General features: G+C 39.6%; 3 protein-coding genes across 4 annotated transcripts in view; 1 reads left to right on the forward strand and 2 right to left on the reverse strand.

Moving 5' to 3' along the window:
- The window catches only part of LOC105043069 (uncharacterized), a 15309-nt gene extending 1510 nt beyond the window's left edge, over positions 1-13799 (reverse strand). Inside the window, exons 1-7 of one of the 2 annotated variants that reach the window (XM_073256246.1) lie at positions 13646-13799; positions 13394-13548; positions 12343-12426; positions 12159-12248; positions 12029-12071; positions 11279-11331; positions 11053-11148 (exon numbers count right to left, since the gene is read on the reverse strand). In XM_073256246.1, coding sequence (XP_073112347.1) covers positions 11053-11148; positions 11279-11331; positions 12029-12071; positions 12159-12248; positions 12343-12426; positions 13394-13548; positions 13646-13742 — 618 coding nt within the window. In that variant the 5' untranslated portion in view covers positions 13743-13799. Of the gene's footprint in view, positions 1-11052; positions 11149-11224; positions 11332-12028; positions 12072-12158; positions 12249-12342; positions 12427-13393; positions 13549-13645 lie in introns of both variants that reach the window. The other variant, XM_010920487.4, reaches the window with a different exon arrangement.
- A 10140-nt stretch (positions 13800-23939) lies between these two features.
- Positions 23940-31182, forward strand: LOC105043070 (WAT1-related protein At5g07050-like). The gene is made up of 7 exons (XM_010920488.4): positions 23940-24319; positions 24560-24622; positions 24707-24823; positions 25027-25255; positions 26913-27071; positions 27148-27299; positions 27529-31182. The coding sequence occupies exons 1-7, from the start codon at positions 24114-24116 to the stop codon at positions 27707-27709; spliced, it is 1107 nt and encodes a 368-aa protein (XP_010918790.1). The 5' UTR covers positions 23940-24113; the 3' UTR covers positions 27710-31182.
- A 1625-nt stretch (positions 31183-32807) lies between these two features.
- On the reverse strand, positions 32808-43531 carry LOC105043071 (transcription factor bHLH104). Its single transcript, XM_073256247.1, is given in 5 exon segments — positions 32808-33366; positions 35046-35229; positions 38795-38872; positions 40206-40271; positions 43220-43531. Coding segments are annotated over 5 exon segments (675 nt in total). The 5' UTR covers positions 43318-43531; the 3' UTR covers positions 32808-33117.
- Positions 43532-72089: the final 28558 nt, after the last annotated feature.

Here is a 72089-nt window from a genome sequence, read left to right on the forward strand (position 1 = left end):
TATCCTACAAGCCTTTCAAATAGCCATCCCAACCTCCCTCGTGTTGATAGCAGATTGAGATAAACCATTTTTCAACCTATTAAGATCTGAAATCGCTGGTTTGTGCTTCCCCATGTAAGTTGAAGTCCAGCTTTCCATCAAACAACAGCTTCTATGAAGACAAAGTGGTGGGATTTTGCCTCAAAGCAAAACATTCAACCATTTCATTCCTTCCACAGACACCAACATAAAACAGACACATAACAAGCCCATGCAATTATTGCTGTGGCCTCTGGTAGCATCACTCTCCAAGATGTCCATGGTTCTCCAACCGTATTCGGCATTTGGGGTAATGAGGTACACCAAAATATTTCTTGCCATATTGCTTTGAAGAAGTTGCACCCAAGAAGTAGGCAATCCGTTGATTCATCTTCTTCACTGCAGAGAGGGTAGAATTACAGGCCAGGTATTCTCCTTTTCCTCAAGTTTTGCGCCCTAAGGATTTTGCTATGATAAGCTCACCGGTTAAAAATCTTCATTTTCTCAAGTATCGGGCATTTCCAAATGTTTTTCGTAGCCGTTGATGTAATCCCTCTATGGGCAAAAAATTTGTAATAGTTGCTGTTCCATTGAGAAAGGTTGATTGTTAGAATTCCATCTGTCCAGCCAAGTTTAGGGCCAGGGCGTAGCGAGTGGTGGGAACAATGAGGGCCTTTCACCTCTGGGGTCCAGCATCATGGCGGCAGGATTGTGAACGTGTCCACCATCAGGTGCAATCAGTTTATCTTCCATTTTCAAGAAGCATTGAACATAAATGTTTGAATTCAAAGTCAAGGTAAATGCATCTGGGAAGGAATCCTTAAGTGGAGTGTGTCCAATCCACATATCTTGCCAGAAAGCTGTTTGGCTTCCTTTCCCCACCTCCAATCTTGCACTTTGGAAGAAAAACTTCCTCATCTTTGCCATACTTTTCCAGGCCAGGGAACCTGATTTCTCATCATTTCCTAATTTTTGGTTTGGGAGCTTGTTGGCATAATATATGCTCTGAATAATCTTTCTCCATGATTTTTCCTATTCTATAATCCATCCACCACTTTTTAAAAGAAGGCAATCATTAATCATTCTAAGATTTATCGCCCCTAGTCCCTAGACCTCCAAAAGCTTTTGGTCTACAAACCTGGGACTAACTCACCAAGCAGCGGCACCCATTACATGTTTTATCACCTCTCCAAAAGAATGGTCTTCACTTTTCCATCTTCTCAATTGTTGCAGTTGGAATACAGAGCAATGACATCCAGAACATCAGTGCAGACCCCAACACCGCATTGATCAGCAGTAACGTATCTCCCATGGACATTATGTTTCCTTTCCAGGCAGATAACTTCTTGTTGATTTTTTCTACAAGAAGTTCCAATCAGAAGTTTTGAGCCTTGTTGAGTGTAGAGGCAAACCAAGACAGCTTATCGGTAGCTCAGAAAGGCTGCATCCCATCAATTCAGCAAAAATTTTGGCCTTTGATTCCAATAATTCCATACCAATCATCAAAATTTTCTCAAAATTAATTTTAAGACCAGTGAGAAGTTTGAAAGAATGCGAAATGAGTTTAAGATTAGATGCTTGCCTCTTGCCTGCTTTGCAAAGAATTAATGTATCATCAGCGTATTAAATGCAGTTAATCTCGATATGGGTCCAATTTCTTGAACCCATGTTTAGCATTCTAACTAAGACATCCGTTACCAAAACAAATAACAGCAGGGAGAGTGGGTCTCCTTGTCTAAGACCCTTCTTTGTCTGGATTCAATTGATTGGTTGACCATTAAGAAGAAGGGCGACCTTGCTAGTTTGAAACAAAAGCAATCCATCTGCACCGATTGAAATCGAAACCCCTTGCTCTAAGAATAGAGATGAGAAAATCCCAATTAGTACTGTATAAGCACCTAAGATCTTTCCAACATATAAACAATGTGGGATTAAATACATGCCTATATGGATCCTCACATACTCGTTTCGTTTAAGCCCTAGCATCCTTACCAGGATAAGGGTCCAAATCCATTCATGAATACTACAATCGGCTCATGGTCAATCCCAATGAACCTATGCCGCAATATCTTATAGTCCACGTGGACTATGGACTGAGTCAGCTCTGATACCATTCGTAACAACCAACGAATAACCAATGTGAGACTAAATACATATCCGCATAGGTCCTCACATGCTTCTTCCATTTAAGCCTTGACATCCTTGCTAAAGCTAAAGGTCTAAATCCAATCCATTTATAAACACCACGATCTACTCATTATCAGATGCAACGAACCCATGCTGTAGTATCTTCTAGTCCACATGCGCTATGAGTTGGATCGACTTTGATACCATTTGCAATAATTTAGGATCTCACTTAGAAAGGCCAGCCAAAAAATATTATTTTGATTTCTTGGCCATACATAAGTACTCAAGATCTTTCCAATAAATAACCAATGTGAGACTAAATACATGCCCTAGTCCTCACATCATGAGTGCTTCCCATGCCTTCAATGACAACACATAAACTTGTACGTTCCAATGGTGGAGATTTTGATTTCCTTCCCAAGTAGCACGGTCAACGCTTTGGCGATGAGAGCGGTAGGTATTTCGAGGTGATGCATCAGTGTGGTTGCAAGTAGCCAGTCTTGATAAATGGCTTGTTGACAAGGATGATGGTGATGGGGGAATATGGAGTGGGGTGAGCAAGAGCATTTGCTGGTGGGAGCAGCATGGTCAACATAAATTTCTCTTTGAACTATCCACTTTCTCAACTATCTATCCTTATAGATTTGATTACAATTTAACTAGTTAAAAGATTTCAAAATAGAATTATTGGTTTTGCTGTTTCACCAAGAATTCAACAATGAAATTCAGCATGTTGGTTGTATATTAAAATAAGATTAACACCATTGCCAGCATAAATACAATATAACTATCCGCTTGATGAATACATTAAATATGACATAAGAAGTATTAAAACTTATGCTATCTCATCTCTATTATTTTGTAATTGATGCTTCTTCTGTCCTTTTTCAGAAATTGCCAATCAAAGAAATTTAATCACACAAAGGCCTCCAATATTTGTATTTATCAAGCCCAAGATGAAACTCAACTTCAAAGTCCAAGCCCGTAATATGCAAGCCTGAGTCTTCATTCCGGGATCTCCATGCGGAATTAAAAATAAAAAGATTTTGGGAGAGTGGAGAGTTGAGAGAAGAGATGAGAAGAGATTTTGAGGAGATTTTGGTTTGAGATTTTGAGAAGAGATATTAAGAGTATTAAAAGAGAGCATTAATAATGGTGGGACCCATGGAGTTGGGAGTTTGGAGTTTGTTGGGGGTGTATTTAATGCACAAGGAAGCAAAAACGTGGGCTGGTGCGTGCTGAAGCATGGGTACGTGGTTCAAGCGCATATGCGGCCTGGGCTACAATTCAAATCACATAGGGTCCGGCTCATGAAGTGGGTTTGGCGCGAGAAGAAGCGCCGCATAGAAGCACAAATAGAAGGAAGGGGGAGCTGGGCTTTTGAACGCGCCAAACGCGTGTATGTTGGGCACGCTGAAGTGATGGGGTGTTGGGCTTAAGCGCGGGTATCCACGGCGCGACGAGCAGAGAAGAGCTTCACATGGAGTGGATGCGGAAGAGCCTAGGATGCGTGGCTCTCATCAGAGATGCGGATGCGGACGTGAGATGTAACAGAACAGAAAAATAAAAAGAAAGAGAAATTTGTAAAAATTAAAAGATCTCATACCTACCCTCTTTCTTTAGTCCCACATCTAAAAATCATGAAAATCTTCATCCTCCTAACATCTATAAAAATGCCTCAATATCTCTACTCTTAAAGATATCTCTTTCCACACCATAACTCTTATAAGGGCCTATGTGACAGACGGGAATACCCATCTTTTAAATTCTTTAGCCTTATTTCTACTTTCTTTCACCCTTCCAACACACGAGGAGAGTCAGCCTGGGGGAGGTGCGAGAATTAGAACGCTTTGCAGAGGAAGGCTGGGAAGAGATCCTAGTTTAGGTTTTTCTGTTTCTTTTATTTTAATTTTTATTTTTAACTCCAAGCCCTGTTAATGGCTTAGGAGTTAGAAGTATCTTGTAGTACAGAATTTAAATTCAGTAATAAAATTTTATTTTAATTTTTTTTAATTGTCGCTTATACAATTTAATTTCTGCAGTTTAATTTCAACACATAGGATAGTTTACATTTCCTTGCTCTTTTTCTTTAATGCAATCTTTAATTTTTGCAAGTAGTTTTTTTTATCACATCATGTCTAGTTAAGCAATTCCTTCTGAGGTTTGCAATAAAACTAAAACATGATTAGAAGCCGATGCTCTTTGATTTTTTTTCATATTTTAATGTTTAGAATCCTCTTCCCCTCTCTTATGGAAAAGCTTGACAGGTTATGGTTAGATTAGAGCCCCTTCATAGCCCATACTTGGATAACACAAGAGAAGAAGAAAAGGAAGATCAAAATTCTCAATTCTTTCTTGCTATAAAACCTTGATAGGTCATAGTTGGGTCAAGTTCCTTTATGGCCTATGCTTGGATCAACACAAGAAAGGAGTCTCTTATCTAGGATAAAGTGAAATGCTTGATAGATCATAGTTGAGTTAAGTCTTTTCATGATCCATACTTGTTCATGCTTTGCACTCTGATAAGAAGACCTAAAAGATATTTAATAAGAAACCATGAGAACGGCTATCTAAATCATTGATCTAGTGGATTCAAAAGCCCTAGATCTTTTAGTTGATATAATCTATGATTGTTTCTCTCATTGCTTTAGTAGTAGTTACAAGCAATCTCTCCATCTTTTCTTTAGAGCTTGCCTAAGTAAAAATTTAAAAATTTTAAAAACCCAATTCCTTATGGGATCGATCCATACTCACCAAATGTACTACATTGCACACCATGCGCTTGCGGTATAATTTAAAATATATCAAATTTTTGGTACTGTTACCAGGGATTTGGCATGTTTTAATTTATGTCTAAATTTTTGCTCTTCATACTTTTAGTTCTTTCTTTTTTTCTATTTTCCTAAACACAAAAAAAAAAAAAGAAGGACACTAACACATCATAATACTTAACTAATATATAAAGAAACAAATTAAAATTTAAAAACTTTTTACTTATGCTGGAACATCCTGCTTTGTTTGCATTGCATAGTCATAAAATATCTTAAAGGTATAACCTATTAAACAAGATAAGATGGAGATTTGATCACCCTTAGCCCAAAAACCACCATCCTTTACTTTGCATTGACCTAAGCCTGTAATTTAAAATCAATTAGCCATTAACCATAGGGACATTCGAGCTCATTAAGACAAGAAAACCCAAGAGTTAGATCGGGTTCAAGTTGGCTGGCCTATCAGTGTCTAGAAAAGTGATTCAGAAATTACATTTCGAAGAAAGATTGTTACTTAATTAGGTCCGTTGCGAAAGCACAGAGAGCCTCCCACCAATCTTACCTTATCTGGCCGATTCGGTTAGCCGATTTCGAACTTGAAGGGTTCGAAGGCAACTTAGACAGTTAGGAGCTGTCTAGATTTAGGCTAACCCTGGTTAGATTTGTACATATAACTTATTTGTTTTCTAAAATTTAAACCTAATTAAAACATTCTTCTCTATCGTCTCTGGATGTAGAACTCTCTATGTTTCTCGCCTTTAGAATTCTCTTTTCTTCTCTCTCCTTTCTATTCTCACTTTATCTTAAAAAAAAAATTTCCTATTAGGACAAAATGATGATTGGTCAGACACAATCTAAGCCTACAAGATTACAAGGTTACTAAGGAAGAAATGGTTCCATTATACAATCTAAAATCTTGCAGAACCTGTATTAGCCAATTGGCTCTATCCAACCATCTAGAATTAGATTCCCAACTAATAATTTTGCAATTAGACCTCAACCGATTAACATGCATCCTAAATTCACTGAAATTGAAGATGCATACATTTATATGAGGGAGTCTGAAAAAAGCAAGAATTGCAACTTTGATCAAGAGGATTGAAGCCCTAAAATTCAAAGGACATACTTAGTTAAACCATGTGCTAGCACCCATGTGCACTGGATGTGATGCACCAGATCATATTGTAAAGGAGTGTCCCTTTTTGATGAGTCCAATCCAAAATGGGTTCATACAGGGGAGTGCCGCCAATGAAAGAGGTATGAATGAACCTTATGCACCAACCTATAACCAAGATGAGAAAATCATCCCAATTTTACGTGGTCACAAGATGCAACATTGAGAGCTCACATTTTTTATCAACCCTACCTAAGGCCCAACCAAGCGCTGAACAATCAACCAGGTTTAGATCTTGAGGAAGGAGTCAACACATTAGAAAGGAGTTAATTAAAAGTCTTGGCGCAATCAACCTTAGACATGACAAATACTCTCAGTAATTTCATGCAAACCGCTAATTAGTTATTAATACAATTGGGCCAAGTAGATATAGTGGTTAGTGAACAAGAAGAGGGAAAATTACCAAGTCAATTCGACGTTGACCCTAGAGCCCAAAATGGTCTAGAACTTAAGCAAGGAGACCAGTTTGACCAGTTGAGAACATTCAGGTCTGGAGAACTGGAGAAGATACCCGAAGCTGAAAATATTAATGAGGTATCCACACTTAATGATCATTGTATTCAACCAAGATTAGAATTATTAGTTGAACCCCTCGTGACATTGGTTAAACCTTTGCCTAGAAAGGAGGCAACAAAGGGGTACTCTGAAATACTCCCTCAACACCTCAAGTACATAGATCTAGTCTCTTGAAACCCCAACCAGTACTTAAGTCAGACCTAGATCTAATTATAGAGAAAGAATTGTTAGTTGTTAAGGGAATGAGTCACACAATGATCCCACATAGGAAATACTATAAGGAAAACCCCGAATCACGTAGGGAATTACAGACCCACGTTAAGATTCGAAAAGGAGTAGGATAAGCATTTTGAGACGTCTGGCTGAAGACATTAAATATAGCGCTTGTTGGGAGGCAACCCAATCTCTTTAGGAATAGCCTTAATAAAAACGTAGTCGTCATAAAAGTCTGACTAAAGATGTTAAACTTAACGCTTACTGAGAGGCAATCCAAATTCTTACATTTTAATTTTTCTTTTCAGTTTATTTAGATTTTACTTCAACAAGGACTATGTTGAAATATTCACTCTCAAGGACATCTGAAGACCCCTGCTGGACCAAGAACATAGCGAATCAGATGTATTCTTTCCTGTTTCTTTCTACCTATTGTATCTTTTATTTTTCTTTCTCCATTAAGGACAAAGTTAATTAAGTTAGGGGGAGGATAAATAAATTAATTAAATCCTCGAGTTTGATAACAATTAGTCTTATGTACTTGATTTCGTCCTAATTGAAGTTAATCAGATCATTGATTAAATTGCTTGATTAATGGTCTAGAGAATTTATGAAATACCAAAGACCTCATTATTAAGGAAACCTAATAAATAATTAAGTCTAGAATAGAACAAATTTCTAAGTGATTCTAAAATCTTCTTCCAATCTATATCAATAAAGAATCTACTTTGTCTGGATATGAGTAGAAAATATCAATATATGCAAAATATTTAACTAAATAAAAATAAATTTTTAGCATTGTCTCACCGAATAACCGAGCCTTTCCGCCTAAGTAAATGATGAGTCTCACGTCAAAAAGTGAGGATGTAAAGAAACTCTATCATATAGTCAGTCTTAACTTGTAGTCAGTAAGTCCGAGAGATATTCTACACCTAATGCCCTAAAGCCAACTGATTTGGAAGTCATTGGCCCAAGACTCGCTACAAGAGTTAGACAGAAAGCTTAATGAGCTAAGACATTGCATTGACTGGAAAAAAAAACTCTAACTCATATTAAGCTAGAGGATTTAAAGAATAAAGTAGGGAGTTGATCAAAGAAAAACTCTAAAATTTTATGTTCTGTACTTAACCACTATTTGAGATTGAATTAATAATCTGATGACGTATCTCGTTAATTCTCTGATCAGATATTAGTTCATCTTAAAATTGTCTGAAGAAACTTTTACATCTAAACGAGTCGGTTCATATTACTAATTCTTCCTTTACTCGAGGACAAGCAAAGTTCAAGTTGGGGGGTGTGATAAATACATTAAATATGACATAAGAAGTATTAAAACTTATGCTATCTCATCTCTATTATTTTGTAATTGATGCTTCTTATGTCCTTTTTCAAGAATTGTCAATCAAGAAAATTTAATCACACAAAGGCCTCCAATATTTGCATTTATCAAGCCCAAGATGAAGCTCAACTTCAAAGTCCAAGCCTGTAATATGCAAGCCTGAGTCTTCATTCCGGGATCTCTATGCGAAATTAAAAGCCAAAGAAATTTTGGAAGAGTGGAGAGTTGAGAGAAGAGACGAGAAGAGATTTTGAGAAGATTTTGGTTTGAGATTTTGAGAAAAGATATTAAAAGTATTAAAAGAGAACATTAATAATGGTAAGACCCATGGAGTTGGGAGTTTGGAGTTTGTGGGGTGTGTATTTAATAAACAAGCAAAAATATGAGCTGGTGCGTGCTGAAGCCTGGGTATGTGATTCAAGCGCGTATGCGGCCTGAGCTGCTATTTAAATCACCTAGGGTCCGACTCATGAAGTGGGTTTGGCATGGGAAGAAGCACCGCATGGAAGCACAGATAGAAGGAGGAGTTGGGCTTTTGAATGCGCCAAGCGGGAGTATGTTGGGCATGCTGAAGTGATGGGGTGTTGGGCTTGAGCATGGGGACCCATGGCGCGACAACCAGAGAAGAGCTTCACACGAAGTAGATGCGGAAGAGCCTGGGATGCATGGTTCTCATCAGAGACATGGATGCGGATGCGAGATGTAATAAAATAGGAAAATAAAAAGAAAAATGAATTTGTAAAAATTAGAAGATCTCATACCTGCCCTCTTTCTTTAATCCCACATCTAAAAATCATGAAAATCTTCATCCTCCTAACACCTATAAAAATGCCTTAATACCTTTACTCTTAGAGATATCTCTCTCCACTCCATAACTCTTGTAGGGGCCCGTGTGACGGACGGAAATATCCATCTTTTAAATTCTTTAGCCTTATTCCCACTCTCTTCAACCCTTCCAATACACGAGAAGGAGTGTCAGCCAGGGGAGGTGCGAGAATCAGAAGACTCCGTAGAGGAAGGCTAGAAAAAGATTCTAATTTAAGTTTTTCTCTTCTTTTTATTTTAATTTTTGTTTTTAACTCCAAGCCTTGTTAATGGCTTAAGAGTTAGAAGTATCTTGTAGTACAGAGTTTAAATTCAACAATAAAATTTTATTTTAATTTTTTTTATTGTTGCTAATGCAATTTAATTTCTACGGTTTAATTTCAGCACATAGGATAGTTTACATTTCCTTGCTCTTTTTCTTTTATGCAATCTTTAATTTTTGCAAGTAATTTTTTTTTATCACATCATGTCTAGTTAAGCAATTCCTTTTGGGATTTGCAATGAAGCAAGACGATGATTAGAAGTCGATGCTCTTTGGTTTTCTTTTCATACTTTAATGTTTAGAATCCTCTTCTCCTCTCTCTTATGGAAAAGTTTGATGGGTTATAGTTAGATTAGAGCCCCTTCATAGCCCATACTTGGGTAATACAAGAAAAGAAAAAAAGAGAGATCAAAATTCTTAATTCTTTCTTGCTATAAAAACTTGATAGGTCATAGTTGGGTTAAGTTCTTTCACGACCTATGCTTGGATCAACACAAGAAAGGAATCTCTTATCTAGGATAAAGCGAAATGCTTGATAGATCACAGTTGAGTTAAATCTTTTCATGGTCCATGCTTGTTCATGCTTTGCACTCTGATGAGAAGGCCTAAAGGATATTGAATAAGAAACCATAAGAACGGCTATCTAAAACATTGGTCTAGTGGATTCAAAAGGCCTCTATATCTTTTAGTTGATATAATCTGCAATTGTTTCTCTCACTGCTTTAGTAGTAGTTACAAGTAATCTCTCCATCTTTTCTTTAGAGCTCGTCTGAGCAAAAATTTAAACACACTTTAAAAATTCAATTCTCGTGGGATCGATCCTTTCTCGCCGAATGTGCTACATTGCATACCGTGCGCTTGCAGTATAATTTAAGATACATCACCGCTTCAAATTAAATTACTATCAAAATGAATTCAAATTTTGAAGGGAATGACTAGAATCTACTAGAAGGCTTCCACATTTTAAATATATCTTGTCCTCAGAGGAAAGGAAACAAAGGGCACCAATTGGCTTGTAGCAAACAGTGGTAAGGAAAGACAATCTAGTTCAACTTGATATCCTTTGCAACTTTTCTTCTAAAGAAACAAGAAAAATAAACTAACAAGCTATGTAGCAATAATCACAATATTAGTCATCAACCTTAGTGAGAACTATATGTAGTCAATTTTACCTATTCTTCTTTCTTGTTCGTTACCTTTAACAATTACATCTGCTTTTACTGCAAGTTTTTTCAAATCCTTACTCTTATATATTTCAGCTCATTTACAGAAAGAAATGAAACTAAGATCATGTGATGCACAAATGCACTGGAGTATTATAAGACATACAAAATGCAAGAGGAACATAATTGGAAAAGAAGTCTTAGGAGTTGATTTCTATATGTACCTCACAGCTATATCAAGGAGCTGACAAAAGATGAATGGAACTGCTTCATAATAGGAATCCGGGCCTAAATTTATAGAAATATTTGGATATAAAGTAATTTTACAAGATAAATGATTAAATCAACACATATTATGTGGAATTCTGCATTCCGTCAACAGGTAACAGAATCCAATATCATGTTTTTACCATACTTTTTTAGTCATCAGTCATCTATGATACAAAGGATGGGAGATCATTTGGAGCCATACAAATATATCAAAGACTAATCTCGAAACATGAATAAGAAAATAATGGATTGAATTTATAAAGGAACAATAGACAAAGATAGGGGGGAGTATACTGAAAAAGAATATGCAGCAAAAAAATATAGAACAAGATGAGAAAGAAATTTTAGCTTGTTCATATGAAAATCAGAATTACCACTTTAGTAAGCTCACTTCCTGTCTCTACAATGGTGCGACACACTTCTACCATATCACTCTCAATGGCCCACTGGATGATACTTGGCTCTCTACCCTTCGAACAAAATCATTACTTTCATGATTCAGTATCATGATTTGAACCCAAGTAAACATATTAAAAGACAAAATACCTGGCATAGAATTCCAATGACCGAGAGAGCAATTGCACGAATATTGTCAAATACCTCGATTTTGCTTTCAAACAGTATCAGGGGAACCAAGAAGTTTGGAACACAAGCTGGAACATGGGGAGTAAACAATTATGATGTAAATTATAAGTTGATTATGCCAAAATACAGAGATTATATTTTTCACTGAAATTAATTATCAGTACCAGAAAATTCACACTCTGGTAATATAAAGAGTGACAGAGACTGAAGAGTGAGTGATTTGGCAAAAATTTAGGATAAGTTCGCATATTTTTTTTTGAAATGGTTATTAAAGAAGAACGACTACAAAGTACATTCTGAATTAAGGAAATGGATATCCTGTAATTGTAAGCATAAGATCAGGAATTGAAATACCCCTTCTTCCCATGGGAAATACAGTGGGAATTCTACCTTCTAGATTCAAACCCAAAACCCCTCATCAGTGCATAGGTTAAGGAAAGGGGTGCCAACCAAAGGAACAATGTCTTACAATTTAGAGATAATAGTTAAAATGCACTGGAGAAATGTCTTGGAAATTTGAAAGAAAATATTTCAGAAAAATTGTAAGACTTGGATATTCCAGAAAAACAGTAATAACTTTCACATGACACCTTGCGAGTTTCTCTCCAGATAAAATCAGGGGCTCCAGGTAAGCAGTTGCACAGCAACATTAAACATAAGGAAAGAACCTTCCATAAGTACCTTCTATGGAGTTTTGTCACATAAATGTTCTATTAATTTTGAGAAGCGCATTATTCATACTATATAGAGAAGTTCAGGGCTTACAATCAACAAATTTCTGCATTGTTTCACCATTAGCTGCAACACTCTGTGAACAGCAAGAGTTATTTCATACAACAAAAACCATGCTGGACACAATAGGATAAACCTCACCAACACAGAGAAGAAAACTTACCTGAAAAAGTGTGAGAACGTTTGCAAGACGTTTAATGGATCTCACATTAAGAGTTTCATTCACCATCTTCACGTAAAACCCCGTAATCTCCTATTCCATCAAATTAAATACATCTATATCAAACTAAACAAGCCATTTGCAAAAGCATCAGATAGAATCTTAAAACCAAGAAAAAAACTACCACCTGCAACAAGACAGACATTGTAGCACAGGAATTGAACACTAAAAATCCAGCCCGATAGTAATTATCTGGATCCTCCTCCCTTTTCTGCAATCAAGAATGTATAAATTGATGATATTATGATCATCACTGATCACCACAAATCAATTTCTTGGATCCTGGCTTGTCACAACCAACTTTGATATGACCTGGAATCCTTTAAAAGTGATTTTTTTAAATAAAACAAGAAGCGCAAGCCCAATGAAGCCAAGTAAATCAAACGATCTTGTTAACCTAATGACTCAAACATCAAATGATTTAAATCCTACGGAACATAGTAAATTATACAACGACATAGTAGACTATACAAGAAAGTTACAAAGACAAAACAATCTGTTTATTTAAAATAGCATGAGGATACTTGGGAGAAACAATCCAATCAAAAAGTAAAACTGCACAGACCACAACTCAGTCAAAAACTGAAAAATAAAATGAGAAAAGAAAAAGCAAACGTATCAATTTGACCCATCCTTGGAAAAACCCAATTTATAACGATCATAATCACCAAGAGTAGATGATAAAGATTTCAACTTTAGAGGAACAGAAAACAAAAGAAACGCTAAAATAGCAGAAAGAAAACCAATTTCAGAAAATTCAGAACGTCACAAACACCAAAAATCCAGAAAAAACTGCAAGAATTCCAAAACCAGAAATCTCAGTGTGAAGTGAAAGATGAAGTTAAACGAATTCAATCAAAACAGTTCAGTGAAAGAACCGAATTATGCAGACTCGAAGTCAGGGCAAAAATTGAAAAAGAAAAGAGATAAGGAAGACCGAACCGATTTGTTTCACCTCATTGCACGAGAAGCTAATCACAAACGAAGATAATCCTGGAAAGAAGCTCTAAAAGATCTCGACTTAGAGGAGTAACAAACAAAAGAACGCAAAAAATTCAGAAAATTCGAAAACAACGATAACTAATAAACCATCACGAATTAAGAAAAGGTCCAATTCGAACCAGATGTACCCGACATCAATAAAGAAACCCAAGAAAATTCCCAAAAGAATCGAAGACCTCGAAGAGGTAGTTGCTTAGGTATCTGATGGCGTTCTCCCTAAGATCTTCGTCGAGGAACTCGAGGATGGCCTGGGGCATGGTCATCGGCCTCTTCATCCACTTTACCTTGTGCTTCTTGCCCCACTTTTTCCCCTCCTTCTCCCCGGAGAGCTCTGGAAGCCCACCAAAAGGAAAGAGAGAACGCCATCAAAGAATCAACAGGGAGGGAAGAAAGAAAGCGAGCGGAAACATGATGGGGAAAGGTGGGACCTTGGTCGATCTTGGAGTCTTGGAGGAGGCTTAGAGTTCTTTCTTCCCACGGCTGCTCCTCTTCTTGCGGCTCTGGGTCGCGGAGGCCTTCCTCCATCTCTGCTATTTTCCCCGGCGTCCAAAGCTTTTCCGCTCAGAGAGAGAGAGAGAGAGAGAGAGAGACGTTGGAGGGGACGTGGGTAGTGAGGAGGCGTTTAAATGGGGGAGGTCAGGTCAAGAGTTTTGGGCCTGGAGCTTTGTTTCTTGGGCCCAGAGCTTCAGCTGTGGGAAATTAGTCCGTCCGTATCTTAATTTGATTATGTTGGGCCCAAAAAAATTTGGGCTGAATTAGCTTGGGCATTGTGGCAACTAATTAGGTTGTTAGTTGGGCCTACAATGGAAGTCAGTCGGCCCCACTGTCCCAATTAGGGGTTAGACCTTGTTCTTTTGATCCGTGAGCTGCCATAAACCCTGGCAAAAATGAGGAGTTGTGCTCAAAGGTGGGAGGAGATCCAAGAAAAAGAGATGGAAGGAAAGATGGGTGAGGGGCTAAGGGCTTCAGGGGGTAAGACTTAGGAATGAGGAAAGGTAACTGGTTAAAATTCTTTTCATTTATGGCCATTAATTCTTTTGGTCTGGTCAATGCCACATGTGTACATTGATAGCACGTGTGAAGGAAGTGTACAAGTAGCATTCCTCCATAATATGATTGTCTGTCCTCTGGGAGCAAGTTATAGGCGTCTGTCCAAATTGTCCGTGAGAGTTCCATTGGGTGATAGTGGCTTGAATTTGATTAATTTGAGAGAGGTTAGAAGTTTAGTGGAGTGTCAGTAGTGTCTCACGAGAGAGGAAATAATTGGAGAGCAATGATTTAAATCCTATGTACATCTAGGAAAAAAGGCATTCATCAGTCTTTTGTTCTCAAAAAAGTCACAGGGTTGGAGAACAGTGATTTGAATCCTAATATTAAAATGGATGCGTACATACATACACACATATGTGTGTGTGAGAGAGAGAGATAGAGAGAGAGAGAGAGAGAGAGACTCTGAAAGAGAGGGAGAGAGTCTCATTTCAGAGATAAGAGTGAGAGTTGTCTCATACATTTGACTAGTCCATTAAGTTTGATACGCATTGTTGACCTTTTTCTATTAGTTTAAGTTTTTGGAGCTAACTAAGTAGATAGCATGATATCAGAGCTCAAATATGATGGAAATTATATGTTAAAATATTCTTTGGTTCAATTTCTTTTTAGTTATTACTGATTGTCGTATCCTAATTCTAGTGTGTTTTAACCCAATTACTTATGTGAGTCGAAGACTACGAGAGACTGGGATCTAGCTGGTGACTCCAGGGTGCACACGCGGAAGCAAAGGATTCACCTATTTTGGGTTATCAAAGAGTCAACAATGCTTGCCAGTAAAAGGCAACATGAGATGTTCGATAATGTAGGTGAGAATGCAAATGAGTCAGTTCAAAGGACATGAGTGATCCTAACCCAGTCATATTCTTTGATCAGATTTTAATGTTGGACCCAAATCCAGCTCAATAAAAGATTGAGTCAAGTTGGATCCATAATAAAAATTTTTGATCTAGTGAATCATTTGGTCGGATCAGATTCACGTATAAATCAGTCCCAATCTAAAAAATTCCTATCTAGATCAGATCCAAATCAAACATAGCCAACTACTATAACCACATAAAATAGATAATAAATAATATTTCTCTCAAAATAAATTGAGATATGTTAAAAATAATTTTAAAGATACTGTTTATACAAGTCTTAAATTATAATTTAGAGGCTCAAATAAGTTCGGGTCCTAATGGTATCTTATGTTTGAATCAAGTTAGGTCATAGAGGAGAAGATACAAAATAAGCTAAAAATCAAATGGGAGTCCAAACCATATATCTAGATCCGATCTAAAAAATAAAATAGATCTAATTTTAGAATCGGGCTCAACTCCACAAGTCCTTTAAAATAGATCAGAGTGAGTCTAAGTGGGTTAGATCGGGTCGAGAAAGCTTACTAGCCTTCGATTCAGTGTTTGTTGTCTCATCCCATATCGTCTGGTAGGGGCATACCATACAATTCTTATATTGTCATATCAGTCCATACTACATATTGATACTATAAAACGATGGTACTAATATGGGATCTGGTACCAAGATAATAAACTTTGCTTCGATTAACGTAATTCAATCTGCATTGGAAAGCTTACTTGATTATAGATTCAATGGAAGTGATTTATCCTAAAATTTTATTTGTTCCGACTATGACATAGCTATCTTTTATAGAGATAGAAATTTTAGCCAACCTATTGGGTATTCGATTCGTCTCAACTCGAGTGGGACAAATTTTATTCAATCTAATTAAAACTTGAGATGAGTATGGGTTTGAAAAAAATATCCAAAGCAGATTCAAATCGGATATGGATAACGATATAGTTTGTCGAACCCGACCTAATATGGCTTTAATCTAAATCCCCAGTCAAAATTATAATTATTTTATAATATTTGCATGGTGAGTTTCTTATCCAATCTGATCCGATTCGACCTGATCCGTTTATCTATCCAATCCGTACCTCTACTTAACCTGACCGTCCGAGATGGATAAATGAGTATGCAATTTTTAATTATAAAGTAGATATGGATAGGGATCAGGTACCCGACCCGTTGCCATTCCTAATTTTTAGACTAACATAAACTAAGCTAGATCTAGTATTGTTATTTAACCTACTATCAAATCACTTTGCAAGTTTAAGCATTTTAGACATTTATGAGTCAAATTTTATCTCATAGCCTCCTTTAGCTAGAGTTGGATGAGTCTACATGTCATCCTAGGGCCTTATGGCAATGAAGAGTACACGTTTAATCTTAGTTTGTTCAAGCACAACTTCTATTGCATCTATGACATTTTTGATCGTTTCTTAATGTTACTTGGCCTGGTTCATCTGTCTGTTAGACGCCTTTGTTATGAAATTTGATATAATAAGGACAGTCTTGTTGCCAAAGGGTAGGGTTTTTCTGGCTTGCATGAATTAACCTTCAAATGTGATTATTGCATTACATATGATCGGATTAAGTCTTGTGGACATTATTTATTCTTTTCCTATTACTTTAATCTTTCAGGGTGGTAAATATACTCAAATTAGAGGATAATAGATCATTCCTTTGCCATATTCAAAGAGGGAGAGCAAATTAATTTCGAGAATAAATCTCAAAAGAGGCGAATGAGGGATGGGAAATGTATCGTGACCTATTTATCTTCATTTCCTAAATGCTCTTATTTCTTACATGAAATGCCACTAAGGTCTGCTGCAAAGTAAAAGCTAAGTTTCTGGCAAGAAAAAGACCTCTGACCCTAAGATTCAATCGTCACCTGGAGATAAATTCTCAACATCTTGTCCAACATGCGACAGCACATTATAATTTTGAACTGGGACAATGGATTTCGACAAAAACTTGATTTCTACTTTGGACCAAACTTATATTGCATCCTCTTATATGTCCCCAAAAATGATCTCCTAAACCCAATTGGTCTCCTTTTTCATATGATCTCATTCTCTCCTTTATTCCTCTCATCATTCTTTCGTCCCTATTTACCCTCGGCATTCTTTCCCTCACCATCCTTTTATCTCATTGTCCCACTTTGCCAGGACCAGCCACCCGCCTTAATTCTCCTTCCATCAGCACCTGCTCCATCAACAAGCCCCAATCCTTTCCTTAACATGAGATTTGGGATCATCTCAGTGCCCAAATGAGAAATGGTAACATATAGAAACGGAGTTTGGAAGTTTATATGAGGGTCTTTGTGGATTTATAGGGCAATATGTTGGTATCTAAAATAAAGACCCAGTACGAGCCTCGCGTTTCAGCATCCAACCTTGTAAAATGGCTCGCATATTCACTTGTAGCCTGTGAAAGCACGTTAGGCCCAAATTCTTGGGCTTAATTAATTCTTTTGTCAGTTCCAAGCTTAAGCTCAATGTTATCATATGCACTTATATTATATCAAAATATAGTTTATATTTTACCAAAAACATATAGTTTATAGGATCTAATCAGTAATTTCTTAAACAAGTCACACATTTGTCCAAAACCTCCACCTTTAGGATGTCTAGGTTGCTTTTGGTTCACCATCGGGATCGAAATGGAAAAGAAAATTTGAGTGACCATATTCTCTGATGCATATGGCGACTAAATTGAAATAATCGAATTTGAATTTTAGAAGAGAATCCGGATTAGATTTTGGAAAATTGAGATATGGTCATTCCTCTTTGGAATTGGAATAGGAATAAAAATATGATTCCCTTCCATTCCCACTTCAAAATCCAACATCCCCCAATCAAACATATCTCTAATTTTTAGGTATGCCACTCTTCCAACATGTTCATCATTTCTTGCTTCATCCTTCCTCTCTGTACGTAAGTAAGTAATAACTTCTGACCATGATTGATCGATATTTTCTCAACATCCTCCAATACTTGAGTTTGGGAGTAGAGGAACAATTGGTAATCTCCTAAACCTGATAAAACCGTTCTAACCAATAATTTCTCTGAGCTTAGGCCAAGGGATGACAGAGAGAGAGAGCTTGGAAAGTAAGGATTGCAATAGCCGGTGGGTGACAGGCTAAGCAGGTAAACCGGTTTACCTGAGCTGATAGCCAGCTACAGAAAATCCTATAATTTGCTTAAACTTTTCGACTAAGCCAAATAGGTGTCGGACGGTCTATCATATACCCTTGGTGGACCTTGAGAGTGTTAGTGCACCGTGTAACGCATGTTAATCACCCTCGTCGCAAAGGAACGCCGTGGAATCGATGCCATGGTTTGTTGGCATGCATGGCCTTTGTTATTGAAACCAATTTGATGGAACAGAGACTATACTATGGTTTGGAATCGAAAATATTCATATAGGAGACAGGATATATTCCGGCATTGATTCAGTGCAAATTGCAGCATATTTTTCACACTATAGTTAATAATCTAAGATACTTTCCTTTTTGAGCACTAAATCTAAGATAGATACCGGCTGCTTATATTCTTGTAGCAGTGCTACTTGTGCAACCTAAATCAACCGGCTAGTGCCCATTCAATTAATCTTAAAGTACAAGTTTCCTCATAAAAAAATAAAAAAGAAATACTGTATCTTTAAATGCAGGGACTTGATGGTTGCTTTCAGATGATGGATGGTCATAAAATAAGGTGATTCGTGAGTTCTACAACATCATAGGCGGGGCATATTTTTTTGATGATCATCTAACTCTCTACACAATACTATATAATATATTTGCTACCGTAGAAGAACATAATGCTTACCCAAAGTTTAAACTTAAGCATCGTCATGAGACACGAACCAAATTCCCCTAGATTCGATTTGTATCTTTTGCGTGAACGATCGCATATTTTTTCTTTTGCACGAAAAAATTATTGTTGTTCTTTCACGACGTCAACTATTGCACACGCATTTTGCACAGTTTTAAGGCAAAGTGCAACAAATCTCTTTCTTCCGTCTGCAATATACATCATGAAGCGAGCATAATACTTTAAAAGTTGTGCAGAATGCGATCCAATGAGCAAAAGAAGATCAATCATCGCCACCCTTGCGGCCATCTATTGCGATAGTCTCCACCGGGCCGCCAGCTACTCTTCCTCTTCTCACACCCCAACACCTCCTCCTCCCTCCTCCTCCTCCTCCTCCACCACCTCAAAATCGACAACATCCCGCCTCGCCTCGCCTCACTCCCACGCTTCCTTTCATGCCTCCCCGGCGTTGCATGCCCCATGCGGGACCTCGAATCGGCTCTCGTCGCAAACCTGGTCTTATCGTCGTCGTCGTGGTCGATGGCCGATACAGCGTTGAACCCAAGGTAACTGGTACCCCGAGACTCCTCAGGGATGTTCCTCGAGAGGAGAGGCGACGCGCCGCCCCAGTTGTTGGTCCCGGCGATCGGGTGTTGGGGTGTTCGGAATTCGACCATCTCGCGCTCTCTCCCCATTACCGTCACCCTCTGGGGTGTGCTGAATTCCGTGAGGTCTCTTGCTCCTCTCCATATCATGGCTGATCTCCGGGGAGGTTCATAGTCCACTATATTCCTTTTTGGTGACTTCTGCGGATTGTTGAAGCTAAAAAAATTTTCCATGTTGCTCCTGGCCGACGGTGATCTTTGGATTGTGCCCATCCCAGTGGTCATCATCTCCCTCTCCCTGGTCACTGGCCTCGGCATGCCTATGGGATCTAGGATGGTATCGTCGTAGGAGAATCTGAATCGGAATTCACAGTTCTGAAGATAGAGTTATTTTAGAAACGATGTTATATGCTCTTCTTTAACATGGATCCTAAATATATATATGCGTGCAAGAAGATGAGCTGCACAGAGGGAGTAAATCACAATCCACTTGTAGGGATATTACCAGAGTATCCCTACTATTGTTCTACCTGTATGGTGTCTTAATTTTGTCCCCATGGTCCTTGGGTCATCAAAAACGGTGAGGCCAGTGCACAAGTCACATTTTGTCAAATTTGTGACCATGAAACACCGCACTGAGTGCAAATTAAACAACATCCTCTACAATTGGGGTAACCTGGCAAGCTTTAATTGGCCATACAATTTTGGCCTCTATCCAAATTACTTTCAACGTTGGTCTTAAATGGATATAAAATCTAACGAAGATCCATGTTTGGTCTATGATCAGTATGTGAAATTTGTCGTGTTTTTAAGTTGTGAAAATCTACGATATAGAGTAGAAATTTATATATTTTATTTTTTTAAAAAAATTATGACAGGACTATTACTGACGTGGCTACTTATCATGGTGGTTTTGTTTTCCATAGTCGGCCAATTTTAACCTTCTAGCATACAAGTTAGTGCCACATATCTGTACACTGCCTCTTGCACAAAACTGCATCCTCCCTGTAGTGTATATATTTTGTTCAGTAGAAGGTCATACCCAACTCAACCATGGCGCCAAAGGAATCTATAACTCACAGAATAATCGTATATTGGAGGCCTATTCTCGTAATTGCAACAGAGTACGTAGTGTCTGTAACTTCCTAGTTTTGGAACTCTTTGCACAAAGGTATCTTGGTAATTTTACAACGCGGACTTCATTCTTCTTTGCAGAATACAAGGATTCATTTCCATGGCTCCGGTAGTATCGGCTGAGGATGACCCTCTTGTCGAAGAGATAAGGTAAAGAATTGATATGATTTTAGACATCGTGAAGCCTTTGTCAGTCGATGATTCCTATTCTATTTATTAAAAAAGATTAGACATAGCTTAACACGCCATTTTGTTTGAGCCTTATGTTTGAGTCTTTTGTATTTATTAAAAAAGAAGTTAATATGTTGTCTAACTGAAGGCAATTCTATTTGTCTGTGGAACTAGCGCCCAGAATGTGCAGTACATGCACAACAATCTCTCTTGGAACAGTCCGGTCACTAACAAAAAGATAAAATATAGACTTCAACAACACATTTTCTTTGCTCTTTTCAGCTTGAGCTGGCCTCTTAACCTTTGTGTTTTGACGGATAAAATGCTGGTATTAAGATTCTTTTTTTAAAGCATGTACAGTATAATATTCCCAAGCCTAACATGTTATCCATTATAAAAAGGCATGTTGCTCCCATCATTGTAAGTTCTAGACCAACATTTTTTGATCATACATAATAAAAAAACAACAATACTGAAATTATTTGGTTCCATGTCGGTAGGAGAATGATTTTTTTTTAAAAAATAATTAATATACATAATTTTTTTATCAATTTCATTTTTTTGAGTCTCAAAGTTTGCTGTGCATTGCAGGCAAGCTCAAATAGAAACATAAATTACAATTTTCAGTAAACCTAAAAACACACTTATGTCAACACTACGTTGTAAAATTTGTTTAGGATCTATTCTCAAATTTCTAAAATATTATGAATGGCACGACCAAACATTGTTTGAGATGGTACAATGATCTCTTGCCACTTTAAGCAGGTGGAACAGATGCAATACTGCAGGATGTCAGACCTGGCCTTGATCCCTGATCATACCACGCCCTGGTTCTGCAAGAAGCAATTCGATCTATCCTGAGATGGATTTTCACCTGAATTAATAGGCTGGATATTACTATGGTAGAGGGTGGAAAATAACCCCTCTCAATGTTTTGTTTATAAAAACACCTGTCTTTGGCTAGGAGGCGAGAGGTGAAAATTTAGTTACTAAGCCGAATAATCAAATCACACTCAATGAAAGCATTCTAGATTAGCTTCAGAAAAGAACGGGTCACGAGAGGTCGTGCAAGGAGGTCACCAGGAAAATCTGGGTCCAAATTGTAGCAATCATCAAAAGATGACATCAAGGTAAATACCTCTCCCTTTGTGTGAAACCCAAAGTAACAAGGTAAATACTTCTCCCTTTGTGTGAAACTCAACGTAACAACTAACAAGCCACGAAATAAAGGTATGAAACTTCTGTCCAGGAGAATCCGAGCTTTAGTACAAACAGAGTTCCACTGGAATCCATGACGAGTTAATGGAAGGCATTCCCTGATGTGCACCATAGGTACCATTCTCCACCATAGTTATTCTTTACCTACACTTCTTGGATTGGTATCTTTACCTAAACTTTTCCAACATGTTGTCCATCAACAACACCGAAAAAACAAGCAATTGGACATGATGCTCCCCATTAGTACTGATGGAGAATCTCATTTGCAGCCAAATCATCCTTTCTATCAACTTGTAGATATGGATCAGAATGACCACATGCACCTCCTGCAGCCTTTCGCTTGCACACCATCAGTAGGTGGTGAATCTGGTGTCAACCAATGACAGTATATGGCGTCACAAAGCAGGATGGATTCAGATACTCTCATAATGAAATGGTCCTAATGAAAATGAGAGGGGAAGCTAGTGGTTTCCACTAGCATTTGAATCAAGTGCAAGAATGGTTGTACGCATTCTGACATGCCTCTTATCAGTATCTAGGTTCACAGAAATAAAAAAATAACAAGGATTTTAATATCAGGAAAGTGTAGGTATTTTTTAGCTAGATCCATCAAAACAACCATGAAAGCCACTAGGTTCTAGTAATCAGAGGTAGGAATCTCTGCAGTGGATTCGGCACCAAAGCTTAAGGAGGTCAAGTACTAACCCCATCTAGCCTCAGTCTAGAAGCTACTGGTCATCTTTAGATTGTTGAAAGTACTGGACCTGATAGTATCAGGTGAAGTTTTGTAATGTAGAAAAGGATGAAATATAAACACTGTGAATGCCGATCCCAAGAATGGATAAAGTTCAGGATTCAGTATGAGAGACAGACATAAAAAATAAATAAATTTGGATTTCTTTTCATTAAAAATATTGGGCACTATTTCAATCACTTTCGTTCAGTAAATGAAAGTATGGTAGATAGAAGAGGTTCTAAAAAGGTACAAAAGAAAAGGAAAAAGAAAGCAGGAATAACAGAGTAGGAAATGTCACTAACAGAACTTTAAGAGGTTAAAGAGAAGAAGAAGCTTCCTCCTGTGTTATCTGAAACCTATGTGGTCCAGTCCACAAGTAGGACGTAGGTACTCTCTGGCACTTCAATCTTATCCAACTTTAGCTCTGTCGAAAACTCTTATGTTCCTTTCTAGCCATATAATCCAATAAACTAAAAGCATGAGAGTAGTCCATCCAAAGTTCTTTTTTAGGTTAGGGGCCAAATTATGAACAAAAAATCAAAGATAGCCCAGGGGCATAGGTAAGAATCATAAAGCCAATCCCAGTTTGGGACAAGTTATGGTAGAGAGTGACCCGCTTATAAGAACAAGTAGAATTTCTCATGTACCCCAGCCTGCCACTTCAATGGCACATTCAAAATGGAGTTTGTGCATTCTCACAGGCAGACATGGCCGACGAAAATCCATGCATTTCATTCAATGAGGGAAAAATGAATGAATTAATGGGGATTTTGCAAAGAAAATAGTCAATTAACAGGGATATCACAGGTTTCTTGCACCAACATCCTGGTTGGTCTATAGCAGGAAATTATACATGAGCAGATCTCAATGGTTGGAAGGCTTAGCAAACCAAGAAAGCAGTAATCTCCGAGAATCTCACACATAAAATTCAAAAGAAGAACAGTCCACATAAGAAAGTCATGTTGCTTCAGGTTACTTGAGCTTTTTGATCAGTCAAGTGGAAGTTTAAACATTAGATATATTTGCTGATCCATTTGGGTGGTATCAAAAAGTAATAATCTAACATGCAAAAGTTTAGAGTATCTTGACAACCATGCAAGAGAATATCTTCTAAGCTTTCATCCATTGGTTTTGCAGTTTTTTCATCTAGTAGACATATGTTACGTTGGAGAACAAGATACCAGCAACATGTATGAGGAATCATAAAATGCAAACAAAGCCATCTCTATTTAAGGATAGACTACTCTGGTAACACTTACTCATATAGAAACCAGGTCAAGCAAAAGCAATACCTGAGTTGCTGGAAAGACAAAGCTCAATAGCTATGGCACTTGGAAGGTTTCAGATCAGACGAACATGCAGGAGACTGAAGGCACACTTTCTCATGACTCTGGTTCAGCTTGGTTACACAATTCTCTATTTCATTACTGAAGCTTCCTTCAACCGGGGATTGAACCCCCATGTCTACATTACTTACCGGCATCTTGTTGGTGGCTTGGTCATGTGGCCTTTCGCCTATTTCCTTGAAAGGTATACTATTTTCATCTCTCTCAACATTCAAGTAATTCTAGCAAACTAAAAACTACATAGCAAGAAAAATGATCTCTTAGTCATGATGATTACAGGGAATGTAATTCTTAGAGGAAGTAGCATCTCTGGTACTACACTCACTAGAATTGCATTGATAAAATAAAAGTGTGATCACTAAGTTCCTTTCTTATAATTAACCATAAAAACTGCTTATACCTTTTCTCTTTTTCCATTTTGCAGAAACTTAAGACCAAAGCTGACATGGGCATTGTTCCTGGAATTATGCGTTCTTTCAATTCTTGGGTCAGGCAACAAACATTTTGTGAATGTTTAAACTGAGGTTCCAGTATCCTGTTTGTAGATTAACATCACCTTTTAATATTTCAGGGTCAGCCTAACACTGAATATGTACTTTGCAAGCTTGAAATACACCTCTCCAACATTTGTTTCCTCTATGGTCAATACTGTTGCTTCCATGACATTTGTCATTGCTATTCTGGTTAGGTATGCCAGCTTCAATCTTAGATCAGTTTTAGTTGTGAAACTGGGTTCTATTTTCAGTCAGACAAACTTCAAGTACTGATCATTATAATTGCAATTGTCTCTGCTTGTTCCATTTGATAGTTTTGCCACTAGAAGCGATGCATGTAAGATCTAAATCTCACATTTTAAGTGTTAATAATTCAATGATTGCCTCTTACTTTAAGATTGGAGCATCTTGATGTTAAGAGTCCTCATGGCATGGCAAAGATAGTCGGGACCATAGTTTCGTTGGCTGGTGTTACAACCATGACACTGTATAAAGGACCAGCAGTCAGGAATTTCTGGAGAGCACTGATTCCTATACAACGAAATACAATTCATGAAAATTGGCTGGAAGGATCAATTCTTACTGTTGCAAGCTGCATAACATGGTCAATATGGTATATCATGCAGGTACTGAATTCCTTGTAATATAGCATAGTCGGTCTGACTGGTAATTATGAAAAAAGATTTTTTTTCCTTTGACAAAAGTACAAAATAGAATCTTTCAAACACGATGAACTGGTCCTATAGATGGTTCGCCAAACTGGCTTGAATCGGATGGTTTGGGACATACCGAACCATACTTGCAGCTAAATGGTGCAGTTCTGGCATGAGATTCAGAATGCCGGTGAAAACAAAGTGAGAGAGAAGGAAAAAAGAGGAAGAGAGAGAGGGGGGGAAGAAGGAGAGGGGAAGGCCGGTGGTGGCCCACCGAGGCCACCGGAGGGCCATCATGACTCTTTCCACAGTCCTCTAGGAGAGATTGAGAAGAGAGAGAGAGAGATAGAGAGAGAGCGGAAGGTAGGGGAGAGGAGGGAGGGAAAGGCGGCGGGAAGGCCACACCACCATGGCTACCAGACGGCCCAAAACCCTCGCAGCCACCGTGGGTTCGAAATAGGGGCTTTGCCCCTGTTTCATCAATTTTTTTAAAAAAATCTGACACAGCAAATCTATTGTCGGCTTCACTATTTTATCGGATTTTCCATTGCTGACTTTACTGTGTATCAGATTTTTAAAAAAAAAAATCTGATGAAACATAGGCGAAGCCCTTGTTTAGAACTTGCAATGGTTGTGGGGGGTTTTGGGCCACCCTGCAGCCGTCTCCTCCCTCCTCTCCCCTCCGTTCCTCTCTCTTTATCTCTCTCTCTTCTCAATTTCTCTCACGGAGCCCGAGAGGCCTCAGTGGCCCTCTGACGGCCTCTGCGAATGGCCCTCCAGTGGCCACTGCAAACATCTTCGCCAGCTACTTGTTCCTTCCCTCCCTCCACCCTCTCTTTCTCTTTTTTCCTCCCCAATTCATCCCCTATTTTTGGGTCGGTTTAGGCCCAGTGTAGTCCAGTATGGGGGCATACCGACTCGTACCACCGGCTAACCAGCAAGGGGTCTGGTTCCAAGTTGGTGATCCTTGGTCCTACGTAGTTTGGTCTATATTCCAGCTCAAATACTTCCAAGCAGACAGAGTAACAGGGATCCAACACCCAAATAAGTATGCATGGACTAAACTAAGTCTACCTTAAGTATTTACAATGGAACTGCCATAAAGGTTTGAACATATGGTTTAAGTCAAAATGCAAGGATGATGGATTTGTGGACGAGCAATATAAGAATGATTTTAACAAGATCAGACATACCATATCGAACTTGATGGTTCAAAGCATACCATACTGGTTCGATACCGATACATGGTCCAAGGGGCATACCAATACTTGGTACACCAAATTGGCCAAGTACCAATATTGGAATAGAATGACACCGGTATAGGGCCCGATATCAAGATGGCATACCTTGGATTTTAAGCACCTAATGATAAATAACATACACAACTATGAATGTCTAGACATTACATACATATAGTTGCTAGAGTCAGATATATCTCATATCACAACTGTAAGGTCACTATTGGAAATAAAAATTATTTTATAAGTTAATTTTTCAAAGTGGATATTCTTCTTGTTGGCTAAATGATTCATTCTCCTTGTGCAAATTTTACATGAACTATCTTTGATCAATTTTATCACTTAAGAATTTTAAAACAACAGGCCACACTAATCCTTCATTAGAATTGCAGGCAACAACACTCAAACGATATCCAGCACAACTTTCACTCACTACATGGATGAACTTTATTGGGGGCATACAGTCAGCTGTTTTTACTGTTGCTGTAGAGCATAAACCAACAGCATGGATGATTGGATTCGACATTGACCTTTGGAGCATCTTATATTCTGTGAGTACACTTTAATAATCAACTTACTCCTCTCTTTTCCAAAAGGTTCCTTTCTACAAGCAAAATTGTGCTGCAGGGAATTGTATGTTCTGGTTTAATAATCTTCATTCAATTGTGGTGCACGGAGGAAAAGGGACCAGTTTTTGTCACTATGTTCAATCCCCTTTCAACAATAATGGTGGCACTTCTAGCATACTTTGTGTTTGGTGAAAGATTGTACACAGGAAGGTAAAGATTGAACATTTAGATTCTAGCTTGTGGTAATTTTAAATTTTTATAGGTCTCCAGGGTTCCTTCTATTTGTATATCCATACCTGCATGTGAACAAATACAAGCTTGCAGCAAGAAAACAAAACACAATAATGTGCTTGTGCCTCAACTTTTCTGCCTGCTCGTTAAAGTACACGCAAATACAAATCACATTTAAAAATTTAACTTTGTTTTCCTCATTCTGTAGCATAATTGGAGGTTTAATTGTCATCATCGGACTCTACCTGGTGCTTTGGGGCAAAGAAAGAGATCAAGAAGAGCAGACGGAATCTAAAAAGCCTTCTTTTTTGGCTTATGGAAAAAAGGAGGCAAGCCAATATGAGAACAATGGAAAAGGAAATGATACAGAAAGATCTCCAGACGTCTAGACCTTGGAGGCTTCACATGCATTGAACACCCTTTCACCTTGGGTTGTGTCAGCCACTACATTATTATTGCTTTGGGAGGTGGCAGATTATAGTCATGATTATCTTACAAGGAGAGAAACTGACTAGGAAGCTGGTTCGAAAGTACAGTCACAAATTTCAATTACAAGCATCATGACTGCCAGCTCAGTTCTAATTTCTAGTGCAGAAAAGCAGATTGTTGCATATATAGTGGCGAGCACAAACAATATGAATCTAAATTATATATTAGGGAGAAAAAGCATAAGCTAATGCACTGTTGAAAATATTTCTCTTCAAACCTTCCAGACCTAAACATTTCGCCATTGCTTCTGTCCTCTATTTCTAGCCATCATTTGATAGAGTTTGCTATTCATTATTTCTTACTCAATAAATTTAGCAATGGTTGGTTCCCTGTAACATTTTTCACCAAGGAGCATGGAGGGCTGCATGATGCAGTATTTACATAAAGATAGTGAAAAGATTTCTGATAAACCAAAACAACTAAGATAAAGAAATCCATCCAAGTTAAATCTTTTCTAATCATGCTGTAGCAAGCAAGAATGTGCCATGTCATTGCATTTGATACATTGTACAATCATATCTTCATGCCTAGAATTATACGACTCCTTGTGCAGTCCCTTAACATTAATAGAGAATGTATGTATAACATTCTAAGGAACTTCTTGTACGTGCATGTTTGGGGGTATGTTTGTAATCGTCAAAAGTGATTTTGGATCTAAAAGCAAAATTTTGAGTATTTGGCTATAAGCCAAAAATAATTGTGGGTCACATTTAAGATCCCTCAAAACATGGTTGCATAAAGATGACCTCCTCCCGCTTTCCATAGACGCAGCACCGCAAGCTAAATATCACATTTGTGGAAAGTTAGTTTTTTTAGAAAAATTACGTATTACCCTCTCAATACCTCTTGTACATTCCTTTTTCCCACTTTTTTGTCTATCAAGATTTTTTCTTTCTTCAGATTAATCTCATCTTATCTCCATCCATATCCCTGATTAATCTCTTCTCATCTCCATCTATCTCTCCTTTTTTTCGATTTTCAAAATTATTAATCTCCTCTCATCTCCATCTATATCCCTTTTTGTCCGACTTTCTTGTCTATCAAGACTCTTTCTTTCTTCAGTTCATCTCATCTCCATCCACATCCCTGAATAATCTCCTCTCATCTCCATTTACATCCTTTTTTTTGTTCTGACTTTCAGGATTATTAATCTTCTTTCGTCTCTCCCTTTTTGTCCGACTTTCTTGTCTATTAGAACTTTTTCTTTCTTCAAATCAATCTCCTATAAAATAGTGAATTTTGTATCCAAATAATTTTAGAATCATTTCAGATATTTATCCTTTTTGGTCATGTTGGTACTCAAAAGCAGCTTTTAGGTTTGTTAACTAAATATACATCAAACTATTTCTACAACTTCAGAACAGTTTTAGAAAATTGATAGTCAAACCAAAAATTACTGTGTTCTAAAGTAGCTTTTGACATCAAAATGCAGTTTTTACTAAAAATTACTTTTTGGCCAAAAGCTACAGTATTCCCAAACAGATCCTATATAATTCCACAAAACATCATGACAATCCGGTGTCATTGGTGGTCATAAGAATGTTTCTCAAATTTAGGAGTTTTCTTTCTCGAGGTTGAGGGCTAGATAAATCTGCTTTTGGTTCCTTATTTGGCAGTCAATTAAGAGTTTCAAAAGTTTCTCTTCCAATGATTAATGATGTCATCCAACCATTGCTGATTTTTTTTGCTTGCTTCTTATTTTCAGAGCATTCTAAGGATTCGAAATGATACCCCTTTCTCTAGACAATTGCTATTTTCTTCCCACTTTTATCTTCCTCGTTTTGGTTGGGTGGCAATTCTCACTTCTGTGCTAGGTGTATCTATGCTCAGTTTGACCAAACCCTATGCAAGAGGCAAGTATCCTTATTCCTCTTTATGCATGCTTGTTTTCCCTTCTTTTCACTTTAAACATTATTTTAGTCTTCCATTTTCACTTTGTCCCCATATCTTCTTTCTTTTGGGCCTTTAGGCTTGGTTTTTGCACCATCTTCTTCCAAGAGTATATAATCACATATAAAGAAGGTAGTTAGTATCATGTTCCATTTGTTAATGATCTTTGTTACATAGCTTGGTAATACTCTATTGTAAGAAAGTTTGGAGGTCTTCACTTTCATTAGAACATGCTAGGTCCTTTGTTTTGAAGCGGCATGACACAGCAAACCCATGCTAGCGACACTTGAATCCTCATTTTGAAGAATATTTCAGGAAACATGACAGGAATGCCACCAATTGGATTCAAACCTAGGGCATCTCCTTACTATGTTTATTTTTGAGATGACATGCTAGACCAACCCAGAGATCCAAGTCCTGCTAAGAAACATATATCATTTTTGAGGTCCACTTACTTTCAGGACACCATTCCTCAACTCTCTTTATAGAAAAATTTAAACAAAAGAAGTGTCACCCAAGAACTGTCATATTCTTAATGCCATCCACTTCATTCTATCTTTATTCTCATTTTAAGTTACCGGCGGTTATTACTCGTATCAACACATACATTCTTAAGAAAATGCCTTATTCTGCCCTAATTGGCCTTACTCTTGAATATTTACCCCTTAGCATTACCATAACACTAGAACTCTTCCACCCTCCATGGTTAATATTCTCATTTTTCTTAATATTTACCTTCTTCATCTCATTCGTCCAAGGTTCCTTGGAATGAGAAACTGAGTTTTAGTACTACAGTCTTGCCCCTCACCCTCCACCCAGCCCCCATATTTACCTTCATAATCTTGCCTTTTTTGTGGACATTGCTCCAACATGCTTCCCTACTACTTCTAAGTGCTACAAAGATGTAACTATCAACAAACTAACTAGCTGACTTTATTATATTTGATTAATTTCCTCTAGCTAAAAGTCATTTCTTACAACTATTCACATAACACAGTATAGAAGTGGATGCAACCTATATCTTTGTTGCTAGAGATGAATTTGTATACCTGTACTTGGAAACATGTTTCCCTTTTCCACAAGAAGGATCCCACCTTTAAATGTAATTGTTATAAGATCAATACTTAGTTAAGTGGATCACCATAAGACAATTGACTTACGACTTTAGTCAAGAGTACAAAAATGATTATGTGAAATCATTTTTTCCCATCATCAAGCTTGTGCTCTAAATAGCTTTTGCAATATTTTATGGAGGGCTAATTTGTTAAATGATTATACAAAATGTGAGGGCAAGCCTTAGGGCAATGATAAGGCTACTCTATGATGACCTAGGTGTCATGACTTTGAAATACAAAAACATTCTCTCTATATATGAGGTAAAGCTACATACATCTGACCCTCCGCAAACTTGTAATGGCAGGAGCCTTGTGTACTAGGATGTCTTTTTGTAATGAAAATTGTGGCCCTTTGTATATAAATGATGCTGGCAAAGAGTCTCACAGCCTCCACGTTATCCTCAGCATGTTTGTCATTAGGTTCATTGAAAACAATCTCAAACAAGCTCCTTGAGTTTGATTTGATTAATTTAGCTAGACATGGCCATAACATGTTTCTCCAATCCTTTTAACTGCATTTTTGTGCTTGGTCCTTTGAGCAGACCAGCATTTGACACTAGGCTTACTTATCACCATGTGAAATTACATTTACCCAATGCATTGTCAGTTAGTTCTTTGTTATTGCACTAATACTATTGATGTGCTCATTATTGCCTATGAAAATAAGGCTTTGAAGCCAGTGATATGGGATAAGTACTATAATTCTGATACCCCTTTTCCTCCCCTCATTCTTTCCTACCAATGTTATGGTATGAGAGACAATATGCTATCAGTAACTACTTGTAGTTAGCCAACTAAATGTACCCCTCTGTTGATAAAATTTAACAGAACATACGATATGATATGAGATGATATAGTTAAGATTTGAAACTTTATCAAGGAGAGATAATATTGTGACATAATTTGTAACAACCTAGGATCTCATCTAAAAAGGCTAGCTAGAAAGTGTTATTTGGATTCCTTGGCCCTCCATAAGTACCCAAGATCTACCTGCATGGGTCCTTACATGCTTCCCTTGTATAAGCCCTCGCATCCTTGCAAGACTAAAGGTCCAAATTCAATCACAATTATCATAAATCCAATCACAAAAATCATGATTAGCTCGTGGTCAGCCCAAACGGGCCCATGCTACAATATCCCCAAGTCTACATGGACTATAGGCTGGATCAACTCCGACACTAGTTGTAACAACTGAGACTTCCTAAAGTAAAGCTACTTGGAAGGTGTTATTTAAGTTCCTTAGCTCTCTATAAATACCCAAGAGCTATCCACTGTATAGCAATGTGGGACGAAACACGAGCCCGCATGAGTCCTCACATAACTTATACGTGTATGCATACATGCATACATACATATATACATATAATATATTCTAGGCTTACATGCAAATAGCATACCACTATAAAAAAAGCCACTTTTGCCAACAATTACAAATAGCAAAACTTTTGACCGGATAATCCAAAAGGTCGACCATATAACATGATTCCTAGTGTCAGTTTCATGAATTCTGATCATAGCACTAAAAGCAATTGTATAGTTATCACTGAGTTATTATTCAGCAAATCTGTGGCTGGATTAATGCTCATTATCTCTTCTTTGAACACAAGGCTTAAACCTATCAAGAGAAAAAATTTAATTCCTTAATGCAATAGCATATGAAGTAAAACTGACCGAGACAACAACAGCAGAAACCTCTAAAAGAACACTATAGTGTTAACTGTAAATATGACACACGTTCACAATAGTAATCTATACCAAAACATATGAAAGGTATTATAAGTTTCCATTCGGCTATTAACAGGCACTAATAGCCCTAAATAAAACCAAGCAATTGCTTAACAGCTCACGGTGAAGATTCTCGATTTTTGCTCACCAGTGAAGCACAGAGGTCATATCACCAGAAGTAAACATTATTTTTCTAATAAATCATGAAGAGAAACAAAATCAATAACTATCATAAGGTTCCAAGAGATTTGATAAGTCTAGCACAATATACATAAAAATGGGATGCACTTCTCAAATTTATACACAGTTTCAAATTAGTACAATCAAGATCCGTAACATGAAACATAAGTAATGTGCTAGTGATGATGGTAAAACTGACTCCTCCAAAACTGTGTGAAATATTTGATATTTAAAGTTGATCATTATTTCCTGACATATAGTTGGAGACTCAGAATGTTTTCAAACAAAATGAAGCATAACAGCATGGTAAACTTCTAAATGTAACTGAAAAGAAGAATTTCAAAAAATATCTTGTTTACTGATGAATTTAACACATTGCAATCAACCATAAAATATGACTAAGCCATTGGTGGTCTAAGCTCATGATCTTTTGAAATATCACGAACATCAGGCGGTATCCATTGCCACATAGGTATAGCACCATAACTAGGAAAAGCAATCAACTTGCTTACACCAACGTGATAAGCTGCATGAGGTGTAGGTACATATCCAGCAGTTGATATGGACAGGGCTTTTACACAATCCTCCATTCTTTCCTTCTCAGCTCTCAGTAGAGATTTCTCTTCCCTAAGTTCATGTTTCTCCTCCTGCAATACACGTAAGTTTACATTCGCAGAATCCCCTGACAATACATTTATGCAGAAGAAAACATTGAACCAGGTAGTACCAAGTAGTACTGTTTAGTAGAGAATGCTTGTCTATTTTTCTGTGAAATAAGCATAACCACTCCTATTTGAATGGTGCAAGAAAGACAGTAAGAGCCAATGTAGCCCCAGTAGGGTGTTAAGTGATGCAAAATCAAATAAAATAATTATTTTATGTGCAACAAAATTAAAGTAAGTGTCTATAAATAAATATCTCAAAATGGTCTTACATGAAGTAGTGGAAAAAGATATTGGAACTATTTGCGCTCCACCAACAGAGGACATGGCCTCCAATAGATATATGCAGACAGAGCTTCTTTTATTGCCTACTATTTTTAGTTTCTTTTCCACTGATTTCTTTTCTTTTCTTATATTCAATTATTGAATTGATGCATACTTAGCATAGTTTAGGTTGGAATTAATGATGAGTTTTGTTGAAATAGACTGCTCATTTCTGAATAACAAGAAAGAAGAGTTATATTGAAAGATCTGCAATTACCATGGCTCATTGTTGGAAATGGCTAGTTGGTAATAGCCATGGTTTGGTAGTCATAATGAATTTTGACATCAAACATTAACATCAATGAAACTTTTTAATCCTAACTACTTTGGAGTTGTCAACAAGCATTAGTCTCATAAAATATGTTAAAATAATGCGATGCAGACCAAGGAGGGTAACTACAAAATGCTGTCAGATAGGAAGTCAGAATTCCCATATAATTATTGGCTAAAAAGTGATATCTCATCGGCATTTCTGAGGTTAGAAAAGTTAAAAGAAAAAAAACAGGAGGAGGAGAAAGGATAAAACAGACCGCTTGCTCACATCTCAGCAAAAATATGGACAGAGCACCACTGGAAGTACTAATCAAGGTCAAGCAATGCTAAGTTTAAGCTTGTTTGATGCATATATCAAAGAAACAAATAAATAAATCTTCATTTAAGTTTTATAATTCTTTTTACCAAGAAAGACATTCAACTCCAAATTAATCTTCCATTTTTTATCATGCTATGAAACAAAACAAGCATTTGGAAATTTATCAGCACTGTGGGAATCATGATTATCATATTTAAAGCAGTCATCTAGCATTTATCATCACCATGGCCAGCAAAGCTCATCTAACATATCTTGAGTCAACCATCATATTGTAGTTTAAGCTCAAGAATTGAAAGAAGCATCATTTACGCTTTGAGGAAAAGACCAAAGCATCAGAATTGCGAAGAATGGTGATAAACAAGCTCATATGTAGGTGTGATTGCGTGTCTTGTGTGTCTCATGTTTATGTGTGTGTGTGTGCGTGCGTGCATGTGTGCATGCATGTGTCTGCATGTATGTATCAATGTGTATGCATGCGTGCATGCATGTGTCTGCATGTACGTATCTGTGCGTATGCATGCACATGTGCATGTGCGCATGCGTAAATGCACATGCATCTAATGTATGTTTGTGTGCATGCACGCACATGCGTGCACACACACACACACACATATATATACATATATACATACATGTATATGATACACACATGCATGCATGTAGCACCCTCTATGTGTGAAGACCATAAAATGCAACCTGTACACCAGATATAGGTTATATATGCTACCATAATGGAACATAAACTCACCTTTAAGTTTTTTATGTCTTCCTCAAGCTTTTTATTTGCTTCTTTAAGCTTCTGGGCCTCAGCTTTTAGCTCATTCAAGACACGAATGGCATCATTTAGTACTGCACATTTGTCAGTTTTGACAGGCATCCTAGCCTCCAAAAGCATGCCTAGTTCCAAGAACATATGGAATCAGAAATAGGATCTCTTTAGAAAGCTTCCAGAAATTTGTCTGCTTGGATTAATGCCAAGTCTCACAGCAAATGAGATATAATTTAGGGGGCAGCAAATGATATGAAAAAATTGTGAGCATGGTAGCAAATAGAAAAGAAAACTGGATGTGTCTATCAGCCGGCTACATTATTACCCTCAAGGCATGTTCATGATAAAAACCGCCTGCTTTCATGTTAAATTACTCCCTTATTCCTGTAATCCTATCTCTCACTAGGTATGGTTTAAAGAAAGACATGAGTTCGACAAAAAAAATAGAAGAAGAAATATTTGGCAAAAGGGTGTTTAGTCATGATAGGTGTAATTTCATTAAGTCTCTTGAAATCTTAACCAACCCCTATTTCTTTCAAGTTCCACACATGGCTTTCAAATTGTCTCCTTAATTAAAGGATGCGATAACTATGAAACTTGTACAAGGCCTCAACTTGAAAGGTCCATCTATGGAAGAATTCTCCACTATTATCTTTCCCCTTCCTGGATGGTAGAGAAGAGCGTGGTGGGGGAAGATTATGTGACTGTCAGTTCATAGGTTTTGTGGTTCACACAAATTTGCCTTAAACTTTTAAGGTGGTATTAAGGATTTATGCAAGGTATTAAAACCAAAGTATGTTTACAGGGTTCAAAATTTTGCTCCTTGTTTTCTATGTGTATGTTCAATCTCTTATCCAAGAAATCGTGCCATTAATTAGACTTTGTATGTTTCCTACTATAGTTCTTCACGCTTAGTTACACATGTTATCATTTTAAATTTTAATATACTTGTACAGTCAAACAAGTGATGCAATATTTGTAATTTACAATTACTAACAAACTTTGAAAAACAACATTTACTATTATCTGTTAGAATTACCTTATAGGTTATTTCAAAATAGGACCTTATGGCATTATCCATACTTTCCTTAATCCTTACAGCAGCATTTTCAAATCATTTGAGAAACAAATGATAAGCAATATTGATAAAACTATTATATTTTCTTAGAGGTACCATGCTGATGGTTTTTGTAGTGTCAAACCATTTCTCAGGATACAGAAGGTTAGACTATGAATATAACTATGCAGCCCCACAAAGGGGAAATCTTGGCTCCATCAGTGTCTAACAGTCACAGTCCCTTTAATTCCTTAGAATTGGCTGTCCAACCTTTCCTAATATATTATGAGTGAGACTGTGCTCTATATCATGTTGCTTTTTCTTTGATTAAGAATCTGTGAGATTTCAAATTAAAGTTGAAAGGTAAGTAAATATAATATCTACTCTCAGCATAAGTTAATTATATATATATATATATAATAAAATAAAATAAATCAAATGTCATACTTCAAAGAATGCACCTCAAATTACATCATAGTAGAGCCTGAAACCACAAACAAGATTTGTCGACGATTTTGGAGACACTGTTCAGATATCATCACCTTCCAACAACCTGACCATTAAATCGGATGTTGACTGATGATTGGTGTGCCATCACCAGCTAGTTTGGCCAGACTGCAGCCAAAATTCAAACACCTGATCAAACAAAGTCACTAGAAATGTTTCCAAAACTAGATCATTGGCTCCTGAAACTCCTTTCAGGTGGTTCCAGATCTTCACAAGTAGATTTCTGGGCTGGTTGTGAATAGTGTGACAGCATAGTTTCTTGTCCACTCCATCCACTTTCAAGAAATACGTCACTTTTGGGAAGGGTCACCCAAACCCCTCCATGGCAACAAGAGGTCAACAGCCTCTTTCTTTTGCTGTTTGTGTGCAGTGACCAATTTAAGGGATCGCTGCGCTGTTTTCTTTTGGAAGCAAACCCAAAATGATGTCTACTGGATTGCCTACATTGTTGGGAGTTGTCAGTCTCCCTAGATCCCTGTTTTCCTTTATCTGCCTTCTTCATGAGGCTTCTGGGCTCCTAGGTCTATAAGGGCTTCGGGGCTGTTTACAAGCTATGAGAAATTCCTTTTTCCTAGTTCGAGATTTGCAATTCGTCCTCAAAGATAGATTAAGTAAAAGACATCAAATATATGGTCTCTTCTAACTATGCATCTTTAGTAGTTGATAAAGTTTCTGTATTTGGTAATATGAAGGAACAAATCATGAGGCTCCTTAACCACTTTCTTCAGTCATGAATGCCTTCTCTCCTCAAGGAAATCTATCGTACTTGAACATCATTGGCTCACTGATTATGCAGTTCTTTTGCATGACATAAGCAGCATTTCAGTGAAGCTTCACATTACAGCGTCACACAGAGAGCAAGCTGCAACAGAATCCTGCTTCATGTTGCAAGATAGTGAACAAAACCATCCGTGAAACCATCTTGCAATCTGCCATTGTGCATGCAGTTACAAAATTTGAATAACTTCTCTTGTTTCTCATTCCACCAATCATTCATTCTTGGATATTTTCAGTATAGGCTTGGGTTCAAAGCCTATGCCTATGTTTATAAGGTTAGAAATTCAAGTTGGCATTCTTCTATTGTCTTCCTTCAACTTTCTCTTTACCTTTTCAAAGAGCAGAAAAAGAAAATATATAATATCTTTTCTTACTTTAAAATCAGAGTTCCAGACAATAGTTTACATTAATTTGAAGGCTGTTTAGCCTTGACGCCTTCTCCTTCCTACATGTACCGAAGGATATTAAACAAGATCAACAGCAGGGGCAGAGATAAGGAATGTCAATTTACAAAATGCTAAGGTTCCCTGATGAGGAGTTTCTCTCTACTGCCCTTCCAAATTTTGGTTATGGGAGTGAGAAAGTAGAATTATTGCCAATTGATTACTTATTTATTTTGTTAATCCATCACTTCCATCGTTCCAGTCTGCTATGCAAGATGCCACACTGCACATGAAAATTCATGCACTTATGTTTTTTAATATCTAAAGATTCTGTTGTTGATCCATCGTGATCTTAGGGGAGATAACATAAAGCATAGTCTTTAGTTTCTCTTCTGACTTCTTATTCTTCAGGAGATTTTCATTCATGCAAGATTCCGTTTAAGTGGAGTCATGGACTGTATAACGGGTGTACAGACAACTGCCCACAAAGAGATTGTCAACTAGCAAATAGCCATGGTTTTTGTCCAAGAGATTGTCAATTAAAGTCACATAAATTATGAAATATCAAAAATAAAGCATAAAGTCCAGCCCATCTTCTAGTACCCTACATTTTTAATTGAGCTTTTGGAAAAATGGATGCAAAAAAAGTTGTCATATCACAAATTATATCCTTGGTCTTAGAGTGAATTTGAACTTGTCATCTAGTGTAAGAATTTTGAGATCAGGTTTTAACACAAGAATATGCACAAATCTTTTGCAGGGAGTCATGCGCTCAAAATCTTGGATCATGAATAATCTGACTAAAGATTGACCTTTCTGGACAGGGCTTTGTCTTCTTTTTGCCATCTTTCCAGCGATCTCAATTTTTTTGTCCTCCATATATTAAAATTCAACTTGGATATGTGGAAATTAATGAAAGTAACCATCTAGGCTTTAATTTTTTAAATCAGAAAGTAATGATTGACATAGATAAGCATCCAAGGAGATTTTTGCCCAAGAAGCACCTTTTGTTCATCCTGTCTCTCCTCATTTTCTCACGACAAGCTTTGGATCCTTGACTAACACATGGTTCATCACGCTCCCTGCAAAACAATGTTAGGTACCCATAATGGATGACTGATGATTTGAGAATCATGTTCTAACTTCTTAACAGAATTCCTTTGTATGTTGAAAGAACAGATATTGATAAACCACTACAAATATAAGAGAAATGTATGATCCATGTGTTTGTTTCAAAGCTATTTAAATCCAAAGACATTTTGAGATTCAACAAAAATGGGAAAGAAAAAAATAACCATTATTTCCATATAGAATTTAAAGTTCAAATTTGCCACAGACTTACTCCACTCAATTTTCATCATGGGTTTATTCCCTCTCTTGCTACTGCAGATTTCAACCAGTGCTTCTATTTAATTGAACAGGTTAAGCTCCATTTGTCTTAATTCTTGAGAGTGTTTCAATCAACTGTGAGACAGTCGGTTAAACTTTTAATGTCTCAAAGACTTGGTTTTACTTAAGTATTGAACCTATTTTCATCATCAAGCCTTCTCAGTCTAATTTGGGATTGGCTGAGCACTCAATCTTGAGAATACTCCATGGAGGACTAAGCAGATTTTATGACCCATTATAAGCTTGACATTAGCCCTATAAAATTGGCATGGATTACTGGCCATGCTAATTCAGGCAAAACAGAGACCCCGCATGAAACCTGTCCTGCCAATTGCAAGCAAATCACAATGTCTCTTACCGTCTTGAAGAAATCAAAGCTTGACCCAGTCAGGGACAATGTTTTGCTAAAGGGAATGACAAATGATGATAGACATAGAGACTATCATGAACAAAGGATGGAGAATCCATTCCATTGACTATGATATACATATTATAAAACAGATATGAACTAAACTGAACGAGTTTGGATGCTTCTAGATAAATGAAAATAGCATATCACTTCTGTTAAAATAGTTTATGTTGCAACGATTTGATGCATAAGTAGGAGACAACTTCAGCATATGATTTCTTTTTTCTTTTTAGGCATTTTACATGAAGATTATGATCAATGGTGTGGATCATCAATTTGTATTGCCTATCAATTATCTTGAGCTCGTACTGTTGAAGCTCCAATTCTACCAATAGAATTCCATCTTAATCCTCTCTCTCTCTCAGCACACATGCACAAGCCTACACACATATGCAGCCAGAAGAGATAGAGAATATTATCCATTTTATAAGTTTTACAGGACAAGAATTAAATATTTGCTTCATCATGAGTTAGATGACCAAACAAAGTGGTAATGGAATACAAACCACTACTTAGAGATAATGAGAATATTGACATACTATGTCACAATGTGCATCAGGATGATGCATGCCCTGAATTTCAATGGCAATATTAGTGAGCTACATAAGGCAGCATACCTTTTTCTAAATTCATTTGCTTGGGTTGTAGCCTCTGTAAAAGAAGATTCAATTTCCAGTCCAGCACTGCAAGTGAAATCAGATCCAGTGATTTTGAAATTACTTCCTCAACTTCAATGCGATCCAAAATGAAACAAGGAAAAAAGAACTTCTGCAGAATGAAAATGCAACTTGCTTTTTCAGCCCTTGGAAGCTAGAACATGGTTTCCAGCAAATCTTCTTAGAAGTTTGATATGCAATTCCTATAACTACTGTCATGTATTCCATGCTTGAGACTAGAACTTTGTTTTTCTTTTCCTTAAAACAGTGAGCTTATCATGATGAAAACAAGTAAATTAGAAAGTTCTTTTAAAGCCAAAAGAATGACTAGAATATGAGAACTAATTTGAAGATTGGAAAACAGATTTCTCCATCCTTTTTGAGAACCAGGATGGGAAAGTCCTGGCTGAAATCCAGGTAAGGGTGGGACTCAAACCCACGTCCTTGGTACCAGCTCCCAAAGTCTTTGCCAACTGCACTAGTTGGCACCCTCTAGATTTCGTCATCCTTAATTTGTTAAACTTAGAACTTGAAGACAGACTACAGTTCTTTCCATGTAATAATATGAATACATTTGACAATTCATTGATAAGTTCTGATGAAACAAATGAATAATAAGGGCCACGATTTCATTACATTTTCTAAAGGTTCCCTATGGAATATGCTTTTAATTTATATAATCAATAAGCTTGTGCATTATATTGTTTATCTATATAATCTATATTCTATAAGCTTGTGCATGTTTTGTATTTAAGTTTGCATTACCGGAACCTTCAATTCAGCAAACAGTACCCATATCTAACAGTGAAACATGTAATTGTTATGACACTTGGACATGAATACGTAAGAAGAAATGCCTAGATATTGAAAGGATTTGACATCTGATACACACCCATGAACCCAAGTTCATGCACATAGATTTCAGACTGATACAAATTTCAAACTCTTAATCTCCTAGTTCAAATCTAATGACAAACATGAACCATGCCTCTTCAAAGATGACCTAAAATTAACAGGTCCATGGTGAGATGGGTGCATGCACATAGATTTAGTCTGATACAAAACTCAAACTCTAATTCTCCTAGTTCACATCTAATGACAAACATGGACAAAGCCTGTGCAACAATGACCTGAAATTAATTGGACCATTGTCGGATGGGAGTGAATAATATAATACATGACAATGTATGTTCCAGGGCCTATTCAAGCTTAATGCCAGATATGAGAAATTTTTCTGTTTTCCAATAATATGAAAGAATATAGCAGCTCACATAAAGAAAACAATTAAGAAACGTACACAAAACAATACTTAAACATGAAATGGAACATCATGGGTTTTACAAAAGGAATGAAGAGCGCCTGTCATGCCCATGCCACTTAAAGAATGCCAAACCAGACCATGACAACATTTCGCACTAAACAGTATGAAACTCCAATAGCAGATGAGGAAATCAATTCTTCAGGCACCCAGACTACTTGTCATTACTTTTACTGAGAAGTGCAAATGTTTCTATTTATTATATTTACAACTAAACTAGGAGCATTTTTCCTTGGCCAATGCATAAGTAACCACCAATATGAGTTGTCAAACAGGATACTAAGGGTGCATTTGGTTATACTTTTTGAATTTTGATTTTTGCTTTCTAAAAAATTTTTTTTATTTTTTTGATTTTTGCTACGGAACAAAAGCAAAAAGTATGTTTGGTAACTAGTTGCTTTGACTGATTATCTAACTTTTTAAAAAATTATCTAATTTAAAAAAAAATGAGTGACTGATTAACTACATATCTCTTTGCCAAATATTGCTTTGGTTGTTACCATACTTTACATACCCACCGACTTTCTAAACCACCACTCAGATGTTGTCAGCAGCTAAACCAGACTCCTCCTCCTCTGATGCTGGTTCCACTCCCAGCTGCCCTCCCTCCAATCCCCACCGACACATGAGCCGCATCCCAAAAGGGAACCCGTGCTTGAATCCAAACTTGAGCTCCATCTCATCCGCCTTGGATCCCTCCCTGGTCATCTCCCGACAACGCCACTCCTCTACCACCGGTGTGGAATTAGAGCTGGGTTTCCCCTTGACGAGCTCTAACAGATGGGTGTTGAGCTCCCGTGGGTTGTTCCGAAGCGAGAACATAGTAGGATTCCGGACGATGATCGAATCTTCGAAGTCATCGGGAAGGCCGAGTTCCTTTCACATTCGAAAGATGGCGCAGAGAGGAAGGGAGGGGGACGTGGAGAGGAGGCGGGAGAGATGATCCACGATGGTGGGGGCGGCGGCGGAGATAGCAGAGGACTCCTAGAGAGCGATCTGGGTGGTGGAGAGGGCGAGGCGGACGAGCGCCTGGGAGGAGGGGTCGTAGTGGAGAGAGAAAACGTGGGATTTTTCACTCATTTTTTTTAAGTAAAAGCAAATTTTAAAAATAAAAAAAAAATTGCTTTCCACAAAAAGTAATTATTTTTTATTTTTTTATTTTTACTTTTTGCTTTCTGTAGTGTTACCAAACATTGCTCGTTGATTTTTGATTTTCAAAAATCCAAAAGCAAAAAAAGCACTTTTTTTTTATGGTTAACCAAATGCACCCTAAATCATGTCAAATTTCAACCCCTTTAGACCTCAACTTTAGACAGACATTTCAAATACATCACATGCCAAAATTACTTTTATTTTTTTTTAGCCAAACTCCCATTCTTTTCGTAATTGATAAAAATATAAATCAGTTTCTTCTTTACAACTCGTTCGGCAACCTTAAAAAGAAAACCCTCAAACCCAAATTCCATTTAAAATATCAGAAAGATATAATCTTGGGAATAATCCAAGAACAAAACAAATATATGGCTCCTAAGAAGTAAAGTCATGCACAAAAGGTGCACAACATAATGACCAAATAGGAGAAAACGATGGAGGGGCTATGTGATCGACCCAATGATTCATTCAGAATGAGCGATGAAAACCCTAGGAATCGGTGTACCTTGGAGAATCGTTCAAGAAGAAATCGGTGGGGGCGGCTTCATCAATGAGGCGGCTATAGTAGTCGAGATCCCAGTCGCTGTCCGGGAGACAATCCATCTTCACCCGACGTCTCGGAATTCGACGAAATCGTAGAGAACCAGAGAACGAACACGGGTTGGATCTCTTTCTACTCTTCTTTCTTTCCTCCTATATGGAACACGGGTACGGCGGAGATTTGGTTTTAATTTTCAAGTTTTTTTTTTCCTTCTTTTAAGGGAAAGGTTGATAAAACCACCTTGATTTCCAAGTCAATGGTAGATACGATGCTGGATGGCAGAGTCCTTTTACCTAAATAATATATAAAAAAATTATTTATTTAAATAATTTAAATTCTAATTTATTTACGAATCTAATGCAAAAACGATAAAACATCATTTTGAATGATATTTTATCGTGGCCACGTCACCCATAATTTTTACGTAAACATCATCTAAAAAATAAAAAATAAAAAATATCATTTTGAATGATATTTTTAAAAATACTATTTTGAATGACGTTTTTAAAAATATCATTCAAAATGATGTTTTTAAAAACATCATTCAAAATAATATTTTTTAATTTTTTTTCCAAAAAATAAATAAAAAAATAAAATTTATAATTTTAAATTTATAAATAAATAAAAATTTTAATTTTGAATAAAATTTAAAATATAAAATTTTTAATTTTTAATTCAAATAAAAAAAATAATTTGAAATTATTTTTTTCTTTTCAAATTAATTTTTTTAAAAAATATCTAAACAAAAATCTTAAAAATTTAAAAAATTAAAAATATCATAGAAAAAGAAAAAATGAGAAAGAATTGCGAAAAAATAAAAATTATCATTTTAAATTTAAAAAATAAAAATTTTAATTAAAAATTTAAAATTTTAAATTTTAAAAAAATAAAAATTTTAACTTTAATTCAAATAAAAAATATCATTTCAAAATATTTTGTCCCTTTCAAATTATTTTTTGAAAAAAATATCTGAAGAAAAGAAAAAAATTGATGTAAAAAAATAAAAAATACCATAAAAAAAGAAAAAAAAAGAAAATAATAGAATTGAAAAAAAAATAGGAATTGTAATTCTAATTCAAAAATAAAATTTATAATTTTGAATTTTAAGAAATAAAAATTTTAATTATAATTCAAATAAAAAATATCATTTTAAATAACTAAATTAATTTAAATTTAATTTTTTTAAAAATATTCTAAATAAAGGAAGAAAATACCTAAAAAAATGCCAAAAAGATAAAAAATGAGAAAAAAATATAAATTTAAAATTTAAAAAATAAAAATTTTAATTTTAATTCAAATAAAAAAATAATTTTAAATTATTTTCTTCTTTTAAAATTTTTTTATTAAAAAAAATATTTCAAAAAAAATCTTTAAAAAATTAAAGAAATAAAATATACCATAAAAAAAGAAAAGATGAGAAAGAAATGGTAAAAAAATATAAGGTATAATTTTGAATTAAAAAAAATTAATTTTAATTTAAATAAAAAATATCATTTCAAATTACTTTCTCCATTTAAAATTAATTTTTTTAAAATAAAATCAAAAAAATAATAAAATAAAAAAATAAAAAGTACCATAAAGAAGCCATAAATTTAAAAAAATAAAAAAAATAAAATTATAATTTTAAATTTAGAAGAAATAAATTTTTTTAATTTTAATTAAAATAAAAAATATAATTTAAATAAGAAACATCATTTTAAATTACTTTTTCTATTTAAAATTAAATTTTTTCCCATACCACACCGTGCGTATCTGTTCGTGCCTGTATCAGATCGAGATGTACCAATACGATCCAATTCATCTCATAATTAAATTATTTGATATATTATTATTATTTATGTTATAATTTTTATAGTCCTTTTAGTATAACTTTTTCTCTCCTAATGTTCTGAGACACATTCGAGTATGTGTATCCATATGTACAAAGCATAATATCCGATTACTTAAAATTAAATAATATAAAATAAAATTAATATTTAATATTATTAAATATAATAAAAATATCAAACGTATAAAAAATAGTACAATAAAAATTTAAAAAATATTAAGTATAAATCTAACAAAGACTAAGTCCCACAAGGACGTCGCGGTGCCCGTGGTCACTTGGACCTTCTTAGGAAGGTCCTCGCCGGCTGCTCCTGCTCCTGCTGTGATGGCTCCTCCCCTATATCAGTGGAGAAGATCTGCTGATCATACTGCTCAGGAATAACTGATGCTGTCGGATCATCTATGGACTGAGCGACCCGCTCAACCCTCTCATCTGGATACACGGATGGACCTGAAAAGAAAGTATCATACTCATGTGGCCAACTGGTACCCGGTGATGTCATCTGGAGGATGTAGGAAGAAGAAGGCGCTGCCATCTGTGGATTAAAAGACGGTGGCATCTGTGCAGCATCTAATGATGACATCTGTGGAATATGCGGTGATGGTATATGTGGAACATATGGTGACGGTGTATATCTCATATCTGATACCGGGGCTGCTCCATACCAAGACGCATAGCTATATGGATCAACACCAATCACCATCAATGTTCCGGAACTTGTTCTCTCTATCTCCCGCAGTATCCGAATTCATTCGTCCTCATTAGTCGTAAATAAAGCACGACGAGCGTCCAACACAAGATCCGACATAGAATCAGTCTACAAAATAAAAATAAAATAGTCAGTATACTGTAAAATATAAAACAAAAATATAACATAAATAACATAGTAATTTTCGTAATCTTACTAAAAGACGCACAGTATAACTCTCGCCCTCGTATCCGGGAACTGCATACCGAGATTGTCCAACGACTCGCACCGTAATGCTAAAAAATCAAGCCATGTAGTCATCGGTATATGAACGGCCTCTCAAAATAGGATCATCATGAACAATGTGATCTCGACGTGCATCCCAAATATCGATGTACTCTGCATGTCTGATACACCAGTCAATACGAGCTCTCCCTCATCGATCAATACGATGAAGTCCCTGGCTGGTATCAAACTGCTCTGAGATACCCTGAATTTGACCAAACTGCCGTAGAATACGATCGGAAAGATGTCACTCTACCACATCAAAATAAATAAGTGGCATCCTAGCAGTCTATATGTCATGTCCAACTGTACACATCTGCGGCAGTATAGCCAATATCTCATCTGTATATGGCTCCTACAAAAATTGATAGAGTTAAAATAAAAAAAATTAGTAAGCTAAAATTTTAATAGATTATGAATAGTCTATAATAGTCTAAATTTTATGTCACCATCTAAAATAGTCTGTGATCGATGGTGCTCCTACAATGTAAGAATACTGTTGTCTCGAGGACCGAGATACTGCGGATCGTGAGCCATAATACGCTAATGAATCTAAAATAACGATATTATCACAGGTGTATTAAAAAATAAGATACAATATACTTTAAGAGAAATATATTTTAAACACAATATTGTCACACAATACAACTTAAACACAAAATTCAGTTCATCTCAGGATATTAAACACGTATATTCAAATACAATCTCATAGAAATACATAAAATAATGACGAAAATAAATCTTCGGAGCTTTTAATTTCTTCTACTGTTTGAAGTTGAAGTATGTTGAAGTATCCTAGGACAGCGACGGCGGTCATGACCCTGTTCCATACAAATACCATAGTGGTTCTTACTTCTTATTTGCCTATCATCCATCTCATTTCATAGTCTTGTTAACTTTGGTCTACCTTTCTGCTTGGGTCTCAAATGATGATGATCAGGAATACATTTGAACATACGTGTATGCATCCAATAATCTTCATGTGGTAATGGATTAAAGTCACCGCTCCAAGTATTCATATATGCTATAATTGTATATGCATCATCCACAAAATCACTAAAATGTACAGTAATTTCTTGACACACAGCTAAAACATGTGAACATGGATATTTGTACATGCTCCACTTTTCATAAGAATATTTTTTTCAGCTAAAGTAATGGTATAGAAATTTTCTCCACCTCGTAACCCTGCACTTGCTCTTCTCGTAAGCATTTCATATATACCTCTTTGAAGGTTGAATGCTGTTACTCGGTGCTGGTTAGCTTTAACTTGATCTTCAGCAATCTTAATTGCAATATGAGGAGTAAAAAAATTATTTGTATTCTCCTCTACATATCTCAAGGCTTAGACATGCCTCGTATTGAAGTATTTCACATGACGATAAAATGTCATTTGAACACAAGCTGTAATTGACACATTTCTAGCTCCTCGTAAAACACTGTTAAAAACCTCTGACAAATTTGTAGTTAAGATACTATAGCACAGGCCATCATCATGTGCCAACGTCCACTTCTCTTTTTCTATCTCGAACAACCAGCTCCAAGCCTCTTCATTCACTATTCTGATCCTACCCATGATAAAGTTGAACTTGCGAACTTGATGAGCGCTTCCTGCTTGCCATACTGCTTTTCTCAGCTGCACATTTTTAAAATGAGTATTGAAATTACTGCAGATATGTCTTAAACAGTATCGGTGATAGGCACGTGGTGGACTCCATCCAATAGACTCATCTGCAATGGCATTTAATATATCTGGATGCCTGTCAGAAATTAAGCATATTCCATTTCTATCTTTAATGATATGTGTTCTGAGCTGGAAAAGAAACCAACTCCAACTTGCAATCGTCTCCTCATCCACAATTGCATATGCTAATAAAAATATCTCATTCTCTGCATCAATTCCTATTGCAATTAACATCTTACCTTTAAACTTTCTATACAAGTGTGTGCCATCAATGCTGATTACAGGACGGTAGTGCGTAAAATCTTGGATAGATGGTTTGAAAGCCCAAAAAATATAATTTAAAACTCGAACATTAGAATTCACATTTTGAAAAAAATTTTATGAAACAACTGTACCGGGATTTGCATGTGGAAGTGCAGTCATATAATAGGATAATTTAGCATAAGATGGCTCCCATTCTCCATAAATATCAACCAATGCCTTTTGCTTTCCACACCATGCTTTTCTGTATGACACTGTATATTGAAATTGATCATTAACGGTTGTCACAATAGCTTTAACTTTAACACCGGGATCTTTCTCAACAATATGTCGGACTAGTGTGCTAATCATCCTTCCACTGACATGTTTGTGGTCTCGACTCAATCCTGTAAACAAACAAGTGTGAGGATCCTCATATTTTGTGATTTGAAAATATTCATATTTTTTCAACAATGCAGCACGAAGCCTCCATTTACAATTTTGAACATTATCTGATGATGCGCATCATACGGACCATAATTTCGAATGCGACTGAACTATATTGTATGTCCGATGCTTCATAATGTGATAAAGATCAATAGCTCTACTTACATAATTTTTACTCTCAAATATTAGACCTTTAGAAAATTCAGTCATCGAGGAGTCCCAAAACTGATTGTCAGAGTTCAATCTTCGACCAGCACTAACACAACCACCATCATCTAAATTTATATCGTTAAAATATTATGGAGGTTCGTGCAAACGAGGTTGAGGTTCTTCCATATTAATATTAGCCTAAACATCTTCATCATCATTCTCATTTTCACTATCATCATCATTACTGCTACTGTCCTCATCTATCTAACAGTCTTCATCTCCACTTTCATCTGACTCAAAGCCTAGACTATCAGAATTTATTCCACCGACTATCCAGTCATCGTTCCCTATATGAGTATCATCTCCCGCACTTACCACTACTTCTAGCAAAGGAGAAGTCACCATAGCAGAAGACACAGGAGAAGTCACCATAGGACTCTGAATAATTGGATAACTAGGACCGGCAGTAGTGGAATATTATTCTGCAAAAACGGCCTCAACACTATCGGTTTGCACCATAGGAGTTACGAAAGGTGAGGAAGGCCCAACATTATTGTCCGCTTGAGTTAAAAGCCGACTATGGTATCCAAAGCTTGGTACATCTTCCTTTTCAATATATAATTCTAAAAATTGACATTCTGAATATTTTAAAAGAAAGATCAGCATTTCTTCGACATCTTCATCATCATCAATTGGAACTAAGATATATTTGCTCTGCATTAACTGACCCAAAAGATTAAGAGATTTTTATTTCAATTTTATTTCATATTTTTCTTTGTCTACAGGAATACTGCTGTATAAATGATCCAATAATTCTTGACGTGATAATGATGAAGATACTCTAATCATTCGATTTGTAGGATGACTGTACTGTACACCAGTTTCATTATTCTGTATCATGCCATCATAATACAATAGTATACGAACTCGAGTACTGGCCATTTTCTCAAAGAAACCTACGATAAAATTAAAATATTTAGTATTACTAATTATTTTATTATTTTAAAAGATTTACATGATACATGCATCATATCATCAACAAATAGGTACAGATAGATCCTATCCCATTCGAAAATTATATTAATTCTATAGATTAATTACATTAATCAAACGATACGCAAAAAGAATCAAAAGAAATTTCGACAGTATTTTCTCTTAGTTCTCCCCACACGACTCAAAATGTGTGAGGAGAACTAAAGAAAAATATTGTTCGAAATTTCTCTTGAACCCTCCGCATATCATTCGAATAATATAATTATCTATAGAATTAAATGCAATTTCTAAACTATCCAAACTGGACAATCAATTAACCAATGTATACATTTTACGGTATCCATACAAAAATATATATTCAAATATATATTTTATATGGATATCATAGAATATTTTACATTGATCAATTGACGGATCTACGTTTTTATGAAATGTAATATATTTTAAAATTTTTAAATTACGATCGAATCAAATTTTAAAATACATCTGAATCTAATGAGATAAAAATAAAAATAAAAATAAAAAATAATGAGATAAAAATAAAAAATAAAAATACAGAGAGGCAGAGAGAGGAAGAGAGAGAGAGGAAGAGGGAGAGAAGGGGCCGGCCAAGGGAAGGGGACCGCCGGGGCCCACCACGGGGGGCCGTCGCCGGCCGTCTGTCGTCGGCGGCCAAGGAAAAAGAGGGAGAGAGAGAGAGAGGAAGAGAGAGAGAAAGAGGGAGAGGAGGGGCCGGCCAAGGGAAGGGTCCCGCCGCGGGGGCCGCCGCCGGCCGTCTGTCGTCGGTGGCCAAGGAAAAAGAGGGAGAGAGAGAGAGGAAGAGGGAGAGGAGGGGCCGGCCAAGGGAAAGGGACTGTCGGGGCTCGCCGTCGGGGCCCGCCGTCGGTCGTTAGTCGCCGACGGCCAAGGAAAAGGGAGAGAGAGGGAGGGAGAGAGAGAGGAAGAGGGAGAGGAGGGGGTCGGCCAAGGGAAGGGGAGGGCCGGGGCCCGCCGCCTGGGCGCGCGGCCGGCCGCCGGGGCGCGTGGCCCGCCGCCGGCCCTCTGACGCTGGCGCCCAAGAAAGAAAAGGGAGGGAGAGAGAGAGAGAGGAAGAGGGAGAGGAGGGGCCGGCCAAGGGAAGGGGATCGTCGGGGCCGCCGCGGGGGGCCACCGCCGGCCGTCTGTCACCGACGGCCAAAGAAAAAGAGGGAGAGAGAGAGGAAGAGAGAGAGAGGAAGAGGGAGAGGAGGGGGCCGGGGCCCGTCGTCGGGGCGCACAGCCCGCCGCTGGCCCTCTGATGCCGACGGCCAATGAAAAAGAAGGAGAGAGAGAGGAAGAGGGAGAGAGAGGAGGCAGCTCACCACCGCCAAGAGCTCGCCGCTGTGCCGTCGTGCCGTCGGAGAGACGTCGGAGATTGCCAGAGAAGAGGGAGAAGAGGGAGAAGGAAGAGGAGAAGGGGAGAAAACGCCATTCCCTTTGACATTTTCTTCTTTTTTTTCTCTTTTTTTTAATTTTTTTAATTTTTTTATTTCTTTAATTATTTTTATATAATTTTTTAATAAATAAAATTAATTAAAAATGGAGATAGTAATTTGAATGATAATTTTTTATTTGAATTAAAGTTAATTTTTTTTAATTTATAATTATAATTTTTATTTTTTTACCATTTTTTCCTCTTTTATTCACTTCTTTTATGGCATTTTTTTTGGAATTCAATTTAAAATTTTTATAATTTCAAATTATAATTTTAATTTTCTTCCATTTTTATCTCCATTTTATTAGGTATTTTTTCTTTTATTTAGATTATTTTTTAAATAATTAAATTTAAATTAATTTAGTTATTTAAAATGATATTTTTTATTTCAATTATAATTAAAATTTTTATTTCTTAAAATTTAAAATTTTGTTTTTGAATTAGAATTACAATTCTTTTTTTTTTCAATTCTATTCTTTTCCTTTTTTTTCTTTTTTTATGGTATTTTTTATTTTTTTACAACATTTTTTTTCTTCAGATATTTTTTTAGAAAATAATTTTAAATGGAAAAAGTAATTTGAAATGATATTTTTTTATTTAAATTAAAGTTAAATTTCTTATTTTTTAAAATTTTAATTTACAAATTTTTTTTTCACATTTTTTCCTCTTTTTTTCACTTTTTATGGCATTTATTTTTCTTTTATCAAAATTTAATTCAAATTAAAATTTTATTTTTTTAATTTAAAATTATAATTATATAATTTTTCTCCTTTTTTTATTTTTTATTTTTATGAAATTTTTTTAAGCTATTTTTTTTTGTTTGAAATATTTTTTTAAATAAATTAATTTGAAATGAGGAAAGTAATTTGAAATGATATTTTTATTTTAATTAATTTTAAAAATTTTATTTCTTTTAAATTTTAAATTATAATTCTTATTTTTTTTATTTTTTTAAATTTTTGACTTTTTAATGGTACTTTTTGTTTTTTTAATTTTTAATTTTTTCGAATATTTTTTTTAAAATTTAATTTGAAATGGGGAAAAAATTGAAATGATGTTTTTGAATTAAATTTAAAATTTTTATTTTTTTAAATTTAAAATTATAATTTTTATTTTTTTGTATTTCTTTCTCATTTTTTCTTTTTTATGATATTTTTAATTTTTTAAATTTTTAAGATTTTTGTTTAGATATTTTTTTAAAAAAATTAATTTGAAAAGAAAAAAATAATTTCAAATTATCTTTTTTATTTGAATTAAAAATTTAAATTTTTATATTTTAAATTTCATTCAAAATTAAAATTTTTATTTATTTATAAATTTAAAATTATAAATTTTATTTTTTTTTATTTTTTTATTTTTTTTATTTTTTTTGGATAAAAAATTAGAAAATATCATTTTGAATGACGTTTGACGTTTTTAAACGTCATTCAAAATGGTGTTTTCTAATTTTTTTTTTTTTGGATGACGTCTACGTAAAAATTATGGGTGACGTGGCCTCGATAAAATATCATTCAAAATGATGTTTTATTGTTTTTGTATTAGATTCATAAATAAATTAGAATTTAAATTATTTAGATAAATAATTTTTTTTTATATTATTTAGGAAAAAGACTCCTGGATGGCAGATATGAATGGCTGTCTCTGCCGCCAATGCATGGTTTCGAATTGTCTGACTTGGCATATTCTTTTTCTTGAAATAGGGAGATAATTTTGACCGTACGAGGCCAGGTACAAGCCGCATTTGACCATGCGGGGTATTTGTTATTAACAAATGTTAGTTGCTTCATCTGAATTTTTTTTTTTTTTTGACTAATGACTGTAATTTCAGCAAGACCTACGAGAATATATACCATGACATTAGAATAACTAAATAAATAATTAAAATATTATGAATAATTGAAAGCACTCCAACCCATCTCATAATTTTTTCTCAGCGGTATATCTATCCTAATTTATTGGATATGGAATCATAATATCACCATCATAATTTATTTGATATCGCATCTGTGAGGGTTCGTATAGACATATATTTAGTCTCATTTCAATTATTCGCTAAAAAAATTTTAAATATTTATATAAAATTAAAAAATTAAATAATAATTTTTGATTTATCTCTTTAGATGAGATCTTTGATTATTACTGATGGTATCAGAATTGATCTAACCCATATTCTATATAAATTAGAAGATCTTATAAATAGATGCATTGATTTGAATTCTTGGTCCAACAAAAATGTCAAAATATAGATCTGCTTTTAGTTCTACATTAGTTATTTACACAAAAAATCTTATATATATATATATATAGAAGACTAAGGAACCGTGTAAGATTTGAAATTTCTATTTTTCCATTCATGTACAACTGCAATTTTGGTTGTGGTCATATGTTGCAAACCGCAACCAAACTAGTTCAAGAAAATCATACACACACACACACACACAGAGGACTAAGGAACCCGTGTAATATTTGAAATTCCTATTTTTCCATTCATGTACAACTGCAATTTTGGTTGTGGTCATATGTTGCAAACCCCAACCAAACTAGTTCAATGAAATCACATAAGTCATTATCTCCACTCGACAAAACATGCATAAACAAAAACGATACTGACCACAAGTCACAAACTTCATTCTTTAACTTGTCAATAAGCTTGTCAAGAGAGGAAGTGGTGATATCGGTTTCCTCTTTGAGATCAGGTTGCATCTTTCGACTAAAAAAATGATTGATCTCCTTTTGCAAGCACTCTACCTCCCCCTTCCACCGCTTGTACAGATCTCGAAGCGGCCACCTTGTGACCCAACGGTGGATGTCATGAAAGAATGAGCAAAAGATACAATCCAAACCCTTCCTCTTAGGAAGTCCACACTTGAACCACCCCTAGATCCGACTTAAGCTCTACATCTAGTTCTGCAACCTTTGATTCAGGTGTAATTATGTTCGGAAGTGTAGCATATCTTGGCTGGTTTAACCTCAAATCTGTGCTGCAACAAAAAATAATACCACGTCCAAAAATCAATCGAGCAATAAACCTGATAGAAAAGATAGCTACTTGGTACAACTCTAAATCAACTTGCGCTCCGATAACAGATTGATTTCGGCCTCACTTTCAGCATTACACAAAACACAAACTGAGCAAGTTCATTTTTGGAGATTATCAGCAGTGAGAACTCTTCCTTTGACAGCCAACCACAAAGAAATTTTAACCTTGTCTGGCGTACAAGCTTTAAAAATATCCATGGTGCAGCTACCTTAAGACCTCCAAAACTCAGAAAATGACAGAAAGATTTAACCAAAATGGCGTCAGAAGCATTCCATCTACAAACCAACTTGTCATTGTTGAATTTTGGTCATTAGTTGATGGCTTCATACCAGACCGATCCAAGGCAGGACTTTTGTTACACAAAAATCTTTTGTTCTCTTCAACATTCAAAGATCTTTGGATAACAGTAACTTAATTAGCATCATATATCATTACAACGTCCTTTGAAACTGGATCATTGTCTTCGATCTGAATCAGAACACATGAATCCCAATCAAACAGTATATCCAACACCATGAACTTTTTTCTCTCAAAAAAACACTACGAACTTTCTGAACCGACAACACTGACGGCATGAAGAAATCATTAATAAGAATGAAGGTGAAGCGTGGTGGGCAGAACTAGACATTGCAGTTCTAGTTAGGGAAAGTGAACAACTATAATGAATGTCACCAATTACTGCTATGAGCTCCAACCTTGAGGCCCTCATGGTGGCAGCATAGTCCCCACCACCATACCAGGCTTTTTAAAGCTGCTGAAGTTGCACGTCTTTGCAATGGCCGCAAAACAGACATTGAAGGAGAATGAATAACTGATGGTTTGGTAACTCACAAATAGGGCTGAGCAAATAATCGAAACTCGAAGAAACCTATCCAATCTGACCCAATAAACATCGGTTTTGGACAGTTGAAAGACATTAATCCGATGGAATCGGATTGGAGTTTGTAAAAAATTGATTATTTACGGTCGGATTCGGTTCCTATACTTTTAACTGAAATGAAATCGAACTCAATCAATGTAGTATTTCACAAACTTACTTTCATTTTGAGACGGCATCGTTTAGACTTCAATACTTCATTCTAAAAAATACCATGTCACCCATTTAGATTCATGAAAATATTAATGTTGAATTATTGATGGAAATACATTAATTTGAAATAATTCTAAAGTAAAAATTTTCAGATGTAGTTGCTTTTAAATGAGTAAATCTTCTTTTTTTTAATTATATTTTATATATATTTAAAAATAAATCTAAAATTTGTAACTTATAAGGTTTAAATCTTTTTTTGTATTAAATTGACAAAAAAAAAGCAAATAAGCTTAAGTGGGCCAACATTGGACTTAAATCAACATTGAGTCAACATTGAAACCCAAACCGACACAATCCACCCGAACCCGCTACAAATCATTCACTTCGATTTCAAATAATTTATACATGATAAACGGTCGGTAACGGATTGAATTTTTTTCAACTCAATTGGATTCGGTCGGATGAAATTTTTTTCTCAACCTAACCGAACTCGACCCGTGCCCAATACTACTCACAAACCGAAGAATGTAAGAAGCATGGTTGCTCCCTATGTTTGACTGAAAGAACAGTTTAGATCTTTTCTCCAATATGTGGTCTAAAATGGTAGGTAGAAAGAAGTAGGCAGTTGGATACAAGGTTGACTATGCTGGTACTAAAGCCATACTAGTCAGCCAACAACATGTTTCTGTATGCTCCTATGCTATTCTGTATGGGGTCCGAATTGACATTATAAGGAGAGTAGGGGAGAGGAAGAAAAAGAGAGAGAGGAGGGAGAGAGAGAGAAGAAGAGAGAGATGCCAATGGCAATTATTGGAGGGTGTTGCGGCCAATCCCCTCGTCGCCTGGTCGCCGGAAATGAGCACCTGCAAAAGAAAGTCCGCACTGACCGGAGGTGGCTCCGACGGGGACCCTCCAACGGTCAAGTCAGAGAGGAGACTAGGCAACAGTGAAAAGAAAACAAGGAGCTCAATGAGAGGGGGTAAGAGAGAGAGGGAGCAAGCCCCAAAGTTTCGAAGAGACTTCTAGCACTGTTACCTTCTCTGATATATATAGTGGAGCATGGTATGGCGCCGTCATTAATGATGCAGACAATTGAAGAATTGTCAACTCACTGAAGACTGTCAGAGTCGCCGTAAAGGTGTCAAATCGCCGTGGGGCTGTCAACTCGCTAGGGTTGACCATGCCTTAGGTGGGATAATGCCCCTAGGCGGCAGTGCCACATACCGTTGTCAGGACTGACAGTCTCTGACAGTAGTATGGCGATTGGAGGAGCCGACCGACCATAGGTCGGCGGCCAGCTGAGGGGTGTCGGGTGGAAATTTGGGCCCCTCCGACAGTCAGTCGGGCACGTTGCAGGAGTCGGGCATCGAACTCCATAGTGCAGTCGGTTGGGAGAGTGAAAAAGGTCCGCCCGACCGATGTATCCTCGGTCGGTCGATAGCCGTCGATCGATCGGTAACGGCACCCGTCGGTCGGTCGGTAACGGCACCCGTCGGTCGGTCGGTCGATGAAGTCGGGCGTCGGACATGTAGGCCCGATGATGAGTCGACATGAGTGGGGTCGCTCGGTATTTCCCAACAGTTGCCCCCCTCCACTCCTGAGTCGGATGGTGCGCTAGCCAATGTCTTTGTTTGGGCAGCAGCGTCGGGCGAAAGGAGTGGATCCCTAGCGTATCAAGTTCCGACCGTCCCGTAGGCTGATATGACGATCGTACCGTGGGTTGACATGATGACAGGCACCTCATGAATGTCGGGCGATTCGCTGGCGTCAGACGTCCTGTCAGTGTCAGACGTCCTGTCGGTGTCAGATGTTCTGTCCCGTCAGCGCCAGACGTCTCATCCCATCGGAAAGGAAAACCGCCGTTCCCGCCGCCCCTTCGGGGATACGAAACGTCACGACCTCTGTGCCACGTGGCAGGTGGGCATTGGGACGGGTCCGTTGGAGCGGGTGGAGGTGACGTGGCTCGATCTGAGGATGGGTGCATCGAATCGTCGGGCCGACGGACGGCCCGGAGATGCCACGTGGCGTGATCTGGGAGTTCCTCATTGGTCGTGCCTTCATCTCGACCGTCGGGGGTACTATATATACAGGGTCATCCATATCCAGGTTTTTACCCCCCTCACTTTGCTGTCGAGACTCTGCCCGCGTAGTCCCCCGTTCCAGGTACTCCATTTTCCTTCCTCTCAGGAGTCTTCTCTTTTTCTTCTAAGGGCCTTCCCCATCTTCACCGTCTCCCTCCTTGCCTTCCGCCCTTCGTTCTGGTCCATGGCCAGAACATCTTCACGAGGAGGTCGGTCGAGAGAGCCGACTGACGACCCTCGGTCGACCCTAGAGGTGGAGGTCTCTTCACTTTCGGGGCTGAACGTCGATCGGCTCCGGGAGCAATATTGCATCCCGGAGCAGTTTCGGCTGTTCACCCCTGGTGCCAACGGTCGGGTCAACAGCCCGCCTGAGGGCCAGGTGGCCTTCTACGTCGAGGACCTCCGGGCCGGTCTTCACTTTTCGATCCCGAAGTTCGTCCGGAACGTGCTTGACTATTACGGACTGTGCCCGGTGCAACTCGCGCCGAACTCAGTTCGGCTAATAGTCAGTTTTGCTTTGTTGTGTCGGCTTTTGCCGACTGACCCTTGAATTTTTCTCTTCCGAGCCTTCTTTGTCCTCCGACCCCACCCTAAAGTCCGAGGGTGGTGGTACTTCAATCCTCGGAAGGGGCTTTCTTTCATCACTGGTCTCCCGTCGTCCATTCACGGATGGAAGAACCAGTTCTTTTTCGCATCTTCTTCTATTCCTTGGGGGTTCCCTGCTCGTTGGGGGAATCTCCGAACCGAACCGAACGAGAACAGTCGGGTGGAAGCCGAGGATCAGGAAGACTTCCACCGGTTGAAAGACATCTCGGTGCCGAAGCAGAGGGAGCTCGTCACTGAGCAGGCCCTGTACGACGCCGGCCTCAGTCCGGTCCCTCGCTTAGGTCGGTTTTTCATTTTTCTTTCCATTTCTACTTTTTTGTCTTCCCTTTATGGTGCTGACCATTTGTCGTCATTTACAGATATGCCGCCGAGGTCAAGACTGACGGCAGTCGACGTACGCCAGTATGCCGTTCGGAAGAGGCCGGCGCAAGGGGCCGAGCCATCGCGGCCTCCCAAGAGGCCCCACGTAGCTCCGCCGAGCGAGCCGACTGGGTCGGAGGCGGAGCCCGTAATCACGCTGTCGGCACCGACAGTGCTCGTCGAAGTCCCGTCCGAGGGATCGTCGGGCGAGGGTGCAGCTTCGCCCGAGAGAAGGGCGGCCGATGAGTCAGTCGACGGCGTGCCGGCTGCTCAGCCGGTAGAGGAGGATCGGGAGGAGGCGCACAAGGCCGAGCGACCCGCGCCTGCTGCTGCCGCACCCTCGGTTGATACTCGGTCGGGCTCAAGCTTGCCGTCCTTCTCCGACGTCAGGGCCTGGATGTCCGGTCGAGGGAAGGCCCCTATGGCGTCGGGCGATGAAGGAAGGTCGGCCGGTGGTGGGGGGTCGACCGACTTCCCACTCCCCGAAGGTGCGTCGGGCTTGGCCAACCACGACTTGGCCAGGAGGCTGTGCCAGGCGCTCCTTCTTCCAGCCGACATCGAGGCGATGAAGAATCAGCGTGTCTCCGACATGCTGTCTTCATTCTACCCGATGATGATCCGGGTGAGTTTCTCTCTTCTTCATTTTCAATGTTGTTTCCGTAAGTTCGGTCTCCTGACGGTCGGTCTTGTTTTGTGCAGCTGGTTTACAACATATCCGAGCTAGAGGCCGGATATCGAAAGTTCGGTGATATACGCGCGGCTTGGAGAGACAAGGTCGCGGCCGCTGAAGCCGACAAGGTTATTTTGGTCGACCAGCTGCAACAGTCGGTCGATCGGGAGGGCCGACTTGAGGGAAAGGTCACCTGACTCACGGAGGAGATCTCCCGACTCACGGGCGCCTTGGCGACATCGGAGTCAGAGCTGCAGTCGACCCGGGACGACGCGAAGAAGAAGTCCCAGACCGTCCGTCGGTTTCAACACGAGCGGGACAGCTTCGCCAAGGAGCTGAAGGCTGAACGCGAGCAGCTCCGAGTAAGCCTCGAAAAGCTCGCTAAGGCCGAAGAAGGTCTATCCATCATCCAGGCCGACGCAAATATCGTGAAGGCAGAAGCGGAGTCGACGAAGGAGGCCATGGGTCGGGCTGTTGAAGACTTCCGTGACTCGGAAGAGTACCGGGAAGAGCTTCTGGAGAGCGGCTTCCTTTCATACCGGGTTGGGTACGAGGACGCTCGGAAAGCCGTTCGACGCCTGTACCCGAAGCTTGATCTCAGCAGCATTGTTCTGCCGGAGTCGGAGGCCCCAGCTGCGGAGGAGACGGCCGACCCAGCATCGGAAGGCCTCACCACCAGGGCGGAAGCCGAAGAAGACGCAGAGCAAGCCACTGAAGATCAAGCGGCCCCGACTGTCGAAGCCCGAGCGGGTTCGCCGACCATCCCCGACCGTCATCCAGTGGAAGAGGCCGACTCTGAGGACTAGTCGATTTTTTGTTTTTCCTTCTGCTTCTCATACTTGTATTCGCGCTTTGGCCTAGTTTTGTAAGCTTGACCTGATCGCTAATGAAATCAAAGTCAAAGTTTTTTGGACTTGAACTTTTTTCCTCTACATGTCTTTCTTTTTTCATGTGTTGTGGAATGCGTTTGAACACATAAGTCGCTAGCCCGATAGATCAGTTAGGATGTTCGGTAATGCGTGCCGCCACGAAGGCAGAGTGAGTCCTGACTTTGGATCGGTCTTCCGATGGTCGAGGGCTTAAATCGGGCATCCTTCGCCCGATTGTGAGTCGGGCGTATTCGTTGAGTCGAAAGCCGACCGAACGCCGGGCAAGGCTCGACGGTCTGATTATTTCATAGGTTCCGACAGTCGGATATCTTTCGATGCGTCCAGTCGAATGGCGTCCGACGCGTTTAGCCGAATATCGTCCGACGCGTTTAGTCGGGGAAGCGATGATAAGTCGGATCCCGATATCCTTATGTCGGGTACTTATGCCGTGCCGCGTGATAGACGGTGGTAAGCCGAATATCTTTCGACCGACCGTAGCTCGGTCGGTGAGTCATGAATGCGACAGTAGTTGCGTCGTGTGATAGACGGTGGTAAGCCGAATATCCTTCGACCGGCCGTAGCTCGATCGGTAAGTCGCGACGGCGGTCGCACAGGTGTTTTGCCTTTCTTTGGTCGGGGCTCAGTCGGCAAATTAGCCGATCGTCTGGCCCAAAACTTTGACCGTAGAAGGAGTGTTAACTCCCGTTGTCATGGACGGTTCGGCCCTTGTGAGCGTCCGATACATCGTCGGTGATCGGGCCGTCGGTTCCGTGTGGACATTAAGTCCGAGTCGGGACTCATCCTTCTTGGCGAGCGCCGGTCATCAATCGAAGAGTTGAGACTCCAAAATTTTGAAACTGGATTTGTATCCCGAATGAACAGGTACAAAGTTCATTGGTGATACAGTTTAAGGTTGTCGGCATTCCAGGTCCGGGGAATGGGGTTCCCTTCCAAAGTTTTCAGTCGATAAGCCCTTGGCCCGTAGGTGTCCGCTACCATGTAGGGCCCTTCCCAATTCGGAGCTAGCTTCCCTTGGTCTAGAGGCTTCGAGACCTCTGCCTTTCTTAGGACTAGGTCCCCAGGCCTGAAGAGCTTTGGTCTGACCTTGGCGTTGTAATATCGGGCTACTCTCTGTCGATATGAAGCCATACGAAGTTGAGCCTCGCTCTGAAGCTCGGGGAGGAGGTCTAGGTTGACTCTCCGGCAATCAGAGTTGTTCGGCTCTTGATACTGCTCGACCCTAGTTGATGGCAGCCCGATCTCGAGCGGTATCATTGCCTCCGTCCCATAGGCCAAACTGAAAGGTGACTCCCCGATCGGAATGCGGGGGGTCGTTCGATAAGCCCACAGGACGGAGTTCAACTCATCGACCCAGAGGCCTTTGGCTTCATTCAGTCGGGTTTTGAGCCCGTGTAGTATGGTCCGGTTGGTCACCTCGACTTCGCCATTGGACTGTGGGTGCCCGATTGAAGTCAGTCGGTGCGTGATGTGAAACCTCGCGCAGAAGTCTCTGAAGTCCTGGTTATCGAACTGTCGCCCATTGTCGATGATAATGGTATGCGGCAATCCGAACCTGAAGATGATGGACTTCTGAACGAAGTCCTCCATCTTTCGCTCGGTAATCTGCGTCAGGGGCTCGGCCTCCACCCACTTGGTGAAGTAGTCGATGGCAATGACTATGAACTTCCTTTGGCCCGATGCTGGAGGGAAGGGACCGAGAATGTCGACCCTCCACTGAGCGAAGGGCCACGGGGCGACAATAGGAGTGATTTGGCTGGCTGGCTGGTGTTGTACGTTGGCGTACTTCTAGCATGGTTCGCACTTCCGGACCAACTCAGCCGCATCCTTCCTCATGGTGGGCCAGTAGTAACCCTGCCGCAGGACCTTGTAGGCTAAGGATTTGCCCCCCAAATAACTCCCGCAGATCCCTTTGTGCACTTCTCTGAGTGCATAATCTGCGTCGGTCGGTCCCAAGCACCTGAGCAAGGGAAGGGAGAATGACTTTTTGTAGAGTCGGCCATCCATGATCACATATTGGGAGGTCGACCATCAGAGCCGCCTGGCCTCCGCGGGATCTTCAGGGCTGATCTCATCGGTCAGGTACCGAACAATCAGATCCATCCAGCTTGGTTCGGCCGTCAGTTGTAGCATCTCTTCGACCTTGTCGATGCTCGGCCGCTCGAGATTCTCCACGAACGTCCGACCCAAAGATTCGAAAGCTGAGGTCGCCAGCCTGGAGAGTGCATCGGCCTGGGCGTTCTCCGACCTGGGGATATGGGAGATCTCGAAATACCCAAGGCACATCATGAGATCCTTCACTTTCTGGAGATATTATGCCATAGCTGGATCTCGTGCCTCGAATTCACCTTTGACCTGCCCCATGATTAGCTGAGAATCAGAGAATACCCGGAGGCTGTCGATCCCAAGTTCCCTTGCCATCCTCAAACCGGCGAGGAGCGCTTCATACTCGACTTGGTTATTGGAGGCTTTGAAGTCGAATCGGAGGGCGTACTCAGTGACTACCCCATCCGAATTGGTGAGCAGGAACCCAGCCCCGCTCCCTTGAGCATTTGAAGCTCCGTCGATGTGCAGTACCCAGGTGGAGATCGGGTCAGGCTCGGAGACCGTGGCTCATCTGGGGTCCACGCCTTCCGACCCTTGGTCGGCCGTCGGGCATTCTGCGATGAAGTCGGCCAGGACCTGGGCCTTTAAGGCAGATCACGGTCGGTACTGTATGTTGAACTCGCTGAGCTTCATCGCCCACTTTGCCAGTCGTCCCGATGTGTCGAGTCGGCGCAATATCGCCCTCAGGGGCTGGTTGGTGAGGACCACAATGGCATGCGCCTGAAAGTATGGGCGGAGTCGTTGTGCAGAGACGGTCAGGGCAAAAATCATCTTTTCTGTCTCTGAATATCGAGCTTCAGCACCGCGGAGTACTTTGCTGGTATAGTATATAGGTTGATGGGTTCGGCTCTCATTTTTTCGAACGAGCACCGAACTGACCGCCTCGGGGGAAGTGGCCAAATAGAGATACAGTGTCTCCCCGACCTCTGGCTTCACAAGCAACGACGAAGAAGCCAGGTACCTCTTCAGATCCTCGAAGGCCCACCGGCACTCATCCGACCAAGAGAAGCCCTTCACCTGCCTTAGGGTTTTGAAGAACGGGAGGCATCTTTCGACCGACCGAGAGATGAATCGGTTGAGAGCAATGATTTTTCCATTCAGCTGCTGGACCTCTTTCTTGGTGTTTGGGTGGCGCATGTCGATGATTGCCTTTATCTTCTCAGGGTTAGCCTCGATTTCACGCTGAGAAATGAGGAACCTGAGAAACTTTCCTAAGGTCACTCCAAAAGTGCACTTAGTCGGATTCAGCTTCATTCGATGTTGTCGCAGAGTGTGAAAAGCTTCTTCGAGATCTCGAATGTGATCTACAGTCTGCGTACTCTTTACCAGCATATCGTCCACATATACTTTCATATTGCGCCCGATCTGATATTTGAAGACCTTATTGACGAGTCGTTGGTAGGTAGCTCCAGCGTTCTTCAGCCCGAAGGGCATCATCCCGTAGCAGTAGAGGCTCTTGGGGGTCACGAAGGCAGTGTGCTCCTCGTCTTCGGATGCCATCCAGATCTGATTGTACCCGACGAAGGCGTCCATGAAGCTGAGCAGTCGATAATCGGACGTCGCATCCACCAGCTGGTCGATCTTTGGAAGTGGAAAGCTGTCCTTCGGACAGACCCGATTCAAGTCGGTGTAGTCGATACAAATCCTCCACTTTCCGTTGGCTTTCTTCACCATGACAATGTTGGCGAGCCAATCGGGATATGTAGTTTCTCTGATGAAGCCCGCCTCGAGTAGCTTATCCACTTCTTCATCGATGGCCTTCTGTCTTTCTGGAGTAAAAGATCTTTTCTTCTGCCTCACCGGTCTCATCGTCGGGTCGATGTTGAGTCGGTGCGTTATTGTTTCCGGGGGAATGCCCGACATATCTGCTGCCAACCAAGCAAATATATCGGTGTTGGCCTTCAGCAGCTCCGCCAACCGTCGTCGTTCTAGGTCGGGTAGCTGAGACCCGACCCATACCTTTCGGTCGAGACTCTCCGCTATCGAGATTGGAACGAGCTGTTCGGTCGGTGAACCCCGTTCTTTCTCCTCCCGTTGGTCTAGTTTGTCGATCGTCAGGGAGCCCTTCAACTCGTCGCTTTGAGCGGAGATCTGAAAGCATCGGCGAGCGAGCTGTTGGTCTCCGCGCATCTCCCTGACTCCATTTTTGGTCGGAAACCGAACCAAGAGATGGTACGTTGAAACAATCGCCTTAAGGACATTTAGTCCGGGTCTTCCAAGTATGGCGTTGTAGGCTGAAGACACTTGGACGACCATGAAAGTCAAGTGGACCGTGCTTTGTCGTGGTTCGGTGCCGACCGTTACGGGCAGAGTAACTTCTCCTTCCGTCGTGACAGCGTCCCCAGCGAAGCCTATCAAGGGCGTAGAGACACTCTTGAGTCGGTCGGTCGATAGTCGCATCCGGGAGAAGGTCGAATAAAACAAAATGTCCGTCGAACTTTCATTATCTACAAAGATTCTTTTTACATCATAGTTCGCTATTGTTGCCGAGACAATAACAGCGTCGTCGTGGAGTGTTTGGATGCCCCGAACATCTTCTTCCGTAAAGGTAATTACGTCGTCCGAGCGCAGCTTCTTCGTCGGCTCCCCTCCAGCAGACGTCCCCGGGCCCAGTCGTTTGGAAATCATATTGATGACCCCGGCCGTTGGCTGATTAGTCGCTTCTTCAGTCGGCTGGGGTCTTCGGTCGGTAACTGGTTGAGTCGGCGGGTTCCTCCAAAATTTATCGAGATACCCCCAGCGGATGATAGCTTCGATCTCATCCTTAAGTTGGATGCATTGCTCGGTATTGTGGCCGTGGCCCCGATGGAATCGACAGTATTTCCACCGATCGAGGCCTTTTGCCTTCAAAGGCGGAGGCCGTCGCAGGTACTCTTCTCCCTCAATCTCCATCAAGATCTACGCACGAGGAGCAGAGAGAAGAGTGTAGGAGTCATACCTGGGGCGTGTCGGCCTTGGAGTCTGCCGTCGGGGCGACCTCTGGTTCCGTCACAGGGGTGAGACCCGACCGTCAGTCGGGGGCCTGCTAGGTTCGGCGGGGTCCCGACCCTTTCTTCGCTTCTCCTTCAGGCCCTTGAACTCGGTCAAGCACCGATCGGAGGCTCCTTCGTCTGCGTGCATGTACTTGTAAGCGCGCTCCAATAGTTCGCATACGTCCGGAGGAGGGTCTTGTCTAGGGAGTAAGTGAACCGGGATGCCCTTAGCCCCCTCTTCATGGCCGAGATAGCCATGTCTTCGTTGAGGTCCCGAACCTCAAGCGTGGCCGCGTTGAATCGCATCACGAAGTATCGGAGCGTCTCGTTTTCTCCTTGTTTGAGGGAGAAAAGATTGTCCGACGTTCACGACGGCTTCCGACTGGTGCTAAAGTGGGCCACGAAAGAGTGTTCGAGCTGTCCGAAGGAGTGGATACTTCCCGATCGAAGATCGGAGTACCAGGCCCTGACAGCTTTGCGGAGTGTGGCAGGGAAGCCGATGCAAAGGAGAGCGTCGGTTGCCCCTTGAATTGTCATGAGAGCTCTGTAGCTCTCCAGGTGGTCGATTGGGTCGGTGGAGCCATCGTAAGGCTCCACATGCGGCATCTTGAACCGACTGGGGATCGGTTCGTCGAGGATGAGTCGGGAGAGAGGTTGGACGGTCTGGAAGTCGACATCGTTTGAAAACTTCTGCCCGTCCACCTGCAGCTGTGCGAGCCGACGGTCTATTTCCTCGAACCTGCGTTCGTAGTCGTCGGTCCGTCGGTGCTGGGAGACCCCAGGAGTGGAGTCTCCGAAAGAGTTCGAGAGAGAGAATACCGTCGGGACCGATGGGTGTCGCACCGCGGCCGCCCCTCCTCCTCTCGGTAGGAGCACTGTGGTAGGTGCTCCTGCGAAGGTGACGGAGACCGATGCGGGCATCGACGGCTGCTCCTGGAGGGCATCGGACGTGCCGTCGGTTGCCCGACCGACGATGGCGGCAGCCGGATCGGCTATTGCTGAAGGCTTTTGACCGCATCCGTCAGCACGGTCATCTGCCGCATGATCGCTGCGATTTGCGCCTCCGTGGTCACCGCGGGGTGTGAAGAGCTGGGTTCCGCCGCGGAGGGTGGAGGAGAGGCCTCTTCCCAGCGGGAAGAGTGCCTCGCCGATCCAGTGACCCTCGATCGTTGAGCCCTTGTCTTTGTCATCTTGAATTCTGTGGGGGTTACAATCCCTGGTGCTGTCAATGAAGCACTAACTTGTCACTATGAGCGTTGCCGCCCTTTGCCTGGCGCGCCAATCTGTTGCGGCCAATCCCCTCGTCGCCTGGTCGCCGGGAATGAGCGCCTGCAAAAGAAAGTCCGCACTAACCGGAGGTGACTCCGGCGGGGACCCTCCGACAGTCAAGTCAGAGAGGAGACTAGGCAACAGTGAAAAGAAAATAAGGAGCTCAACGAGAGGGGGTAAGAGAGAGAGGGAGCAAGCCCCAAAGTTTCGAAGAGACCTCTAGCACTGTTACCTTCCCCGATATATATAGTGGAGCGTGGTATGGCACCGTCATTAATGGCGTGGACAATTGAAGAATTGTCAACTCACTGAAGACTGTCAGAGTCACCGTAAAGGTGTCAAATCGCCGTGGGGCTGTCAACTCGCTAGGGTTGACCATGTCTTAGGTGGGATAATGCCTCTAGGCGGCAGTGCCGCATGCCGTTGTCAGGACTGACAGTCTCTGGCAGTAGTACGGCGATTGGAGGAGCCGACCGACCATAGGTCAGCGGCCAGCTGAGGGGCGTCGGGTGGAAATTTGGGCCCCTCCGACAGTCAGTCGGGCACGACGCAGGAGTCGGGCATCGGACTCCATAGTGCAGTTGGTTGGGAGAGCGGAAAAGGTCCGTCCGACCGACGTATCCTCGGTCAGTCGATAGCCGTCGATCGGTCGGTAACGGCACCCGTCGGTCGGTCGGTAACGGCACCCGTCGGTCGGTCGGTCGGTGAAGTCGGGCATCGGACATGTAGGCCCGATGATGAGTCGGCATGAGTGGGGTCGGTCGGTATTCCCCAACAGAGGGCTACAGAAGCCTTCGAATGACTGGAATAGTAGGAGAGAGAAGAAGAGAAAGAGGACAGAGAGCAAGAGAGAAGGAAGGAGAGGGCTCCCCGCTAGAGGACCATGGAAGCGCCCAAATGGCTAGATCTCCCTTCTCACCCTACTTGCCCCTATTTTGATTCTAAGGAGGGCGAGGAGGGGGATCCGGCCATCCAGGGACCTTCGCAACCCTTCAGAAGCTGGCACAAATCTCTCTGCACTCTCCTTCTCCTTCCCTCCCCCCCCCTCTGGGTGAAGCTTCTACGATCTCCTTAGCTTTTTCTCCTCCCCTCCTCTCTCTTCTTTTCTTTCCTTCTCTCTCCCCCATCCTCACCGGTCTCGTTTTGAATACTAGAACCATCAAAATTGGCTGATGGTACAATTTGGCACACTTTAAGCCAGGCAGTTCAAGACGGTTCCATTGTCCATGGTTGGATATAACCAATACAATGGATATTTACAAAAAATGGATATTTTAATATAATATATAAGAACTCAAAGATGATTTAGGCAGAAATGCTGGAACCACCAAGTTCCATCTCCATGTACTGCTTATTTTCTCTTACAAAAATCTAATCAATTTACAGAAATGAAGGTTCCCAGGTTATGTTTCTACATGTCTCTTGAGATGTGAGAAAATCCACGAAAGAATGTCAAAAGAATAAGGCCCAAGAACCACATATGCCGGTGAAGCAGGGTTAATGCACAGTTCAATAGAATTCACAAATTATCGAAAATTAAGTAAATGCAGTGATAGCCTGAAAAATTAGACATTTCTTGAAAAAGAAAAAACAAAAAACCAAGAAAAGTCTAAAATGGAGACGACAGAATCAGCTAAGATATGAAATTTTAAGCTCGCCAACATGCAGATGGGAAAAATTGAAACAGAAGTGCCAAAAAACACCAGTGCAACCATGAAGTGTCCCTACACACAAAGTTTGCTGGAACTGAACCATGGCGCTGAAGTAAGTGCCGCGAAAGGAGACAAGAAATTCCATAGCTAAGAGATGTGTGCCACCAAAAAGTGCCCCGCACGCAAGGTTACCTGGACTGAACCATAATAACTAAGTGCTGCAAAAGCAGACCGCATTTCATTACTAAGAGACGTTGGCAATGAATAAATGTAACCTGAAAGCCATCCAGAAAAAGATTTACTAGTTAGATACATAGCGATAAATATTGATGTTTGTTATGGCCAATCTCTTATTGTATCCATTGTTGGAGAAAAATATCTGTAAAAAAAATTTACACTGATTAAAATTATGTTCGACAGAGATCCTCCGATGCCTAAGTCAGTAGAGAGTAGTGAATAGTAGATAAAGCTTTCAGATAAGCAGAGTATCAGTCCAGAAGTATCTTATCAAATGCTGTTCATTTACCTCTTTTTATAGACGAGTTATTAGTAACCATTTGTAATGATTAAATACGTGGGTCTCACTTATTTCGGTGCTACGTGATCGTGAGATGGGCAGTTATACCCATCACTGATCATATTGTGGCCATTATGTACTTTTTACGCTGGTAGTTTTTGGTATACCGACTCTATATTGGCAGTCCGAATGTATCGATTGTATGTCGGCAATTGTAGAAGTTCGAATGACCATCGATCGGTAATTCTGATATGTCGATGGTTATTGGCCATGAAGTCGGTTAAATTATCACGGTTGAACTATTTGTCAGAGAAGTTGAAAATAACCGATTGTTGGTCGGTCAATCGATTGCTGGTCGGTCAATCGATTGTCAGTCGGTAGTTTGTACCTATCAGACCGATGGAAAGTTGGATGATGTTGTAATTAAGGTGAAACTCGTTCTGTAATGTAGCTTCGATGGTTCGTCGTCCATAACTAACAGATATCTGATTGGTCGACTGTGAATCGGGATAGCAGACTGAATTATCCCAACAGTTGGCCCTCACTCCTAAGTCCAAGGTAATCTGACATGTGAATTGGCACGTGGTCTGATATGTTGGACAAAGGGAGTTATCACATGCTATCTCGAGTCCTGATTCGACTACGGATATTAATAATTTCTTCAAAAAATGAAGAGTCTCCAGCCGCTTTGTCGTTTCGATAACCGTGAGATCATGATTGAGGTATCGATTCGAGAAGATGGTTTGGCATCCGGAGAATCTGATCGATTTGATTCTTACTAGTTGATTTCGGCTATGTGTCCAGATGTCATTGGCTTGGAGCTGTTCGCACAGATGGAGGTAAAGTGACATGATCTGATGGTAGATATGTCGAACCGTCTGATCGATGGTCAGCTCAGATATAGCCACGTGTTGAAATCTGAAGCAATCTTGATTTGAATAATTTCATCCTGACCGTTGATGGGTTCTCTATATATAACGCCACTTTCATTTGGATTTTTCATTTCTGTATTTGTCATCTTCTCCTGCAACAGAGGATTCTGTCTTGGGTTCTAAGAGCTTCAGGATTCTTGAAGTTCTCCTCTTTGTTTTTCCATAGTCTTCGCATCATCCCCTAGTTTCAGGTTGAGTTTTCCTTCCTCTTTCCTTCCTCTTTTAGGTTTCTTTCTACCATTTTCAATGGCAAGTAGGAGTAGGAAAGATAACGGGAAGGTTAGAATAGACAAAACTCCTCGAGATAGTCAATCGAAAAATCCAATTGATGATTCTCTTTCGGATCTGGAGATGGAAGTTTCTTCGTTATCCAGATCCAATATCGATCGGCTCTGAAAACAACATCGTATTTTGGAGCAATTTCAACTCTTTGCACCTGGTCCGGATGGTCGGGTAAGTTCTCCTCCTCCAAGTCAGATAGCATTTTATGTAGAGAACCTTCGAGTTGATTTTCACTTTTCGATTCTGGAGTTTGTCCAAAATATCCTTGATTATTATTGTCTCTATCCTGCTTAATTGGCTCCGAACTCCATTCGGTTAATCATTAGTTTTGCTTTGTTGTGTCTCTGATCCCGACCAACCCTTGGCCTTCGCTTTTTCGTGTCTTCGTCCTTCGTCCCCATCCGAAAGCAAAGGGTTGGTGGTTCTTTAACCCGAGGAAAGATTTATCTTTTATTTTCAATCTTCCGTCATCTATTCATGGGTGAAAGAATCAATTTTTCTTCATTTCTTCTCCATCATCCTAGGGCTTTCTTTCATCCAAAAGAGATCTGAGAATCGATCCCAACGAACATAGTCGAGTGGACGTTATCGATCAAGAGGACTTTCTTCGACTGAAGGATATGGAAGTTCCCACACAGTGAGAGCTAATGACGGAGTAAGCTCTCTATGACGTCGAACTTAGTCCAGTGACCTCTTTAGGTATAGCTTAGTCAGTCACTCATTTTGTTTTTCATTTACTTTTGAACTCTGTAACTGAACCTTTTTGCTTTCTGATTGCAGTTATGCGCCTGACAGTGCGAATCTCGATTGCTGATGTTCGCCAACATGCTGCTAAGAAGAGAGCAACGACCGACGTCGGACCATCTCGAACAGCAAAGAAGAGTCGGGTTGGTTCAGAGTCGGTACTGGCAAGGAAGACCGACATTCCATCGGTGGTGGCTCCTGACACCAAGTCAGTCATTGCATTGTCAGCTCCGACAGTGCTTCCTCCTATCGATGTGCTGTTGGTTGGAGAAGAACCAATAAGAGATGGTGATGTCACAGCCATTATGTCGGCAGCGGCTGAGATGACGCTGATCTTAGTTCCATCAGCGAGAGATCAAGCCGAGTCTGCAGTCATGGCCGAACCAGAACCATCTGTTGCTATTTCGACAATTCCTCCGATGCCTTCAATTGGGTGGAAGTGACCTCATGCGCCGTCGAGTTCTGACTTCATAGCGGCTTCGAGCGAATGATCGCCAACTGGAGAGCGGAGAAAGGCACCAACCGTCTCTGCCAATGATGGATCGTCAATAGGTCTCCCCACTCTTTTTGACATTCGAATTCCTATCGATGAGTCGGCCTTGGCCTTGGCCAATCCAACGTTGGCCAAGCGGCTCATTGAGGCTATTTTTCTCCCGACTGGTAGGGAGAATAGAAGAGATCGAATCGTGTCTGAGATGTTTTCCTCTTTTTACTTGACGATGTTTGGCGTAAGTTGAGATACTTGTCTCTCTCTTTTTTCTTCTTCTTCTTCTTTGATCTGATTTGTTTTCTTTCCTTTTCAGTTGGCATATGAAATGCATGTACTAGAGAGCGGATATCGAAAAATTATCGAGCTCCATCGAGCATGAATGGATAATACTGCAGCCGCAAATATCAAAAAAACTGCCGCTGTTGAACGACTTCAGACGGCAACTGAATGAAAGAGGGCAGCAGTGAAGCGAGAGAAGGAGCTTCAGGAGGAGCTCTATCATGCAAAGGCCGAATTAGAGTCGGCCAAGGTCGAATTAGAGCCAGCTTAGCAAAATGTCAAGTCCCTAGAGTCTCGAATTAAGAGCAAAAAACACACGATCAGTCAGCTCTGAAGAGAACATGATGGCTGCATTGAAGAGCTAGAGAAGAAACGGGGACGACATCGGACCATTGAGGAGAAGTTGGCACTGGTCGATCGATGTAGAGACAGCTTTTGTAAAGAAGGAAACTCAATCGGTGAAAGATACTTTGAGTCGGGCCATCAAGGACTTCAGAGAATCACATGACTACAAAAATGAAGTCCTCGAGGGTGGATACGTCTCTTACTGTGTCGGATATGAAGACGGCAGGGATGTAGTCAAAAGACTATATCTGGACTTGGACCTGACCAGCATTGTTGCTTCGGGTTCGGAAGAAGAGACTGCCAAAGAAACTGCACCGATCGAAGGAGTTGTACCGACCGCACCAGAATCTGCTCCAACCATCGTTGAAGTTGTATTGGAGTCAGTTGCTACCGAAGGCCACGAAACCGAAGTTGCAGCGGTCACCGACACAATTGAAGAAGAAGCCGACTATTGACCGGTGTAATATCTTTTTTCTTTTTATAATCAGATAATAGTCTAATTTTGTAATCTTTTTTTCAATGAATGAAAAGAAATTGTTTCTAAGTGTGAAATCCCTTCTCGATCTCATTTTGTTGTCGATGTTGTTGAATATCATTCGGACCACCGACTATCAATCGACGTGTTGAATGTCGATCAATAGTCGTAATAGAATCTGGTTGCTAGTCGAATATTAGCCGACTTAAGTTTTTAAATATTTTTTTTAAGTATTTGATAGATAGTGGCAAGCCGAATATCCTTCAATTGATCGAAGTCAAGTCGGTATACTTCCTACTCAATCGGAATCGAGTCGGCATAATATTTTG

Source organism: Elaeis guineensis, chromosome 4 (assembly GCF_000442705.2).
Source record: "Elaeis guineensis isolate ETL-2024a chromosome 4, EG11, whole genome shotgun sequence".
Lineage (NCBI taxonomy): Eukaryota > Viridiplantae > Streptophyta > Magnoliopsida > Arecales > Arecaceae > Elaeis > Elaeis guineensis.

Bases quoted from the DNA above. Each gene is read 5' to 3' on its own strand.
- LOC105043070 (XM_010920488.4), top strand. From the start codon at position 24,114: ATGGCACTTGGAAGGTTTCAGATCAGACGAACATGCAGGAGACTGAAG. The intron at 24,824-25,026 runs GTATGCCAGCTT...TCTTACTTTAAG, and splicing joins GTCATTGCTATTCTGGTTAG to ATTGGAGCATCTTGATGTTA. The intron at 27,072-27,147 runs GTGAGTACACTT...ATTGTGCTGCAG, and splicing joins TTTGGAGCATCTTATATTCT to GGAATTGTATGTTCTGGTTT.